This window comes from Adiantum capillus-veneris, chromosome 3 (genome assembly GCF_014529385.1).
Source record: "Adiantum capillus-veneris isolate H3 chromosome 3, ASM1452938v2, whole genome shotgun sequence".
Classification (NCBI taxonomy): domain Eukaryota; kingdom Viridiplantae; phylum Streptophyta; class Polypodiopsida; order Polypodiales; family Pteridaceae; genus Adiantum; species Adiantum capillus-veneris.
In genome coordinates, this window is record NC_140933.1 from 79,285,242 (window position 1) to 79,357,330 (window position 72,089).

The window sequence follows — 72,089 nt, forward strand, 5'->3', positions numbered from 1 at the left end:
TAATTTGAGCGTTGCAATTAAGACACGACCATTCATATAGAGGCTTCGTCTGAGTGCACGTGCGTGCATACACACACACACACACACACACACACATCTTACAACGATCCCATGAACGTAGGCTACTAATGAGCTAGCGTAGAGGAACTAGTAAAGAGATTCGCTCCAACTTTGAGCGATATGTCCAAAGTTTTGTGGTCTCTAGCATTTGGCTTCTGTCCTACCACTAAGGGCTGATTTTTTATAGGCACCCTAGCTCTGAAGACTTGCAAGATGTTATTATCTCTCACATTTTAGGGCTTGGTCCCCTGGACACTGCCCTCTTGCTTTCCAGTTGAGGCAGCCGGTCACTACACAGCAAAAGTCCACGACAATTAGGCTCATCATGGTAGCAAAACGCAGGTCGACATCTCAAAATATTGGCGAGGCAACGATTGCCGTTCGAATGACTAGGCGACTACTTTGCATGGGTAGAAGACGACAAAAACCGTGCACGTTTCCAAGTTGAATTGACATGTAGAGAGAGAAGATCCGATAAGGGGTTTACCGGGCAAGTTTAGGAAAGCAGGCCACACGACCTAGCCCTTTGTGTATTTTTTGGAGAGTAGCTCACATTTTCATTAGCACAAGATGGAAAAATACCCCAAAACAAGCAAAATGGCCGTCCAAAAGGAACTTTTCCTAGTAGCAGTGGAGGGTACTCGTGAGTTGTAAGCATCAGAATAAAAAGAGTGAAAAGTGAGAAGGTGGAGTCATTAATTGGGCAGATCAACCACAACACGTCATTATATAATCAACGTGGGAAGAGAGAGCGAAAACTCTAGAGTCCAGAGAATACGCTTCTCTATCTCTAGCCTACAATTATAATGTACGTCTGTTGAGTCTTGAGATGGCAAGAGATGAGATTATGATCTTACTTGGGTGGGTGGCAGTGTTACTTGGGTGGGGGTTAGCGACTACTGCAGCAGCGGCCGCTGCAAATTCGAACGTTTCTGTTACATCACAAATTAGGCGCGAGCTGCTTCAGAATGGGCTCGGCAGAACTCCGCCCATGGGGTCAGTTTTGTAGAGAGAGAGAGAGAGAGAGAGCTCTTGCAGGATACCTGGTTTCAGAGAGAGAGAGAGAGAGAGAGAGCGCTTGTGTTAGCGCATGTTGGAATGTGCAGGTGGAACAGCTGGAACCATTTCAATTGCCACATCACGGAAAGCATTGTACGCAACACAGGTCTCTCTCTCTCTCTCTCTCTCTCTCTCTCTCTCTCTCTCAGTGGGTACGCAGCACGCTGATCCCTTTTTATTCCTGCGCAGCTGACGCTCTGGTCTCTACCGGTCTCTCAGCATTGGGCTACAAGTACGTGAACATCGGTAAGTTCCTATTCTGCAACTCTATTATCGAGGGGGTTAGAGAGAGAGAGAGAGAGAGAGAGAGAGAGAGAGAGAGAGAATCATGGTAGTAGTCATGACTTATGAGATGAGACTATGTTGAGTTGATCAATGACTATGTATTATGTTGAGGCAATTGAGAGAGAGAGAGAGAGAGAGAGAGAGACAGAGAGAGAGAGAGAGAGAGCATTAGGCAGCTAATGTATATCTATTTGTAAGGAAAAGTGGAACATCATGCTCAATGCAAACTGATAATTGTCATCTAGGGATAATGGGTCGGCGTATATAGCATACAATTGGGAGCCTTCTGTTAGGATTCATAGGATCGCCACGTGGTGGTGCACTGTTGTTGCCCCCCTCACACACACATTGTCAAAGAATATGTATTTTGGCTCCCTGCAATAAGTTAAGACTTTTCAATATAGTTGACTTATCGTTTTAAGGTTGATACTGAGTCTTCACATCCATTCCTACATTATTTCAGATGATTGTTGGGCAAAAATGAAGAGAAATAGACAGGTACATTTCTTTTTAAATCGTTCAATTTCTTTGAAGCTTAGTTGATTTGTTTTACTAAATCGAAAATGTTATTCTTTTGAGTTCTATTAGGTACTTCACTTAATTCGTTTCATGCTTAATTGTTTGTGTGAATAAAATTAAAATGATGGACTTCTATGACATTTAAGTCAAGAATGCATCTATTTGGTGGATCATGCTTGGGATTTTAAACTTATCACGACTAGAACATTGTGCGATTATTGCCATGGTTTTGAGAAAGAGAGCGGTCTTTGTGACTTCCAAATAAAACAAGGTTTATCATCACATGAGTATTCATGGGTCATTTTAGTGTATGTAAACTAAAGATATATTTCAATCACTCTATGCATTTCTTGCTCCTTGGGAACTTTAGTTAGTCATATCATCACAAAGTTAAGGTAGAAAGGAACAAGAAAAAAAAGAAGAGGTATTATAAAAATATGCCGTGTAGTATTCAAGGAAGCATGCTTAATTGACATGTACAAGGAAATCTACAAAACATCGTTGTCTTGGAAATGAAACCCTTTATGTTTCTAATGCAAGTGTTTTCCTATCACATTCGAATGTGTCGCAATGTTCTTTTCATATGTGCACATGAATATCTACTTTGGGCACTCTATTTTGTATTTAGGAGGGTGAAAAGATAGAAGTAATTTCAATGTTTCGCTAAGGCTAGAAGAGTTCATAAATGGCGAACTGCTTTTTGGTTAATGTATATGTGGTGTATCAAATATGTTGGAACTTTTAGTAATGATCTAGAACATCTCATCATTTGATTGATGAGCAGTTAAAGGTGGTTTTATTATGTATTTCGCATATGTATAATATATTGAACATGGGTTCTAATGAGAACAAAATAGTAGTTAATTGTATAGAACTTGGCATTTGAGCAAACGACCCATTCTTTGAATTGGTACTATAGAGCTTAAACAAAAACATGCTCAATGGGATCCGCCAATTGAATTCATATCAAAGGAGATTGGTAACGACATTGTAAAAAGACTGAATAGTGCAAGGATATATGGTCGTGTCAAACAACTAGTCCTAGATGGTTCGTGAGAATTGGTAAGCTCTTGACATTTGTACTTTTAGCAAAGTAAAAGATGAAGGATCACTTATAGTTTTTACCAAGTATGTAAGCTCTTGACATTTGTACTTTTAGCAAAGTAAAAGATGATCACTTATAGTTTTTACCAAGTATGTAAGCCTTATAAGTCAATGCACTTGGTGTGCTATCTTTGCTTGCGGGTTACCAATCACTTGGTATGATCAACCAACATCCAGAGTTAGTTGGCTTTGTCTTTACATGCTCCAAAGCAACCTTTTCTTTTTAAAGCAACCTAATCAATCGATCATGTCCTTAATTTCTCCATGATGGTATAAATATCTCAAAAGGAAATGGTCTTTAGTATGATCTAGATTTGCATTCAGATTTTCTCTCAAAAGAAGTTGCATTGTTAAACCATGAAGCATGTTCCCATCATTTGTATTCTGTTGAGAGCCAAGAATCAAGCTCATGAATTTACAAGGTCATAGGACATCACTCATAAGATTCAACTTGTTATGACAAAAGTGTTTCAAAGTCAATGTTTTCTTGGTGCCTGGCATAAGATCTAGTACTATGGATGATTGATGCCACTCCTTCACTCCTCTTTCCAAAGTTTTAAAAAATCCCTTCTTGTGTCTTAATATCTTGTAACATCATAAGCATCAAGATATATGAGAACACTTGCAAACAATACACTTAAAAAATCAATTGAGGTTAATATTTTGCTTGTATTCGTCTACACCCAGCCATGTTGTCGTTATATTTCAACCGTGTTGCTTAAAAGAGAATGAATTTTTAATAGAGCAATATGGGTCACGAGAAACATTCTCATAAAAGGTCAGTTGCAAATAGCTTTGGTAAATGGCTTTCATCGCACGATGGTTGGTCCTCACATCCAAAAATTATCTCAAAACTATGTGTTAGAGATGATCAAGGTTGCATTCCAAACTCAACTTTATCATTCTTCCCATACCATACGATAAATACGCATATTGGTATTAGTACTTAACAAGCTCGTTGCTACTTACACGCATAGTACTCATACAAGAGTGTGTGCATGCATGCATATTAGGTTGTAGACCTTAGTATACATATATGCATACGTGTGCATATATGTCGGTGTGTATGCATGTATATTTACATGTATGCAACCATGCATAAGTAGACATGCAAGTCTATTTGTAAGCAATAGTTAATGTATTTCTTGCATTGGTTGTGATTACCCGTAATGTACAACGTTCTTTATCGCTTTTTTTTGTACCTTATTTATTGAACCTATCCACCTTGGAGGCGATGCAAGCAAGTAGCTAACTGAATATTGTCTTCTTTTTGTATGTCTAAATGGATTGAAAAGTGCAAGCAATAATAAAATGTCATATGATGATGATATGGAATTGATTATTCTCCATCTATATATAGTTAAGTATAAATAAAGCGATTAGGCCCAACTCTTGTGCCATTGTGTGCTTGCCTTTTGCTCCAGTTCATAGGAAGCAACTATCATTTGCAAGGTCTACGTGACTGTTTATAACATATAGCGAGATGTATGCTTGCATAAAGTTTGGAAAACTTTGAATAGTCTATGGAAAAGAACCATGTAAAGAAAATTATGAGGCTCAAATGGAAATTATTCATCAAAGTACAATATCAATTGCAAACTAGATCACATTTGAGCCATAGATAAATGTGCTTCCAATAAGAAATTAATAATGAGAGAGCATGCGCCTAGGAAAGAATGTGTTCGATATGGCTCCTTTTGCTTGTTCCACTCATGGAAGCTCTCAAATGTGTCGGTCATGACTCCTCACAGTGAAAAAGGAAATTATTGGAAATAAATCTTTATAATTGGAAAAAGAAATTATATGGAATGACACATGGTGGAAAAAAGATTATTGAAAATACTTACAAGGCGCATGGCAATTGATTCATCATCAAGGGTTTTTAGCTATGCACTAAGTCAATGGTAACATTTTTAACCATCAAGACATGCTTTTGTTGCCCATGCCTACCTTCGAGTGAATATATTTGTTAAATCAAGCCTTTGTCCTCTTTTGAAAGACTATCTTTTGGCCCAATAGGGTGGTGCACATGTTATAAACATTATGACAGTCTCTTGAATTTAGCTTTCGTCAGAGATTTTAGGTCAGAAGAGCGAATAGCAAAGTATGGAGATGCGAGAAAGTCTTGGTTAGTTAAAACAAGCTCCTCGTGGGCAAGTAAGAAAACACTGAGGCCTTAGGAAATTGGGAGTGTTATAGAGGATTTTAAATTCATCAAGAGTATGCCAAATGATGTTTGTGAGATTTTTAGAAGAAGAGAGGATGTACACATTAATTGCTCAACAATGTGAATTACTCTCCATTTAATGGAGGTTGATAATAATTTTGATTCATGGTCTTGTGTGGAATTTTCCTAGTGGCTTACTAGTGAATGAAGACAATTCTTTGTTCAGTGAGTGTGAGGTAGTGTTGAAAAAAATTATTTGTCGCTGTTTTATAGCTTATAAACTATTACCCTCATTATGGTCCATGGAACCTTGCTATAACACTTTCACAAATTGCAATGAAATTGCAAACCCAACTTGCAGTTGTTGCAATTTTCTTTGGGAATCCAATTGGGTGCTTGTATTGCAATTGAACCCAAGTGACATGCAATCGAGGAGTGGAGTAAAATACAGGTACCCTTAAGGTCGATTGAGTGAAATTGGATGCACTTGAGTTAGCTGCACTGAAATGCACTCAAATGGCCTCAATTTTTGTTGTGCGCATCAAGTAGGTTGTACCCATTTCAAAAAAAGAAAGACAGGGCGATTCAACAATGATACCACTGAAATGAAGAGACGGGGAAGGGGCGGAGTTGGCAGGGGTGGGTACAAAGCAGGAGGCTGAGTCGTGGATGAAGCAGCAGGAGGCTGAGGCGCCATTGCTTGAAGATGCAACCTGCAGAATGGGCACGCTCAGGACCTTGGGTTCAACCCTTGCCGTGGCTTGCTTATTAATTCTTAAGAGGAGATGACAACACTGAGTTGGGGCCATCGGAGTGGTCTACGACAGACAATCGGTTATTTACCCTCCCTATGGGGCCGGGTTCGACTCTCAGGCCCAAAGCCTTTTAGAAGGTGAAGCATTTAATTAATTCAACTAAGGCCGGGATCGATATGCCTTCAACTAAGTCTGGGAGCGAAGATATCGTTAGGGGTGGAAGCATCTGGCTAATGAATGAAAAAAAAGTGACTAGAGCCAATCTCTGAAAAATAAAAAGCCTTTCAAAACATCTTAAGTGCATAAGTGAAAGGTGAGTTCAAGAAAAGAAAAGATCCATCGAGGTGGAAAGTCAAAGACTTTTTGTGTCCATAAATAGAGGTGGTCGATTGCACATTTGTCCATATGTGTTTTACTTCTCTTTTATTTTCCCTTTAGTGTTTTCTTTTGGCCTTGCACTATGTAGGTAGTGAATATTTTTCTTCTGATCTTGCACTATGTAGGTATTATATTTTTCTTTTAAAGCCATTAGGAATACCTTATATTACGCATCGATTTACTATGAGAGAGAGAGAGAGAATTTTGATAGTAAAATGATGACCCTGGAGTCTATTCCTTGGCCTCAATTGAATTAATTCTTTCAATCAACCACAATTGAATCAACGTGGACTCAATGGGCCCTTACGGAAAAGTCACTCTCGCAGGGTTTACTGGAGGCGAGGAGCGATGCATTCCCTTCAGGCATGAAGTCGCTGTCGGAGTATGTGCACGCCAGGGGCCTTAAGCTTGGTATTTACTCGGATGCTGGGTATATACTCTCTCTCTCTCTCTCTCTCTCTCTCACACACACACACACACACACACACACACGCACGTTCTGTTTTCCTGTCTTTGCAGCACCCGTACTTGCCAAGGCCAGCCAGGTTCCCTCTACCATGAAGATGAAGATGCTGCGACTTTTGCTGCTTGGGTATGTTCTCTCATCTGTTTTTGTCGTTGTAATATTGTCTTCTTTGCTGAGAAGAACTTGGTCATGTAAATTTGCATCCATGCAAGTTCCTGATTTGAGAGGAAAACATGTGTGAGTGTACCATGAAACTTCAGTTGAAAGCATAACAGGTGCTCATTTGCACTAACACCAATATTGGTTAGCTGGCAGTAATTGTCTTATTAAGGTGGATGCTGTAAAAGGAGGTGTTATAAGGTGCTAAGGGACATTGGATATCAAAGTGTGAACATTCAAAACCATTGCTTTTGTCGAAAGAAGTTGCGAGCTTTGTATGTATAACACACACACACACACACACACACACACACACAATGCTAATGAGGACTCCCACACTTGTAGCATGTCATAACTTCATTTACTACATGTACCCTGGATGTTATTGTCAAAGTTGACGATGCGGAAGGGTAGAGCAATGGGGACAATACAAGAGAGAGAATGCTGAACCAACCGGGCTGTGAATTGAAGATTTACAATTGGGGCAAGGTGGTGCTTATATACGCACCTTAGCAAATTTCCCTACCAAGACTTTGACAAATAAGTAAAATAAATACCTAAAGCCAAAATAAATATGGGGATCACATTGGGCTATTCACTCGAGATGCAATAACTTTAACACCCTCTCTGCAACTCATAGCGGACATATGTAGGAAGACCAAATGGATGAAGAAGCTACCATGGACACCCCATTAGCTGATCAATCTAATGGATACACCTCCGTCCTGTTTTTGTTGACTTTTTACCTTATAAGAATGCCATCTTGAGCACAACCTGCCTTATAGAAAATCGAAGTGTAGACCGCGCTACGTCCAAGAATTTCCCATTCGTGAACTATGAACACATTATGTCTAAACTTTCCTAGATAATGAACTTTGAAACACATCTTGCCAACAACAATGGATTGGTGCACTTATCCATTGTGTTTTAGATATGTCAGAGTGGTTCCTTGCTAGAATGCATGTGCCATCTTTAGCAAAGCTTTCCTTATAGAAAATCGAAGTGTAGACCACACTACGTCCAAGAATTTCCCATTCGTGAACTATGAACACATCATGTCTAAACTTTCCTAGATAATGAACTTTGAAACACATCTTGCCAACAACAATGGATTGGTGCACTCATCCATAATGTTTTAGATATGTCTAAGTGGTTCCTTGCTAGAATGCATGTGCCTTGAACTCTAACCCACGGGTTCAAACATCAATAACTTAAACTCTAATACATGGGCTCAAATCATTTGTAGGGAGCTTCATTTTGCCCTTCTTTGCTGCTCACAATCCGCTCTCTTGCTGAAGCTAGTTGCGACAACCTCCACATGACTAGAACTCTGGCGTCGTGGCCACTATGTTCACCACCACTTGTGCCATGCCGATCTCCCCTCTCAAACTTTTATCATTGCTATCTGTGTCCAGCTTGCCTTTGCCTTTGTCCTTTTGTGAGTGCTTGCTTTTGCCTTAGGCTTTGCATTTTCGAGCCAAATAGAGCGTCTTCTCGCATTTATAACAACGGCTCTTGGACCTCGAGGCTCGTGGGTACCAAGGCAACTAATTGAGCACTAGTTCTGCCATACTTGCTAAGCTTACCTTTGCCTCTGTCCTCTAGCGAACTCGTGCATTTGCATTTGGTTTCACAATCACGAACATAGTTTTTCCATACGTCAACCATGCGTCTCACTCGGGCGGGTATGGAAGCCTGAAATAAGCCCGATTCAGGCTCCCCGAAGAGTTCATACGTGGAATACCATACGACACCCTAAAAAATAGTCTATATATGTAACAGACTTGGACACTCCGAGTCAAGAATCTACCCCTAACCCTAACTGCTGGCTGAAACCCTAATGTGGCTGGAAACCCTAAATTTGGAGGCTGAAATGCCACGTGGCAAGCGGTACGGATTTTCAGAAATTACGGAGCTGAAAAACAGCCCTCTGGGCGACGCAAATTTCTTGCTTTTCTCCACGCTGATTTGATATGAGAGAGAGAGAAGGATACTTGCTTTATTTTATTAAAGCCACAGAGAGAGAGAGAGAGAGTTTGTGAGAGGATTGTGCTTTTGAACTGGAAGCTTTTGGGGCTCTCCTTTTGGGCATCCCTTGAATCTTTAAGTAAAGGGTTTAGGGCTCACTCTGCAGAGCATCCGGACGCAGAGTCTGAGAGTGAAACCCTAACCGCTCTTTGTACTTTGATATTGATTTAATCATAGTTACCCGGAACGCGGAACGGGAACGGCGACGGGCCTCCCTTCGGAACGGGGGAACGGGAATGGGCCCGGAACGGGAACGGCGCGGAACGGCAGGCTAAAAAAACACCCAAATTTTTTTTTTTTTTAGCGTTATGTGTTTGAATACAAGTAGTATTAGAGTCCTTTGACTCTAATACCCACAAAAAACACGATTCGAAGACCATTTAACCTTATTATGACTTGATTGGGATGTGAGGGGCCCAGAGTACATAGCCAGATGAACAACATAGCCAGATGAACAACAATGAGCAAACACAATGCCCATAGTACATACACAATGCTCTCAAATAATTGCAAGAGTAGTAGTCAGAGATAACACTTTGGAATTAATTATGGCTAACATAGTAACAAGCCTCAAGGGCCGCCAGCGGCCAAGGTGCTACAAAAAAACCAAAGGGGGGCAAAGTTCAAACCAGACTTCAGTGACCACAATACCAAAAGACTGAAGGTGACAAATACCATAAAGATGCTAGTAGCTACAAATGGCAAAGAGGGCAAGGCTCAAGCAGCCATACAAAAAGGTGGATAAATGGCAAAGACTCAAGACTCAAGAGCCACTAGCCTGAGAGGCCTCCCAATCCGTAGTAGCCGGCTGTAAATCATGCACATCCTCCCATTCCTCATCATCGAGGTCTAGGTCCGGCTCGATCTCAGCCACAGATGAAGTACCTGGTGTTGGTGGATGTGCATCTCCACCCGCCTGAGAAGCCTCTTGCTCCATCTCCCACTGTGTAAAAGGATCTGTCTGTTTGTCTGTACTCTTGCAAAGCATTTTCAAATTTGCGTTGACGAAGACAAGATCATTAGCCTTCTCCACTCCAAGCCGATTCCTCTTCTTGGAAGCAATGTGGCTAAAGGTACTCCACAATTGCTCCAAGCATGAGGTACTAACTGACTGGCTGAGAATACGGATCGCCAATCTCTGAAGCTCAGGGCCATCATAGCCATAGTCCTCCCACCAAAGCACTGAACCTATTTTCTTGCGATCAATCTGAGCATCTGGACTGCCAAATGACCCTCGCATCTCTCTGTACTGTCTCAGCTGATCTCTGACAATGCGTCGCCCATCTCTGTCTAGAACCATCTTGTTTAAGATCTCTGTAAATTGGTTCATGACTTCCCTATCTGTCTCTTGCCCTCCACCTTGGAACTCTGGATCCACCATGTACGCTGCCCCGTGTAAAGGAGAGGCATATGAATTCCACCTCGAGCTGCAAAGCGCATGGATCTCCTCATATCGCTCTGCGTTCGGCTCAAGCTGTGCAAGCTGCTCAATCATGCGGTCCATTGCCTCATAAATCTTGCCAATGCAAGGATCCATGCCATCCAGAACTCGAAGCAAATGAACCACCGGTTTTACCTGTGCATCTAGACTCTTGAGCTCCTTCCAGAACTCAAGATCCTCTGCCTTATCCTTGCACAAAATCCCTGCAACTGTCTTTGCATAGGGGGAGGTGGTGAACTCATCACTGATGAAGACCTGTTGGACCGCATTTTGACATTCAGACAGCCTGCGTACAAGAAGAAAGTTGAATGCGAAGCGGGTATCTGAATACTTTAGAAGCACTTTGCCGCCCGACCTCTTGAGGTACTCACTCCGAACCAAGTTGTGATTGTTGATGAAAGTAACCATCTTCACTGCATCAGCAATGACTGGAGCAATCCAGTCTAGCTTGCCGATGTCTTTCAGAAGGTTGTTCAAGCAGTGTGCCATGCAAAAGCACACTGTCACATGCGGATAGTGGCCCTCTATGATAGCTGCTGCTGCCCTGTTTGATGCCTCCCCATCTGTGACAAAGGCCACCACGTGTTGCTCACCGATGGTTTCTATGGCCGCTGTCCACTCTGCAGAGAGGACATCGGCGGACTTGCCACTCTCAGTGGCATCATGAGAGTGCACAAAGTACATCTCTCCACTGGAGTATGCGACGAGACCATGGATAGATCTCTTCCTTGTATCGCTCCACCCGTCAGCAATGAGGGAAACGCCATGTTTTGCCCAAAGACGCTGAATGTTGAGGGTTGCTTGCTCCACGATAGCCTTCTCTCGATCGAGCAAGGTGGTTCGGAGAGCCTCTGAAGATGGCGGCACATAGCCGGTGCCATACTCTCCTATCTGTTGCACCATGACTTTCCAATACTCCGACCTATTTCGATCAAACATAGAAGAGGTTAGTATCAAAAAAGTGGAAACGACGATAACGGAAGAAATGAGAGAGAAGATTGATGAATCATAAAACAATGTACATACCTCGCTGCGACAAATGGGATATGGTCGTGATAGAAGAATCGGGCCACGGCCGCATCCACCTCTTCTTTCTTCTTTGGGTCCCAAGAGGTGGTAAGGGTCTTTTGGCGACGAATTGGACCTTTTGAAGATGCACCAACACCTACACCGGGTAGAGAGGAAGAAGGGAAAATGAGGGTCTTTGGATCAATACCTTTGCGTGCCGGCTTGGCTTTATGGTTGAATTGCCGATCCTTTTCCTCGAGCTCCTTCCTCTTCTCGATGGTTACGTTGGCACAAAATTTCACCTCATGTCCCGGCACTCGAAGAAAGTGTGCCTTCACTTTGTCATGCCCCCCTTTCCGCGTGTAAGAGCATAGCTTGCATCCCCATGCACGAGAACCTCCCGCCGCCGACAAGGTGCCCTCCGAGGTCACTTCATCCCACCACGACCATTCCTTCGCCTTTTGAGTGTTGCCCGCATGAACGGAGGGGGTTGAACGAGAAGAAGAGGCCATGGATGATGGATTATCCGTGAAGAGAGAGCTTGATCTTGAACTTTGAGAGAGAGAGAGAGGGATTGAAAGAGAGAGGCTTGCCGCTTGATTCCGTGAGAGCTTGAGCCTTGAGCCTTGAAAGTTGAGGGTTAGAACTTAGAAGTTAGCCCAAGAGAGAGAGAGATTGAGAGCTTGAGCCTTGAGGCATGCCGCGGCGCCACACTATGGCTTGAGAGTTGAGAGCAAGCTAGGGAGAATGAGCTTGGCTTGAGAGTTGAGAGCAAGGCTCAAGCAAGGGAGAATGGGCCTTGAGGCTTGATGAGTGTGTGAAGAATGGGGGAGGAGGGGGGCATTATATACTTTTTTGACTGCTGAAAATGGCCGTTGGCTGCCTAACAGTCATTTTTTTCAATTTCAAAAACTGCCGTTTATGGCCGTTGGGGACGTTCCGGCCGTTCCGGTCCGTTCCGTCCCGTTCCAGCCCGTTCCGGTCGTCCCGTTCCGGTGACAGTTTCCAGCCGGAACGCCGTTCCGTTCCGACGCGTTCCAGAAAATCCCGGCCGGTCGGAACGCCGTTCCGGCGTTCCAAGGCCCGAAATGTCCGTTCCCTGGTAACACTGGATTTAATACATAAAGAAATACCGATAGGGGCGCCAGTCTTTGGGGCCAATATCTCTACGCACGGAACTCCGCCGGGCCAGTGCAAATCTATTGTGATCTGTGAATTGTTTTGAAGTCGTTATTTGCTGCTGTCGCGATTGATTCTTGACTTGGAGTGTCCAAGTCTGTTACAGTGGTATCAGAGCATGGTTGATTTCTCTTCTACGGAAAATCAGATCCCCAATTTTTTTTCCGCGGCACCTATGGCTTCACGCTAGGATCAGTCGACTCTCTCTGCTTCTGGAGATGCGGACAGGGATCACAACAAAGATTCCGGCAGAGAGTATGGCCCGCCTTGGCCTACTCAGGCGGAGCGACAAGAGATGGAGCGTTGTCAATTGATCGGCGATGCAACAAAGATGATGCTCAATTTTCCAAAGGACCCAAAATTTGCAAAATATATGAGCGAGACTTTTCAGGAAGTGCACGAGCAGTGGCAGAAAACCACTCCACCCCCGAAAAACGCTCTCAAGAAACCTTCTGCTCACAAGAAATATTCAGAGAAGGAATTAGAAGAGGTGGTTGATGCACGGATTGCTCAGCTTTTTGACGCGCAAAAGAAAGCCAAATAGCACGGCAAAAAGCAGAAGAAGGGCATTGACTTCCCGGGTTATTTGGGTCGTCAGTCAACATTTGACAAAGCAAAGAAACAGAAGAAGCGTGTTCACTTTGAAGGAGTACCCAGTTCTTCTTCTTCTTCTTCTGACAGTTCTTCTAGCTCTTCAGATGCGAGCGAAGAAGATAGAAAAGGTAAAAAGCGAAGCAAGAAACAACGCTTCGGAAAGGGCAAGAAAAAGGCAAAGAAGGCTAAATATCACCCAGAGACTGACAGTTCTACTGAGGACTCGTCTACGGACAGCTCAGATTCCGATGACGGAAACTTTTATGCGAACAAGAAGAATTTTTATAAAGCCAACCAGTATGACTTTCTCGAAGATAAAAGCAAGAAAGTCCGAGAGTTTAAGGAAGGTGGCCACTCGATCAAACTTGACACTTTTTCAGGATACTCAGATGCTTCGAAGGCTTTGTCTTTTATACAACAGTTTGACATTGCTTTTGCGGGAGGACGCTATTCAGAGCACTCCAAGATTCGGAGAGCTGTCTCTTACTTTAAGGGAAATGCTCGCACTTGGTGGTCCATGCTTCTGTTAAACAAGACTGCGCCAGTTAAATGGCTGAAATTTAAGAAGCTTTTTATTTCTTCTTGGTTGACGCAAGAGTATGAACGAGATATACGAGCTGCTTGGAACCATCTTCGGATGACCAAGAAAGATACAATAAATGCTTACTGTGAGAGATTCTGGAGCTCTTTTCTACCCGCCTCTTCATTCAAGAAGATCTCGTTCAGAAAACAGATTGAGAGGTTTACCTTGGGTCTACCTACCGAGATCCGAGATCACTGCTTGGAACAGAAGTCAGCTTCTATTCAGTAGTTGATGAGTCATGCGAAGCGGTTCTTTGCCATTCACTCTGGCAGTCTGACCTACCCCATAGATGAGGCTATGACACAACGAGCCGAACAGACTTCTTGGAATGAAAGTAGAAAGAAAAAGAGCAACCCACAAAAAAAGGATGCACGACCCAAGCTTACTCCTGAGGAGAGAGCTCGCTTCATCATAGAGGGGAAGTGCTTTGGATGCGGGGAACATGGACATATCTCCGCGAAGTGCCCTAAAAAGGCACCAAAAGAACATAATGATAAGGATGACGACAGGCCTGATAGTTCGAGAGCAGCTGAGGAACGTGGCAGAAAAGGCAGATAGAAAAGCAGAACTGGTACCACATGGCGTGGGACTTGCACCGAATAAAATGAAAGTAAGTACAAACTTTGCCGTTTTTGGGACAAAGTAAAGGATCAGGAAGCTCTTTTGAAGGAGCCAAGGCCAACTTCTTTTCACTTGGAATTGGCGGCTCGATTTGGAATTACGCCCGACAAACTGACGCCACAGTCGGAGGTAGTTCGACTGGCACCCGGACGGGATGTTGCCATTACACCGAGCATTGGCAAACTTCGTTTGCAATGACAGGGGTGTTCAGGGCACGCGAGTGACGTTCTACTCTGAATCCCTTGGTACCACAAGAACTACGCCGTGGTTGACTACCGGGCCGAGAAAGCGACTTTGACAAATGAAGGGCTCAGAGATTGTACTTGATGAACTTTAGTTTCTTTACTCATTCTTTTGGGAGAGAACGAACGATGGATAAAGGTTGAATATGTTTTGACGTGAACAAAAGAACGCCAAGATTTCTCTCCACACTCATGCCGATTGCTTTTTAGAGGGCCTGAAGATCAGACCATTGACCTGATACTTGGAAGCACGCCAACGAACCGGCCACCTTACCGTGTGAGCCGAGTACAGAATGAAAAGATTATGAACCCAATGAAAGACCTCTTGGAAAAGAGTCTTGTCCAGCATAGTACTTCAGCGTATTGCTCTCCACTGTTGTTGGTTTTGAAGAAAGACGGATCTTGGAGAATGTGCATCGATTATAGAGCTCTCAACAAAATCACCACCAAGAACAGATTTCCGATTCCTAGGATCGATGATATACTCGACAGGTTACAGGGATCCTCGTGCTTTAGCAGGATTGACCTGAAGAGTGGATATCATCAGATCCGAATCGCGCCGGGAGACGTCTACAAGACAGCTTTTCGGACGACTTTTGGGTTATTTGAGTTTTTGGTGATGCCTTTTGGCTTAACCAATGCTCCTGCGACCTTTAACCGGATGATGGACATGATTTTTCGAGAGTACAGACTATTTGTTGACACTTTCTTTGATGATATCATTGTTTTCTCCAAGAATGAGGCAGAACACAGAGATCATTTGCTTTCGAGATACACTTTTTGGGACACATTGTCTCAGCAGCAGGAGTGCAAATGGATCCGGCCAAGATAGACAATATCCGTGATTGGCCCGATTTGAAGAATGTCCATGAAGTTGGAAGCTTCTTGGGACTGTGTTCGTACTACAGACGGTTCATTCAAAAGTTTGCAGAGGTTGCTTCCCCTCTGCATATCTTGACACAGAAAGGAGTCCCTTTCTCGTGGGGATCCACATAGGAGACTGCCTTTCAGACATTGAAAGAGAAATTGACTACGGGACCAGTTTTGACTTTGCCGGACTTGCAGAAGTCATTTGAAGTATATTGTGATACTTGTGGTCGTAGTCTGGGTGCGGTCTTAATGCAAGAAGGCCATGTCATTGCTTACGAGAGCTGATTGTTCTCAAGGTCGGAGATGACAACACAGATTTATGAGGAAGAACTTCTGGCGGTTATGCATGCTCTTACTCAGTGGCGGCATTACCTACTCGGAGCGGATTTTACTGTCTTTACAGACCTTCAGAGTTTGCGCTACTTCTTGTCACAGAAGCAGCTATCGGAAAAGCAGATGCGGTGGGCGAACATCTTGTCACAGTTTCACTTCCAGATTGTCCATGTGCAGGGACATAAGAATGTGGTGGCAGATGTCTTGTCTCGGAAGCCGTTGGTTCTGGCTATTTCCGCGATACATCATAGGAGCTTCGAGGATATGGTCGACCAGTATGCCACAGATACAAATTTTGTGGATATTTTCACACGGGGATACGGGATGGGGAGACAGTAGCAGGATACTCCATTCGGGAAGGCTACTTGATGAGAAAAACCATGTTGTGTGTTACACAGCCATTGAGGGAAAAGGTTATGACTGAATGCCACTGTCCACCTTTTACCGGTCACCGCGGCATTGCTACCACCATGAAGGGGTTAGAGAGATACTTTTGGCCGATACTCAAAAAGGATGTGAAAGAGTTTGTGCGCATTTGCTTAGTATGCTAGAAGATCAAGTTTGACAGGCATAAGGCACAGGGATTGTTACAGCCTTTACCCATACCCACCCGCCCCTGGGAAAGTATTGCAATGGATTTCATTTTTGATCTCCCGAGAACACAGAGTGGTCACGATGGTATCTGGACTGTTATTGACAGATTTAGCAAACAGGCTCATTTCATTCCAGTGAAGAAACAGTCAAGCCGGATCACTTAGCGAGACTGTTTGTGGCCCAGATTTTCAGATTACATGGCATGCCTGAGACGATTGTCTCCGACAGAGACCTCAAATTTACGAGTTTGTTTGGGAAGGCAATTTGGGAGAACATTGGCACGCGGTTGCAGTTCTCGTCATCGTTCCACCCGCAGACTGATGGCAATCTGAGATTGCAAATTTAGTGGTTCTAGATTTATTGAAGTCTTATATCTCAGAGCAGAAGACTCAATGGGAAAAGTACCTACCTTTGGTGGAATTTGTCTACAATAACACGATACACTCTTCGACGGGGAAGGTGCCATTTGAGATTGTTGAAGGTGCTGCGAAGTTTCCACCCTTCCTAAGCACGAAAGATAAGATTTTTGAAGCGGATGAATATACGCGAGACTTAGATACGGCTTTTGCCAAGGTTTGCGAGACTTTGCAGAAATCTCAAGAACGACAGAAAAAGGCAGCGGATCGCCATCGTTGCGACTTGAAATTGAAGGAGGATGATTGGCTGCTCTTACGTTTTGAGAAGGCACGCCTAAGAAAGAAAAAGGGAAAGGAGAGGCTTTTTCCAAAGCTTAGTATGCGATACTATGGACCTTTCTAGATCACTGAAAAGATAAATGATGTCTCCTTCCGATTGGCCTGATACTTGGAGGATTCACAATGCATTTCATGTGAGTCTCTTGAAACCTTTTAAAGGTGATAAGGTGATGTGCCTGATGATGGGGAGCCTGATGAGCAACCCGAAGTGGAAGAAAACGAGGAGATCCTTGTTCCTCAACAGATTTTGGCACATAAGGATACGAAGAATAAAGGTAAAGTCCGAAGGCGGTTCTTGGTTAAGTTCAAGAACTATCCTGCATTGGATGCGAAGTGGATGGAGGAGGAGGACCTAGCAGATACTCCTCAGATTGTGAAACTTTACCTCGATGCTTTTGGTTTAGCATAGTCTACTCCAAACGGAACCCAGAATTCAGCTTGGCCGGAGATTTGGTGCAGTGGGATGCACAAGAGGGGAGTCTCCGCTCCTTTGTCAACAGATGCCTTGATTTTGATACTAAAGTCACTGATGTCTCTTTGAGCTTCAGGGATACTGAGAGTTGACAGTATTTTGCTGGATGACTTTATGAAATGGAATTCCTGATTATGATACTGATTTGTTCTTGACTTCTTTTAAGTGCAGGAACTGATAGACGAAATGACTGCATCATTTTGGTCTGATTGATCTTGAATAGACATGGTTGCAATAGGGATTAGTCAATCAGACATCGATGAGGTCTCGATTGGATCTAGATGCGATTGCGAGCTACATGGCCGATAAATCATGGTCTAAGATCCGAATGAATGTTGAATGTCATGTGATGTCCTGTGATGTCCTGTGATGTCGTGAGATGTGACTGTCGATTTGGTACATGTGCTAGATGTGTGTTCCTAGTACGTAGGTATTAGCAGTCAGTGTCTGCTAAGACGGTTTATGGCTTCTGTTGGTTTTGCAGGCGTAATCGCGGTCGATTACAATGCTTTCAAGAGGGGGTATGTCACAAAGTGATGACGTGGCTACCGAGAGCAGAAACCCTAATTCCTGCCAGAAACCCTAATTTGCAGAAACGGAAACCCTAACCCTAAGTGCTGGCTGAAACCCTAATGCGGCTGGAAACCCTAAATTTGGAGGCTGAAATGCCACGTGGAAAGCGGTATAGATTTTCGGAAATTACGGAGCTGAAAAACAGCCCTCTGGGCAATGCAAATTTCTTGCCTTTCTCCGCACTGATTTGATGTGAGAGAGAGAGAAGGATACTTGCTTTATTTTATTAAAGCCACAGAGAGAGAGAGAGAGAGAGAGAGAGAGAGAGAGAGAGAGAGAGAGAGAGAGAGAGAGAGAGTTTGTGAGAGGATTGTGCTTTTGAACCGGAAGCTTTTGGGGCTCTGCTTTTGGGCATCCCTTGAATCTTTAAGTAAGCGGTTTAGGGCTCACTCTGCAGACATCTGGACGCAGAGTCTGAGAGTGATATCCGAACCGCTCTTTGTACTTTGACATCGATTTAATACATAAAGAGATACCGAAAGGGGCGCCAGTCTTTGGGGCCAATATCTCTAGGCACGGAACTTCGTCGGGCCAGTGCAAATCTATTGTGATCTGTGAATTGTTTTGAAGTGGTTATTTGGTGCTGTCGCGATTGATTCTTGACTCGGAGTGTCCAAGTCTGTTACAACTGCAACCGCGTGTCAATGTTCTCCCAAATTGCCTTCCAAAACAAACTCATAAATCAATGTTCTCCCAAATTGCCTTCCAAAACAAACTCATAAATCTAGGGTCCCTGTCGGAGACAATCCTCTAAGGCATGCCATGTAATCTACAAATCTGGGCCACAAACAATCTCGCTAAGTGATTCGGCTTGACTGTTTTCTTCATTGGAATGAAATAAGCCTGCTTGCTAAATCTATCAATAACAGTCCAGATACCATTGTGACTACTCTGTGTTCTTCGGAGATAAAAAATGAAATCCATTGCAATATTTTCCCGGGGGTGGATGGGTATGGGCAAAGGCTTTAACAATCCCTGTGCTTTATGCCTGTCAAACTTGACCTTCTAGCATACCAAGCAACTGCGCACAAACTCGTCCACATCCTTCTTGAGTCTCGGCCAAAAGAAGTATCTCTCTACCCCTTTCATGGTGGTAGCAATGCCGCGGTGAACCGTAACAGGCGGACAGTGGCATTCAGTCATAATCTTTTTCCTCAACGGCTGTGTAACGCACAACATGGTTTTCCTCATCAAGTAGCCATCCCGAATGGAATATCCCGCTACTGTCTTCCCATCCCGTATCCGTGTGAAAACGTCTGTAAAATCCGGATCTGTGGCATACTGGTCGACCATATCCTCGAAGTACCTATGGTGTATCGCGGAAATAGCCAGAACCAACGCGTTCCGAGACAAAGCATCTACCACCAAATTCTTCTGTCCCTGAACATGGACAATCTGGAAGTGAAACTGTGACAAGATGTTCGCCCACCGCGTCTGCTTTTTCGATAGCTGCTTCTGTGACAAGAAGTAGCGCAAACTCTGAAGGTCTGTAAAGACGGTAAAATCCGCTCCGAGTAGGTAGTGCCGCCATTGAGTAAGAGCATGGATAACCGCCAAAAGCTCTTTCTCATGAATTTGTGCTGTCAATTTCGGCCTTGAGAACAATCGGCTCTCGTAAGCAATGACATGGCCTTCTTGCATTAAGACCGCACCCAGACTACGACCACAAGCATCACAATATACTTTAATGACCTCGGCAAGTCTGGCAAAGTCAAAACTGGTCCTGTAGTCAATTTCTCTTTCTAAGTCTGAAAGACAGTCACCTCTGTGGGTCCCCACGAGAAAGGGACTCCTTTTTGTGTCAAGATATGCAAAGGGGAAGCGACCTCTGCAAACTTTCGAATGAACCGCCTGTAGTACGAACACAATCCCAAGAAGCTTCTAACTTCATGGACATTCTTCAAATCGGGCCAATCACGGATAGCCTCTATCTTGGCCGGATCCATCTGCACTCATGCTACTGACACAATGTGTCCCAAAAAGTGTATCTCTGGTAGGAAAAATTCACTTTTCTTTGTGTTAATCACTAACTTGTGATCTCGTAATGCCTGAAAGACTTGAAGGAGACGATCTCTATGTTTTGCCTCATTCTTGGAGAAAACAATGATATCGTCAAAGAAAGTGTCAACAAATAGCTTGTACTCTCGAAAAATCCAGTCCATCATTCGGTTAAATGTCGCAGGATCATTGGTTAAGCCAAAAGGCATTACCAAAAACTCAAATAACCCAAAAGTCGTCCGAAAGGCTGTCTTGTAGACGTTTTTCGGCGCGATTCGGATGTGATGATATCCATTCTTCAAATCAATCCTGCTAAAACAGATGATCACTGTAATCTGTCGAGTATACCATCGATCCTAAGAATCGGAAATCTCTTCTTTATGGTGATTTTGTTGAGAGCTCTATAATCGATGCTCATTCTCCAAGATCCGTCTTTCTTTAAAACCAACAACATTGGAGAGCAAAACGGTGATGTACTAGGCTGGACAAGACCCTTTTCCAAGAGGTCTTTCACTTGGTTCATAATCTCTTCGTTCTGGGCTCGGCTCACACGGTAAGGTGGCTGGTTTGGTGGTGTGCTTCCAGGTATCAGATCAATAGTATGATCTTCAGGACGAGCAGGTGGTAACTCGCCTGGCAGGCCCTCTGAGAAGCAATCTGCATGAGAGTGGAGAAAATCTTGGCGTTATTTATCAAGTTCAGACATATTTGTCCTATCCTCATCACTTAACTCTTTCATAAAGATCGAGTAAACAAACAGATTGGATTTCATTAACTTTGAAATGGCCGAAGCCGATACAATAGGGACAGACTCGCCCTTAAGTTTAATGTCAAGTACAATGGTTCTGCCCTTCTCTGTAGTCAATGTCGCTTTTCTCGCTCGATAGTCGACCACGGCGTTGTTCTTGTGGTACCAGGGAATTCTCAAGAGAACATCACAACCTTCCAAAGGCATTATGTAAAAGTCCTCATGCCCCAAATACCCCTGACAATGCAACCGAAGTTTGCGAATGACAGGTGTAATGGCTACGTCCTTGTTGTGTGCCGCTTGAACTGTCTCCGCAAGTGGTCTGATCTGATCGGGAGTGACCTCGGGCCACGCCGCCAATTCCGGTGAAATGAAGTTGGCCTTGGCTCCTCCATCAAAGAAGATTAGGGCTTCTTGGTCTTTCACTTTGCCCCAGGCTCGACAAAGTTCTGTACTCTCGTCCAACGTGCTGGGATCTGTACCCACGCAATCTGTAACCAGTCCTGTTTACATCTTGCTTTTTCTTCCACGTTCCTCAGCTGCTCTCGAACGCTCAGGCCTTTCGTCGTCCTTGTTGTTCTGTTCTTTCTGTGCCTTTTTAGGGCACTTCGCGGAGATATGTCGAGTTTTCCCACATCCAAAGCACTTCCCTTCCCTGATGAAGCGAGCTCTCTCTTGAGAAGTAAGCTTGGGTCGTGCATCTTTCTTTTCTGGGTTGCTCTTCCTCTTTTCACTTTCATTTGTCAAAGTCTGTTCGGCTCTTTGTGTCATGATCTCATCGGTTGGGTAGGTCAAACTACCAGAGTGAATGGCAAAACCCCGTTTCGCATATGACTCATCAATTCCTGAATGGAAGCTGACTTTTGTTCCAAGCAGTGATCTCGGATCTCTGTAGGAAGACCCAAGCTGAACCGCTCAATTTGTTCCTTGAACGAGATCTTCTTGAATGAAGAGGCGGGTAGAAAAGAGCTCTAGAATCTCTCGCAATAAGCGTCCACTGTATCCTTCTTGGTCATCCGAAGATGGTTCCAAGCAGTTCGTATATCACGTTCATACATTTCGAGTCAGCCAAGAAGAAATAAAAAGCCTCTTGAATTTTAGCCATTTAATTGGCGCAGTCTTGTTTAATAGAAGCGTGGACCACCAGGTTCGAGCATTCCCCTTAAAGTAAGCTCTCCGAATCTTAGAGTGCTTGGAGTAACGCCCTCCCACGAAAGCGATGTCAAACTGCTGTACAAAAGACAAAGCCTTCGAAGCATCTCTATAACCAAAAAACGTGGCAAATTTAATTGACTGTCCACCTTCCTTAAACTCTCGGACTTTCTTGCTTTTGTCTTCCAGAAAGTCATACTGGTTGGCTTTGAAAAATTCTTCTTCTTTGCATAAAAGCTGCTGTCATTCGAGTCCGAACTAGACGAGTCCTCTGTAGAACTGTCAATCACGGGGTGAGATTTTGACTTCTTTGCCTTTTTCTTGCCCTTTCCAAAGAATTGCTTTTTGCTTCGCCTTTTGCCTTTTCTGTCTTCTTCGCTCGAGTCAGATGAGCTAGAAGAACTGTCAGAAGAAGAAGAAGAAGAATTGGGTACTCCTTTAAGTCGAACACGTCTCTTCTGCTTTCGTGCCTTTACAAAAGTAGACTGACGACCCAAATAACCCGGGAAGTCAGTGCTTTTCTTTTGCTTTTTGTCGTGCTTTTTAACTTTGTTCTGCGCGTCAAAAAGCTGAGCAATTCGTGCATCAACCACCTCTTCTAATTCTTTCTCTGTATACCTCTTGGGAGTAGGAGGTTTCTTGAGAGCGGGTTTTCGGGGTGGTTTTGTGGTTTTCCGCCACTGCGTGTGCACCTCCTCGAAAGAAGTCTCCCTCATATATTTTGCAAAATTTGGGTCCTTCGCAAAATTGAGCATCATCTTTGTTGCATCGCCGATCAATTGATGATGCTTCATCTCTTGACGCTCCGCCTAAGTAGGCAGAGGTGGGCCATACTCCTTGCCTGAATCTTTGTTGCGATCCCTTCCTGCATCTCCGGATGCAGAGGGAGTCGACTGATCCTTGCCTGAAGCCATAGGTGTCGTGGAAAAAAATTTAGGGATCGGGTTTCCCGTAGAAGAGAAATCGGCCGTGCTCTGATACCACTGTAATAGACTTGGACACTCCGAGTCGAGAATTTTACCGCGACAGCACCAAATAACCACTTCAAAACAGTTCACAGTTCACAATTGATTTGACACTGGCCCGGCGGAGTTCCGTGCCTAGAGATATTGGCCCCAGAGACTGGCGCCCCTTTCGGTCTTTCTTTTTGTATTAATCTGTGTTCAAAGTACAAGAGTGCGGGCAGGTGCTCACACTCAGACTCTGCGTCCAGATGCTCTGAGTTGTGAGTGGCCTACCCACTTATTTAAAGAGTAGGAGGGTTGCCAAAAGCAGAGCCCCAAAAGCTGGTAAACTCAAAAGCCCTTTTAAAATAAAGCAAGAGCTTTCCCTTTTCTCTCTCAAGCCATACTTGGCACAAAATAAAGCAAAAGTTTCTCTCTCTCTCTCTCTCATGCTGTTTTGCGTAGCAAAAAGCAAGGCCTAAAACTGCCGCTGAACAGCTCGCAAAACGCGCCGTAAATCGCGGATGTCCGTGCTGTTGCCACGTGGCATCCTTGCCGTTCACAGTCAGCCACATCATCTACTCCAGCAGTCCGGTCGTCATTTCAGCCTTGCCAGAGAGTGTGTGTGTGTGTGTGTGTTAGGGTTTGCCACGTCACCAGTTTGTGACAGCATCCACATCCTCCTTTTTTGGATCCCATGACGCATCTAGAGTTCGTTGACGATGGGTGGGAAGAGAGGGAGTAATCGTTTGAAATGATGTTTGAGCCGTCGCACTACTACCTCCAACGGAAGCTTGCGAATGAGTGGTAGGAGGAGGAAAAACCAAGTGATTGGGTGCAATGGCTTGCCGCTTGGGTCGATCATTTGCTTTGGCTCTCATGATGGCATCCTTGATCTCAAGCTCCTCCTCCTTCTCGGCCATCACATTCTTGCAATGCTTCACTTGCTCCCCCACTACGTGAAGGAGGTGTGCTCGAACCTTACTTGTCTCGGATTTGCGTTGGGAGCCACATAGTTTGCACGTCCATGATCTTGCACCGCCTTCTTTGCCCAAGACTTCGGAGTGCACCTCATCCCACTACGAAGGCTCATCCTTCTTTCCTCTGTTACCAACGGAGGGGCCTTCATGTGATGCGGAAGCTTGTGCCATATTGATGGCGCTTGAGACTTGAGGCTTGAGGCTTGGAACTCGAGAGAGGGACAGAGGGATGGAGCTTGAAAGTTGAGAGAGAGATGGAGCTTGAGAGAGGGATGCGATGAAGGAATGGAGCTTGGGAGAGGGATGAAGCTTCAAGCTTAAGAGCTTGTGGCTTCAAGCTTGAGAGAGAGGGTGAGAGTGGCTTGAAGCTTCAAGCTTGAGAGAGGGTGTGAGTGAGACTCGAGAGTGGCTTCAAGCTTGAGAGGGAGGGTGAACCGTGTGACTCGAGAGAGAGGCTTCAAGCTTGAGACTCGAGAGTGAGTGAGGGCTATGAAAGTGTGAGGGGTGAGGGTGAGCTTTTATAGGAAAAAAGACAACACCCCCCCCCCCCCCCCCCCCACTCACTGTGAACCACCCCCAAAGTTCAAATGTAAAAGGCGTTGCACTGAAACTACCGCCAGTTTTTCAAATTTCAACTCTGCCCTCGTTTTTTAAATTTTAAATCTGCCGCCACGTTCCGCCCGGCCGTTCCGCCCGTCTAGAACGCCGTTCTGTTGTTACACCTCCGAACCGGAACGTTGTTTTGTTCCCGTCACCATTTCCCCGATTGAAGAGGCTTGGAACGCCGTTTCGGTACGTCCACCCTCCGTTCCGCCCGTTCCCTATTACTGTGGTTACGGGTTGTATCATCTGTCACAAACTGTTGACGTGTCAAGCCACTGAAGAACGGAGCTAACCTTGAGATCCCGGCCAAGGGGCCAAAACCCTAGAAAGAAGTAGCAAAAGAAGAAGAAGAAGAAGAAGTTTTAGAGACTTACAAAGTCTTGACGAGTGGCCTATTTTTAAAGAAGAGTTCCCATCAACTTACGGGATCCTGTTCGATGGGACCCAAGTGACATAAAGGCATTAAAAATAAAGCAGACCACACTCAGAAGACTTTGCACAACAAAACATGATGACGTGGCACATGTACGGACATTCGCAATTCGCGCCGGATTTTTAGGAAAATCCCAAAATTTTAGGAAAACGTTTTTTTGGGGTCAGCTTTTCATATTTGATGCTTTTAGGCTTTGGGTCTTTAAATATGAACGTTGGGAGCTCTCTCTGGCACTCTTTAGCATGCATATTGCATAGGAAGTGCTGCTCGGCTGTTGTACTTTGCAAATCAGTATTAATAAAGAAATACCGAAAGGGGCGCCAACGTTTGGGGCAAGTGCTCTCTTGGGGTGGAACTTTGCCACTTCTCGTCTCGTGTCGTGCATCTCTTTCAATTGTTATTTGAAGTGCTTAAAGTTGTTCAGTCTGTTCTTTTCTACTGGCACATGGTGCTCGTCTTGTGACAATGGTATCGGAGCATTAGGTGTGTGCTTTTTTGAAAGCATACCGGTCCTACCAAAGAGCAAACAGAGCAAACCGGCGCTTCCTAGGTCTATTGGAATTTTATTTAAATGCTTGCCACGGAAACCCTAGCAGATTACAACTTGCAATCTTTAGACATCTCTCAGCAGGTGTCTCTTGTTGATAACCTTGGAGGTCCGGTGTGACTGCTATGTCTTGGGACTACCATCGCCGCCAGAGGAAGACTGTGTTCAAGAGCTGATGGACCATGCTGTGGTCGGCTACGACCTTATGGAAGGAAGGTAACCCTAATTTTTGGTGCAGGTTTCACGATGGAAAGTCAGTCGACTTTTGGAGCTCGACTAATGTCGAGATTGCTTTTTAAGTTTGAATTCTGTTTGAGAACTTGTTTGGTGATCCTGTTTGGAATTTGTTTGAAATGGATGGTATCTGTTTTAAACCTATCTTGGTGACGATTTGATTGTTTGACTCTGGTTTTAATACTGGTTTCAATGATTGGTGATTTTACTCCCGGGTGGAGTACTGAGAAATGATGTTTGCGAATGCTTGTTCATACTCATGGTCGGGACCCTTGTGGTTATTTGCGGGGAGAGTATTGAAATGTTTGAAAAGTGTTGTTTTTACTCATGGCCCGGACCCTTGTGGTTATTTACGGGGGGAGTATTGTTGTTGTTATTCATAGCCCGGACCTCGATGGTTATTTGCGGGGGGAGTTATTTACGGGGGGAGTATTGTAGTTGTTACTCATAGCCCGGACCTCGATGGTTATTTGCGGGGGGAGTATTAAGAAGTCTGAGCAGTGGTTACTATCAGCACCTCCAAACGATGCAGGCTGCAATGTGGGGGGCGTTTGGTTGTAAAAGGCCTCTATATCTCATGGACCGGACCTTTTTAGGTTATTTGCGGGAGGAGTGATGAGAGTGTCGTTGAACAGCTTATGGCCCGGACCTGGATGGTTATTTGCGGGGAGAGTGTCATCGGCGACTTTATGTTTCTATGTTTTGTAACATGCATATTTGAGCATTTGTGTTGCATTGTGATGTGCCAACCACTGAATATTCCTAATTGGACTAGATTGCCTGGGTATGTAATTTTAGTGCATCAAGACACCCGTGGAAGATTAGTGCGGTCTGGGTGTGATGGCTAATTTTACTACGCCGGAATATCAAGAATTCTGATCTGGACGAAAGGAGAAGCCAACTCCTTAACAAAAGAGCCAAAAGGAGAAGCCACCTCCTTAACAAAAGAGCCGAGAGGAGAAGCCAATTCCTTAACAAAAAAAAAGAGCAAACTGATTGTCCCTCCGAATGACCCTCGGAAATTTTTGAGCTAACTTGAGTTGTTTTGTAGATATGTTGTAATCGCGGACGATTACTTTCTTTCAAGAAGGGGGGATGTCACAAACGACTGATGTGTCAAGCCATTGAAGAACGGAGCCAACCTTCAGATCCTAGCCAAGGGGCCAAACCCCAAGAAGAAGCAGCAGCAAAAGAAGAAGTTTTACAAACTTACAAAGTCTTGATGAGTGGCCTATTTTTACAGAAGAGTTTCCACCAACTTACGGGATCCTGTTCGATGGGGCCCAAGTGACATAAAGGCATTAAAAATAAAGGAGAACACAATCAGAAGACTTTGCACAACAAAATATGACGTTTTGCAATTCGCGACGGATTTTATTTTAGAAAAGCGCTTTTTTGGGTTCAGCTTTTCATATTTGATGCTTTTAGGCTTTGGGCCTTTAAATATGAACCTTGGGAGCCCTCTCTGGCACTCTTTAGCACGCAGATGGCAGAGGAGGTGCTCCTTGGCTGTTGTACTTTGCGAATCATTAATAATAAAGAAATACCGAAAGGGGCGCCAGCATTTGGGGCCAATGCTCTCTTGGGGTGGAACTTTGCCACTCCCCATATCGTGTCGTGCATCTCTTTCAATTCAGTTGTTATTTGAAGTGCTTAAAGTTGTTCAGTCTGTTCTTTTCTACTAGCACGTGGTGCCGGTCTTGTGACATCATCCGCAAACAAAGCGTATCTTGGTCTCACAAGATGTTGTGTTTGTGAAAGATTGTGTTCAGCCCTTGCTGTCATGTACTAGAGACAATAATGTAAGCTCACAGGACATTTATGACACTTTGTTTCCTTTTTTCAGTGGTGGAAGTTCAAATGTAATTTCCAATGAGGCAAATGTACAGCCTATGGGGGTTTTTGAAAATGTTACAGATCAGCCTATTACTGATGCAAATGTACATGATGTACTTGATGCGGAAAGGGCTGAAAATGACCAGGCTAGAGGTATATGCCTGTTGCTAAATTGACTTTATCTGTGACAGAAAAATAATTCTAAATGAATTATTGGATTTATAAGTGAGAGGGTTTTCTCGCTTGGAACAACAAGAAAAATAATTCTAAATGAATTATTGGAATTTTAAGTGAGAGGGTTTTCTCGCTTGGAACAACAGGCAAAATAATTCTAAATGAATTATTGGAATTTTAAGTGAGAGGGTTTTTCTCACTGGAGACATCCGAGTACAGAGTATCCCTAGTGCGTCATTCAAAGTAATGACAGGAGCACTGTGAAATGGAATATCTTTTAGGCCACCAAGAACCGGTACTTCTGATGCGTCACAACGGATGGGTGACAGGGAGCATCAGTAAGAAGTATCCGACCATCTGGTAACAAACTTCTCTGATGCGTCATAGGATGGGTGACATAGAGCATCGTGAAGGGGATTGTACCGTAAGTTCGGTAGGAAAGGACTAGGTGATGGGTATTCCTGAAGCGTCACAAGGTGGGTGACGGGTGCATCGGAAAGGGGATATCCATAGTCGAGAGGAAATCCGAACTGGAAAAGAGGAATACGCGTAAAGACGCAAGCACAAGAATAAAGATGAGTTCTGAGAAGCTTTTCTTAAAAAGCGGAATATTTTAACGAGTTTTCTGGGAAGAGCAGACGCTTTCCCGCGAGGAATCTATGTCTGCATTGCATTTGTGCATGTGGTTGCATCCAGGGACGCCTGGGAAGTGTTGTGAAAAGCATTGTTTTAAACTTATAAGGTTTTATTGAGTTTTTGGGCATGTTCGGACCAATTTTAAAAGATGCCGGCCGTCCACTTAATAAGTGGGCAGCCACTTAGAAAATAAAGCAACAAAACCAGCCAACGAATTCTCTCTCGCTATTTCGGGTAGAACAAGAAAAAAAAGAAAAAACGAAAAAAAATTTAATTAAAAAAAAAAAAAAACCGGGCCGCGTTCTCTCCGCGAGCAGCTATTCGTGCCGTGGTGAAGGAGCTATAAAAGCACCACATGCCCTCACTGAAGGAAGGTTACCAACGCCAGCAAGAGAAGACTTTGCCCCCAGAAGACTCGAGAGATCGCGAGACTACGAAGCACGGAAGTCGCTTTTTCCGCGCAAGAGCGACAGGTATCTATTGTGGATCGCCATACGAATTGTTGTCGCGTGTTTGCGTGTGTGTTTGCAGGTACTTCATCGCGAAGGAGAAGCGAGAAGGCTTCGGCCTACGCTTGGGAATTCCGAGAACGGAATTCGGAAATTGTTTGCGGAGTCTCGACTGCGAGTACAGACGGAAAAAGGATTGAGAGCTCGTCTCTCGGATTTCCCTTATGGGAAGGAACGACCATCGAGTCAGAGATTTAAAATGGAGGGGTTTTCTCCGGTTCTTGTGCTTGTAAAAAGATTCTCCCTAATAAAGGATTCTCTTTAAGGGGGAGGGGGGACCAGCCCATCTTCTGGTCCCCAATACTGTGTCGATCTTCTCACTCTCTCTCTCTCTATCTATTTCTCTCTATATCCTTTGGCTTCACTATTAAGTGATAAATTCTATTTATCCGAGTATATTTTATATTGTTATGCGCTCCCGTTTGTGACAATGCCAAAATGACTGGTGCCTACATTGTGTGACAGTAAATTGGATGCACCTTTGTCTAGTCGTACTCGTTCAGGCTCTCGCCATGCATCTTATGCATCAGATTGTTATGCTTTGGCTGTGTCTAGCTTACATGATGTTGACGAAGCACAAAATTCAAAAAATTGGATGGCTACCATGCAATCAGAATATGATGCACTTATAGAAAATGACACATGGACTTTATGTGATTTGCCTCTTGGCAAAAAGGCCATTGGTACGAAGTGGGTTTACAAGTTGAAACGCAAGCCGGAGGGTGAGATTGATCGCCATAAGGCTTGACTTGTTGCAAAAGGTTATGCATAGCAAAGTGACATAGAATATAAAGAGACTTTTGCTCCCACTCGTATGACTACTGTGCGTTTTCTATGTGCATTGGCAGCTCATTTTGGTTGGGATGTACATCAATCCGACATTGTCATTGCTTTCTTGAATGGTGACATATTTGAGGAAGTTTATGTAATGCAGCCTCGCGGTTTTCTCAAGGACAAGAGGATAAAGTGTGCAGATGTAAAAAAGCTTTGTGCGGGTTGAAGCAATCTCCTTCTGCTTGGTATGAGAAGGCTGACACTCATTTGGTCAAACGAGGCTTTCGTAATAGTCCAACAGAAAGCACATTGTATATAAGCGTGAGGGTGATGTACTTATCATTGTGGTTCTTTATCTGGATGATTTGCTGATCACTGGACCAAATGAGAGACATATTACTGAATTTAAGGCTGATTTGAATGCTACTTTCAAGATGAAAGATTTGGGGCTGTTGCATCATTACTTGGGTATATAGTTTTGTTAGAGTTACACCACTCTGTTGCTTCACAGGTCTAGGGCATACTTGTACGGCTAGTATGTCTCCGGGCTGGCCATCCATAGTCTAGGTTGTACTTGGTCCGACCGCCCGAGTTTTGGGCCGGCTGCCAACTTTGTTCGGGCGCCCTCATATATTCCATAAATCATTTTTCTGTTGGGTCGTGGGGATTTTTATCAGGCCTTGCCCTACCTCCCCTAGGGCACTTATTTATGGGGCCGGGGAGGTATCCACTTCCACATCGCTCATCTTACAGAGATCATACTGATTGTACTGAGGGTCTTCTGCTCATGGTAGTCATGGGGGGCTGATCGCCCCCTCTTCACTATACTTGCGTTTGTGTCTACTGTCTCTCTCTCCCCCCTCTCACGCTTCCGCACACGCGCACTCACATGGTATAGCAGTGTGATGTGGTATTGCCTTGTGTCAGAAAAGTTACATAGAGACATTGCTATGTAAGTTTGGGCGTGAGGATTGCAAACCTATTGCCACTCCCATGGAAATAGGTTTGAAATCGAGTCTTCATGATGCTGGTGATGCGTGCAGATGTCACTCTTTACCAATCTGTTGTTAGATGCCTCATTTATGTATTCAATATGAGGCCGGATATTCAGTTTGCAGTCTCACAGGTCAGCAGATTTATGCATAGCCTTGGGTCTAAGCATTGGCAGGTTGTCAAGAGGATTTTGTGCTACTTGAGTGGGACTTTGCATCTTGGCTTGTTTTATCCCAAGGGGGGGTCATTGCCGCCAGACTTACATGCTTTTTCAGACTCAGATTGGGCTGGTTGTTTTGACACGCGAGTGTCCACAAGTGGTTTTTGTTTCATGCTTGACAGTTCATGTATATCATGGTTGAGCAAGAAGCAACCTACTGGGGCCACTTCTAGTTGTGAGGTTGAGTACAGGGCAGTCTTCACAGCTACGGTTGAGTGTGTATGGCTCAGACGCATTATGGCTGTTTTGGGTGTTGGATAAGACACTGCCAACACTATCTACACTGACAGTCAGAGCACATTGGCAGTTGTGTATGTATAGTTGAGTGTGTATGGCTCAGACACCTTATGGCTGATTTGGGTGTTGGACATGACACTGCCAATCAGAGCGCATTGGCAGTTGCGAGGAACCCAGTTTTTCATGCTCGCAGAAAGCACATTGAGGTGCATTACCACCACTATGTCAGGGAGAGGCTCTCAGCAGGAGAGATCAGCTTGGCTTATGTGCCGACACAGGACAACCTTGCAGATCTTTTCACAAAGGCATTGTCTCGTAAGAAGTTCGAAGCTTTCCGCAAAGCTTTGGGCTTACTCGCCTTTGTGGACTGATCATGTCCTCAGGGCATGGCACTTCCCTTTACTTTATGTGCTAGCTCTCGTTCACCGCATCACTCTTAGGGGGGATTTGTTACCGTATACATGTGGTAGTGATGTGTGTGAACACACTTAGGACCGTCCATGCATTTTTTCCCTCACTAGGAGGTTTTTTCTTCTGTGAATTGTGTATACGCCCATCATTCTAGGGCTATCTATCTTTCTATTGCACACTAAGTAATATACTCTCTGTTGTGTGCCTTGAGCTTCCTTCGTCTTCTCCAAGCTGTGTGTGTTTTCTTGCAACCCTAATTCCAACATTCGTAACCACATGTAGCATTGCAAACAACCTTGTACTCTGTCTCTGTGGAAGATAAGGCAATTGTAGGCTGTTTCTTGATGCTCCATGAAACTGCTCCCGAGCCAAAATAAAAGGTATAACTTGTAGTCAACCATAGTCTATCTGGATCTCCACCCCAATCTAAATCACTCCATCCTTGTAGAATGATCTTGGAATCTGTACCTCCGGCCGCATAGTGAATGCCTAATGACTCGGTCGCCTTTAAATACTGTAGAGTCTGAATATTCTTCTCTAAATGTGATTGGGTGGGTCTTTGCATGAAAGAATTGAGAAGTCCCATCGGGAAACTGACATCAAACGGGGTGTTGAGAACCCAAATAAGAGAATGGACCAGTTTCCGATACTTTTTGATATCTGAGGGGTCATAGTGTGACAACTTCTGATTGGGACCCATAGGGTTGAGATAGATTTACACTCAATCATACCTATTGCTTCCAACAACTCTTGGATATAGCACTCCTGAGAGAGAAAGAGCCCCCCCCTCTATCTGCCATATCTCCAATCCAAGAAAGTAGTGAAGCAAGCCAAGATTTGTCATCTCAAAGTCCTTAGCCAAGGTCTTCATAGTAGTGTAGATGTGCTCAACATGGCATCTAGTAATCACAAATCCACATAGAGGATAACAAGTGTAACCAATCCTCCCTCACGGTAAATGTATAAATCTGGGTCTGCAAAAGATTGTCGAAAGGAGTGTTGTAGGAAGAAAGAGTCTATCTTTTGGTGCCACGCTCGAGGGGCTTGCTTCAGGCCGTAGAGAGCCTGTCACAAACTGGTGACGTGGCGACTGTACACACACACTCCCGCTCTGGCTGGGTGACGTGGCGGTGATGTACGGCCTCCCCTGAAGTCGCGGGGCATTCTGCGGAAAACTGTACGGCCTGATGACATGGTAGCAGTGTACGACTACTTTTTGGGTAGCTTTTGGCTACAGAGTTCTTACGCAAGAATTGCTTTAAATTTTACTTTATTTTATTAAGCAAGCTTGGAGAGAGAAGTTCCCATTAGTTTTGAAAGCTTTTTATTGGCAGCTTTTGGGGCTCTGCTTTTGGCATCCCTTGTAAAACCTTTATAAGTGTGGGTAGGCCTCCCACTCTGCACAACATCTAGACGCAGAATCTGAGAGTGAGACCTTCCCACTCCCTTGTACTTTGAACTCAGATTAATATAAAAGGAAATACCAAAAGGGGTGCCAGTCTTTGGGGCCAATATCTCTAGGCACGGAACTCCGCCGGGCAGTGTCGAATTAATTGTGAACTGTGAACTGTTTTGAAGTGAATTTGTGTTGTGTCACGGTAGATTCTTGACTTGGAGTGTCCATGTTTGTTACAGTGGTATCAGAGCGCGGCCGATTTCTCTTCTACGGGAAATCCGATCCTTTTGCGCGGCACTTATGGATTCAGACAGAGATCAATCAACTTCCTCTGCATCTGGAGATGCGGGAAGAGATCACGAAGAAGATTCAAGCGAGGAGTACGGCCCGCCTCGGCCTACTCCGGCGGAGCTTGAAGAGATGGAGCGTCGACGATTGATCGACGATGCAGGAAAGGTGATGATAAATTTTGTGATGGACCCGAAATTTGCAAAATTTATGACCCAAACCTCCTTCGACGAGGTGTATGCATAGTGGCAACAAACCACAGAACCACCCCAAACCGGTACTCAAGAAACCTCCTACTCCAAGGATGTTTACTGAGCAAGAATTAGAAGAGGGGATTGATGCACGGGTTTCTCAGCTTTTTGACGTGCAGTACAAAACTGAAAAGCACGACAAAAAGCAGAAGAAAGGAACTGACTTCCCGGGTCATTTGGGTCGTCAATCTACTTTTGCCTCGGCAAGAAAGCAGAAGAAGCATGTGCGGTTTGAAGGATTACCTAGTTCTTCTTCTTCTTCTTCTTCTTCGAGTTCTTCTAGCTCTTCTGATTCGAGCGAAGAAGACAGAAAAGGCAAAAAGCGAAGCAAAAAGCAAAGCTTTGGAAAGGGCAAGAAAAAGGCAAAGAAGTCTAAATCTTGCCTAGTTTCGGACAGTTCTACAGAGGACTTGTCTTCGGATAGTTCGGACTCCGATGACCGCAAATTATATGCAAGGAAGAAGAATTTTTACAAAGCCAACCAGTATGACTTTTTGGAAGATAAAAGCAAGAAAGTCCGAGAGTTCAAAGAAGGTGGACAATCAATCAAATTTGACATGTTTTCTCGATTTCGAGATGCTTCGAAGGCTTTGGTCTTCTTACAGCAGTTTGACATAGCTTTCTCAGGAGGGCGTTACTCAGAGCACTCCAAGATTCGGAGGGCTACCTCTTACTTCAGGGGAAATGCTCAAACTTGGTGGTCCACGCTTCTATTGAACAAGAAAGCGCTAGTTAAATGGCTGAAATTTAAAAGGATTTTTATTTCTTCCTGGTTGACTGGGGAGTACGAACGTGACATACGAACTGCTTGGAACCATCTTCGGATCACCAAGAGAGATTCATTGGACGCATATTGCGAGAGATTCTGGAGCTCTTTTCTACCAGCCTCTTCATTTAAGAAGATCTCGTTCAAAGAGTAGATTGAGCGGTTTACCTTGGGACTTCCTCAGAGATCCGAGATCACTCCTTAGAGCAAAAGTCAGATTCCATTCAGGAACTGACGAGTCAATGGGGTTTTGCCATTCACTCAGGCAGTTTGACCTACCCCACAAATGAAATCATGACGCAAAGAACCGAATAGACTTCGAACAATGAAAGTAGAGAGAAGAAGAGCAACCCAGAAAAGAAAGAAAAGGATGCACGACCCAAGCTTACTCTTTGGGAGAGAGCTCTCTACATCAAAGAGGGGAAGTGCTTTGGATGCGGGGAAACTGGGCATATCTCCGCGAAGTGCCCTGAAAAGGCACCGAAAGAATAGAACAACAAGGATGAAGACAGGGGTTCAAAAGCAGCTGAGGAACGTGGACGAAAAGGCAAGATGAAAGCAAGACTGGTTCCAGATTGCATGGGTACTGACCCAAGCACGATTGACGAGAGTACAGAACTTTGCCGAGCATGGGGCAAAGTGAAAGATTAAGAAGCCTTGATTTTCTTTGATGGAGGAGCCAAGGCCAACTTCATTTCACCTGAATTGGCGGCGCGGCTTGAGATCACACTCGATCGGATGGGACCACTAGCAGAGGGAGTTCTAGCGGCACCCGGTAGAAACATAGCCATTACACCTGCCATTGACAAACTTCGGTTGCATTGTCAGGGGTATTTGGGGCACGAGGACTTCTACATAATGCCCTTGGAAGGTTGTGATGTTCTCCTGGGAATTCCCTGGTATCATAAGAACAACGCTGTGGTCGACTATCGGGCGAGAAAAGCGACTTTGACTATAGAGAAGGGCCAAACTATTGCACTTGATGTGAAACTTAAGGGCGAGTCTGTCCCTATTGTATTGGCTTTGGCCGTTTCAAAATTAATGAAGTCCAGTTTGTTTGTTTACTCGATCTTTTTGAGAGAGTTGAGTGATGAGAATAGGACAAATATGTCAGTTTTCAAGAAAGAAGGCTATCATGCCGATTGCTTTTCAAAGGGCCTTCCAGGCGAGTTACCACCCGCTCGTCCTGAGGATCATAACATTGATCTGATACTTGGAAGCACACTACCGAACCGACCCCCTTACCGTGTGAGCTGAGCCCAGAACGAAGAAATTATGAACCAAGTGAAAGAAAAGGGTCTTGTCCAGCCTAGTACTTCACCGTATTGCTCTCCAGTGTTGTTGGTTTTGAAGAAAGACGGATCTTGGAGAATGTGCATCGATTATAGAGCTCTCAACAAAATCACAATCAAGAATAGATCTTCGATTCCTAGGATTGATGATATTCTTGACCGACTATAGGGATCCTTGTGTTTTAGCAGGATCGATTTGAAGAGTGGATATCATCAGATCAGAATCGCTCTGTCTACAAGACAACTTTTCGGACGACTTTTGGGTTATTTAAGTTTTTTGGTGATGCCTTTTGGCCTAACCAATGCTCTTGCGACATTTAACCGGATGATGGACATGATTTTTTGAGAGTACAGACTATTTGTTGTCACTTTCTTTGACGACATCATTGTTTTCTCCAAGGATGAGGCAGAACATAGAGAACATTTGCTAGAGGTCTTTCAGGCATTACGAGATCACAAGTTGGTGATTAATGCGAAAAAAGTGAATTTTTCCTACCAGAGATGACTTTTTGAGACACATTATCTCAGCAGCAAGAGTGCAGATGGACCCGGCCAAGATAGAGACTATCCGTGATTGGTTCGATTTGAAGAATGACCATGAAGTTAGAAGCTTCTTGGGATTGTGTTCGTACTACAGGCGGTTCATTAGAAAGTTTGCAGAGGTTGCATATCTTGACACAGAAAGGAGTCCCTTTCTCGTGGGGACCCACAGAGGTGACTGCCTTTAAGACATTGAAAGAGAAATTGACTACGGGACGAGTTTTGACTTTGCCGGACTTGCAGAAGTCATTTGAAGTATATTGTGATGCTTGTGGTCGTAGTTTCCATGTCTTTGCTTACGAGAGTTGACTATTCTCAAGGCCGGAATTGACAGCACAGATTTATGAGAAAGAGCTTTTGGCGGTTATCCATGCTCATACTCAGTGGCGGCATTACCTACTCGGAGCGGATTTTATTGTGTTCACAAACCATCAGAGTTTACGCTACTTCTTGTCACAGAAGCAACTATCGGAAAAGCAGATGCGGTGTGCAAACATCTTGTCACAATTTTACTTCCGGATTGTCCATGTGCAGGGACATAAGCAATTGGTGGCAGATGCATTTGCTCGGAAGCCGTTGGTTCTGCTTATTTTCCGTGATACATCATAGCAACTTCGAGGATATGGTCGATCAGTATGCTACAGATACAGATTTTGCAAATATTTTCACTAGGATACTGAATGGGGAGGTAGTAGCGCGATATTCCATTCTGGATGGCTACTTGATGACGAAAACGATGTTGTGCGTTACATAGCCGTTGAGGGAAAAAGGTCCTAATTGAATGCCACTGTCCACCTTTTACGGGTCATCGCGGCATTGTTACCACCTTGAAAGGTGTGGAGTGATACTTTTTGGCCGAGACTCAAGAGGGCCGTGGACAATTTTGTACACAGTTGCTTGGTATGCTAGAAGGTCAAGTTTTGACAGGCATAAAGCACAGGGATTGTTACAGCCTTTACCCATACCCACTCACCCTTGGAAAAGTATTGCAATGGATTTTATTTTTTATCTCCCGAAAACACAGCGTTGACACGATTGTTTATTGCCCAGATCTTAAGATTTCATGGCATGCCTGAGACGATTGTCTTCGACAGAGACCCCAGATTCATGAGTTTGTTTTGGAAGGCTATTTGGGAGAACATTGGCATGCGGTTGCAGTACTCGTCATCGTTCCACCCGCAGACTGACGGGCAATCAGAGATTGCTAATTCAGTGGTACTGGATTTGTTGAAGTCTTCTTCTTTGAATATGAAGACTTCATGGGAAAAGGTTTTTACCTTTGGGAAAACATGCCTACAGAAACACGATTAGCTCTTTGATGGGGAAGGTGCCATTTGAGATTATTGAATTTTTCTATGAATGGTCCACCCTTCCTTAGCACGAAAGATAAGATTTTCCTTTGAAGCCGACCAGTTCACGAGGGACTTTGACTTGGTCCGGAAGACTTTGGAGAAATCTCAAAAAAAGGCAGCAGATCGACATCGTCGCGATTTGAAATTGAAGAAGAACGATTGGATGCTCTTACATTTTGGGAAGGCATGCCTGAGAAAGAAAAAGCAAAAGGAGCAGCTTTCTTGAAAGCTTAGCATGAGATACTATGGACCTTTCCAGATTTTCCGAAAAGATAAATGATGTCTTCTTTAGACTGAAGCTGCCCGATACTTGGAGAATTCACAATGCTTTTCATGTGAGTCTCTTGAAGCCTTTTGAAGGCGATGTGCCCGATGATGGGGAGCCAGATGAGCAACCCGAAGTGGAGGAAAACGAGTAGATACTCGTTCCAGAATAGATATTGGCACAGAAAGATTAAAGGTAAAGCGATAAGACGGTTCTTGGTTAAATTCAAGACCTACTCCGCATTGGATGCGAAGTGAATGGAGGAGGAGGACCTAGCAGATACTCCTCAGATTGTGAATCTTTACCTTGAAGCATTTGGATTAGCATAGTCTATTGTAAATGGAACCTCGAACACAGCTTGGGCGGAATCTGGTGCAGCGGGTATGCACAAGAGGGGAGTCGTTTAGCTCCTTTGTCAACAGATTGCCTCGATTTTTGATATTAAAGTCACTGATGTCTCTTTGAGTTTCAGGGATACTGTGAGCCGGCAGTATTCTGCTGTAATGACTTTATGAATTGGAATTCCCGATGATATGGTACTGATTTGTTCTTGGCTTGTTTAAGTGTAGGAACTGATAGACGAAATGATTGCAACATTTTGGTCTGAATGATCTCGATAGACATGGTTGCAATAGGGATTAGTCAATCGGGCATCTATGAGGCCTTGAGTGGATCTAGATGCGATTGCTAATTGCATTGCCGATAAATCATGGTCTGAGATCTGAATGAATTTTGAATGTGATTTATCATGTGGTGTCTTGTGATGTCAAGTGATGTCCTGTGATGTGACTGTCGATTGGTACATGTGCTAGATGTGTGTTCCTAGTGCGTCGGTACTAACAGTCAGTGTCTGCTAAGACAGTTTATGGCTTCTGTCTGTTTTGCAAGCATAATCAAGGGCGATTACAATGCTTTCAAGAGGGGGGTATGTCACAAACTGGTGACGTGGCGACTCTGTACACACACACACTCCTGCTCTGGTTGGGTGACGTGGCAGCTCCCCTGAAATCGCGGCGCATTCTGCAGAAAACCGTATGGCTTGATGACGTGGCAGCAGCGTATGACAGCTTTTTGGGCAGCTTTTGGCTATGCAGTTCTTACGCAAGAATTGCTTTAAATTTTAAGCTATGCTTTATTTTATTAAGCAAGCTTGGAGAGAGAAGTTCCCATCATTTTTGAAAGCTTTTTATTGGCAGCTTTTCGGGCTCTGCTTTTGGCATCCCTTGTAAAACCTTTGTAAGTGTGGGCATGCCTCCCACTCTGCAGAGCACCTGGATGCAGAGTCTGAGAGTGAGACCCCTCCCACTCCCTTTTACTTTGAACTCAGATTAATATAAAAAGAAATATCGAAAGGGGCGCCAGTCTTTGGGGCCAATATCTCTAGGCACGGAACTCCGCTGGGCCGTGTCGAATCAATTGTGAAGTGTGAACTGTTTTGAAGTGAATTTGTGTTGTGTTGTGGTAGATTCTTGACTTGGAGTGTCCAAGTTTGGTACAGATACTTTAACAACCTACAAACCATGTCTTTGAAATCTGGATCCTCGAACTTTGGAGGTTGCTCCATATACACCTCCTCCTCTAAGTCACCATTGAGAAAAGCCGAAACATCTATCCGAAAAACCGGCCACCTGAAAAAGGCAGCAAGGCAAAAACTATCTGTATGGTTGCCATCCACGCAGTCGGTGCAAAGGTCTCGTCATAGTCCACACCTATTCTTTAAGAGAAGCCCTTGGCAACAAGTCATGTCTTGTGCTTGTCCAAAGAACCATTAGATGTGTACTTCATTTGACCAATCACCTTCCGCTTGGTAGGCCGTGGAACCAACTCCCAAGTGTTGTTTTTCTTGATGGAATCAAGTTCTTTCTGCATGGCCATCTTCCACTTTGGTTCTGAAAGCGCCTTCTCAACTGTTTGAGGATCTCTGTCCTTGATCACTGTCGACATCAAGGATAGTTCACGTGTAATAAAGTCCCATCTACCTCAGCAAATCGAAATCGTCGAGGTCATCATGCAGTACCGGCTTCACGCCAGTTTGATGAAAATTTGAAGTTGCTGCATCACACAAGGCAGTGTAAGAGGGAACGCAGCCCAAATGTTCCGAAACAGCGTTCTGGACGAGTCTCGGTCCCGAAATAGAGTCAGGATTGGAACCCCGCTCCGGAACGGGGTGTAACCGGAATGGTGTTCCGGAATGGGGGGAACGTGAGACGGAACGGGTGAAAATAGGCATTTGGGGGCAGATTTGGGGCTGTTTGGGGAACATATTTGGACACAAAAATCGTTTTCATGTATTTGTAGCCGTAGCTAAAAATATTACAAAGTGACGGATGAATGTTGTATTGTTAAGGATAATGAAAGACCGGAATTGAGCATTGACATGCTTCCATAGCTTTGCCCCGAAGAAAAAAAGCCTCCAAGCTCGTAAGAGTCAAAGACCGCCCTCATGGTCGCTTTCCAAATGGTATAGTTCTCACCATTTAATTGTTGATCTGAGGGAAAAGTAGGGAGGGTAGATATCTTGATTGGTTGATCACCTACGTTGGAGTAGAACTGGGACTAATCTCCCCACTCCTCGTAGACGGGTACTTTGCCACCACCGCCAATCGCAGCCTCATTTTGTTCTTAGTCATCACAGACCAAATTCATGTCAGAATCATCACTCCTCTCCATGGTGTTGGGGAACTTGGGGCCTTGGGCATGTGACGAGGCTAGGTCGAGGTAGAAGGAAGAAAAACTTTAAATCTGCCCACCACAGTTGAAATCAATCCCAAATGAGTGAAAAACGCAGAAGAAACAGCAAACAGTCTCTTTTTGTTGGGGAAATTCAGCACCAAAAACTCACACAAATCACTGATCCGATTTGAGAGCACGCCGTGGCTTTGATACCATGTTAAAGGTGCAGCAGAAAAGGGTGAATCTGGTAATGAACTTGTTTGCAACCGCGAGCAAACCTCCTCTCGAGACCGGGCACCAATGAATCTCGGATCTATCTCCTCGTTCACAAGCTCCTAGCGCCTATAGCCCACCGCATGGGCTCTGCAATGACGTGCAAGCACAAACAACATGTGTAGTGTGTCTACACGCTGTGGAGAGGTAGCAGTAGAGATGACGAGAGATCGCTATGAAGAAACGCGAGAGAGAGAGAGAGAGAGAGAGAGAGAGAGAGAGAGAGAGAGAGAGAGAGAGAGAGAGAGAGAGAGAGAGAGAGATGGAAAAACGCTAGAGAGAGGGAGAGAGGCCATGCACACTAAAACGCTAGAGAGATGAAAACGCTAGAGGGTGTGGGCCCAAACCGTTGGATCTCTGCACCGAACAACATGCCAAAAGTACGCGGGGGGGGGGGGGGGGGGGGGGGGGGGGGGTTTGCATATATAAGCAATTTCCAGGATTCCCCTACCTAGCCGAAAACATCACGATTCTGATAAATGGCCTAAAATGCTCATAAATATGTAAACTTACTAAAAGTGACCTGACACACATTTAGTAGGAGAAATGCAAAAGCCTCAAGACTTTGACCCCGGGAAACCCTAGGAATGGGGTCCCATCTGATAGCAGCCTACTGGGTGGGCAACACCGTGGAGTGCATCCCCGAGAAAGGTACGTCTACCTCAAATACGGCCAGGCACAGCCGCAAAACAGCCCTCACTCCCTAATGTGCTCCTGGGAGATACTATCAGACAGAGCCACCACTGGACAGGTTTCTGAACTCTTTTAACATATCTACCTTCCGCGAGAAAGGAGGAGCTGAACACTTCTTGTGCTCATTGAGCAAGAATGAGATATTGTATACTGTTCCCGCCTAGTTTTTTACCCCTGATTCTCCCTCTCCCTCTAGCACCTGTAAAGGCTTGCTTTTTTCCACGTGATGGAGCTAATGGTTACATAGTCTTGTGGATCAGTAGCATAAGTTTATCATTACTTGCTTTTTCCTTTGCAAGTGTTTCCTGGATTATATATCTATGTTATGTATTTTTCATCAACAGTTTCTGGCTGGTTTGCCAAAGAGTGAGAGTTGTGCTTTCTCTACCCACCCCTTGTATGCTAAGATCTGAGGTTTTGAAGAATGGACCTTGTTTATTTAAGTAGCCACTAATCCCACTTTTCTGCTGATTATGGTGTTCAAAAGGTTTAGGCTTCTATTTTTCTCTGTAAATGAAAGAGGCATTCAACAGATGACATTATTAGAATTTACTTTCTTTCAAACAGCGTTTGCTTAAGCCTTGTTGGCACCTGAAATTCAATTCGCCAACTTCCACTTACGAGGTCTTGCTTTTGGGTCACTTGGCTGGCTTATATAAAGGAATCCCATTCTCATCACTCTGATCTGCAGGGCGTGGACTACCTCAAGTACGATAATTGTCATAATCGGAAGCTCAAGGCTCAACCTCGGTATGTGCAAGCTCAGTCCGTGAGAATCTTCAATGATTCTGTTAAGTTATTCTGTTTTCTATTTACCATCGGTGGTTGTCAACCATGAAATCCAGGTACCAAAAAATGAGCAATGCTTTGTTGCAAACTGGACGCTCTATTTTCTTCTCACTATGTGAGTGGTGAGTGGGTATTTTCACTAGGTCAGCATTAATTCTTCTGGGATTATTCACTTTCTCAGAATGGTAGAACTGATTAAATGCTAAATGTTTGGATTTGCTTCAAGGGGCAGAGAAAAACCTGCCACCTGGGCTCCAAAGCTTGGAAACAGTTGGAGAACAACACTAGATATAAGGGACACATGGAACAGGTTACTACAAGAAAATGATTCCCTCATTCTTTCCTCTTATTCTCAATTTCTGATGAGCACAAGAGCAGTCAAGTTTTTAGGCTATAAAAGGCACAAGTAGTACCATAGTTACACTGTATGGCCATTTTCAGGCTTCTCTTCGCTGTTCCCATTCCAACTTCCCATTCCGAATCTCCATTCTGTGTTTTAGATGTGAGTATCTGTAACAGGGAATGGCAGTTCATGCCCGTTTCCGTTCCCTGTTCCATGTTCGTATTTTCCCTTCCTGGTAACTATGGCACGTACTTGTCTCATGATTTTCTGTATTTGGAAAACTAACCGTGTGGGGAGTTTTATGCATCAAGGTACTCTCGGCATGTTTGGTTTATCAGGACACTAATAGCCTTATCTCTTTAACTACTGAAGCAGCACTTGTTTCTGTATGTAGCATGAAGACCAGAGCTGATATCAATAATTTGTGGGCAGCATATGCAGGTCCTGGAGGTTGGAATGGTGAGTGTGCTTTAAGATAGTGCTATTTATAATGGTAATTTCTAGGCGTCTTATTGAAAGAGCAATAAATCTTGCAGATCCAGACATGCTGGAGGTGGGAAATGGAGGCATGACAAAAGAAGAATACCGGGCACATTTTAGCCTATGGGCGCTCATGAAGGTGTGCCCTTGAAGTTGGGTCTCATTGTCATTGTTGCAATTTATGTGCACCTGCACAAATTCTCTTAGGGTTCAAGGCTTTTGAAGAACAAGATTAAAGCGACTGCATACACACGTCTGCAAACCAGGGGGGGAGGTGGCCGAGTTAGATGCATGTTTTGGGGTGTGGCACCATGTAAGTGGTAACAAAATGTTTTTGCCAGCTATGGGAACTGTGGTAGCAGGGTAGAAATCCCAGTGGGCATGGCCACCCAGATTCTACCAATTTAAGAGGTAAAAGTTTTGTGGAAGATCCTGGTTGGGCATATGACTAAAACCTCGAGAACATGGGTGGGATACTGTTATGTAGCCAATAGCTCTACTAGAGGCTCTACCAGGCATGGAGCCTGCCCGCCAAAGTGCAGCAGCGTGCATACCCGGGGTTCAAGGGTGAGGAAGGCTGCATGGGCCGCCAGGGCTTGGGCTAGTGTGGGCAGGCATGCCATTACATAAGCCTGGGATGAGAGGCATTCTCATCATTCCCTCTATGGTTGGGTGGAGAGCCCGAGCCTCTGAGTCGACACAATTAGCCAGGGTGCTAGCAAACAGCATGAAATGGAAAAGGGGAGCGTAGGTGGCTGGGTGAGAGTCTTGAGACTCAAGTGGTGTGTCAACCGAAGTAGTCTCTGAATGCATCAAAATGAACTTGAGAGAGTGTTATTGTTTGGATAATGCCTGATTGGTGAGGATTTTGCACCTTCTGCCAATGTACTGTACTGGTTGTGTCCAATCAAAGAGTCTAGCAAGGAGCCTTCACATTAATTCTCTTATCTATCATGTATGCAGGCACCGCTCCTTATAGGATGTGACATTACAAATATGGATGGTGACACTCTAGAAATTTTAAGCAATAAAGAGGTTATTGCAGTAAACCAAGGTAGTATCACCCTTTTATGGGGAACCTGTACTACCAAGAATTCATGATTAATAAAAGGCCTTGTAATGCAGACCCTTTAGGAGTTCAAGGCAAGAAAGTGGGCCAGTTTGGGCCTCGAAGAAAGCTTGAGGTTAGAGGCAGATGCAGCAATGTGGCAGAAGCAGCTGCTTTGTGTGGAGGCTAACAACAGTGGATTGCTAATGTTGCACTCTTTTGCAGGTCTGGGCAGGCCCTTTGTCAGGCAACCGGATGGTTGTACTGTTGTGGAATCGTGGGAGCAAACAAAATTTGATTCGTGCAAAGTGGACAGACATGGGATTTAGTGGCAGCCATGTATTTGAAATTCGGGATTTGTGGGAGGTACGTTTATTCTATGTTATGGCACTGAATGTGTACTGATAACGGATGCACTCAAAGATTTATTAGCCCTTTGCACTTAGGTGATCATGTGTTCTTGGAATGGTTTGTTTTGAGATTGGTTTGATTTGTTGTTAAAACATTTGGCTGTGGTATCTAGATAATGTGTGTGCACCTCTTCCTTTAATCGATTGTTGATCAGATTTCAAACTTGAATATTAGCTGGTCAAATCAATTATCCTTTAAAATGTGTATTTTCGTTGAGCCAATATAATTTATTATTGCTTTATCATGAGTCCTTTGGTGCATTTTTTCTTTGGCTATGCATTTATTGAAAGAGCTTTGTTTGTTTTTGTCAAAAAAACTTCTTGCTATTGTTTGTCCTTCTGGGTAAAAGCTTTTTTAGATGTTTTGTGAAGCCTGCCAACCGGTTTGTTTATTTACTAAGGGCTGTAGTGACTAATTTTGTGAGAAATTTGGATGCAGCACAAGGATCTACCAGGGAAATGGACCAACAGCTTTGAGGTTGCAGTTGAAGCACATGCAGTCAAGATGTACATATTCAGGTAGGCGATCTTGCATCCATATTGGAACCATTCAAGATTTGGAAATTCTAAAAGACTCTAAAAGCATAGACATGAAACCCCTTTCTGTTCTTACAGCCGATTTGTTCCATGGCTTCAAAGGTGTTGCAATTTATGAGCTAGCCAGCCCATGATGGCCAGTCAATGGATTACCAAAAAAGATGTCAATGCAATATTGTTGGAGGACCAGTGATAGGTGCAAAGATGGTTGATCCTTCGTCTTTGTAATTTGGTGTGGTAAAATGTATTAATGAAAACCACCCCGTATAGGAAAGGTTATTGCATAAACAGTGTATATGCTACTCTAAATGCCCCATACATATCCCCCGGGGAAGTCTGGACTTCTTTTAGCTCTAAGTAGTTGTGAAATTGGATGTAGCTGACAAAATTAGAGGAGGATACCCACCTGTCAAATTTATGGAGACAAAGCTGAAATTGCTGGCTAGAGTTAATCCGATTCTTCTCTATTGACCCTCTAGGCTCTTCACAATCAACCTGATGTTTTTATTGTTATAACTTGGTTTGATTGCACCCATTCATAGCAAGCATTACGTGCCCCTCTCGACAAATATATTCTTTTATTCAGAAACGATATTTGAGCAAATAAAGGCAAAATAAACAAGGTTAAGGATCAGGTTGGCTTTCCAAAAACAAAATTTGGAGAGGAAGTCATGAGGCTCTTGAATGAAGGAATCCAAAGGTGCTTGAAAGTTTGTAGTGGATCCTTAGCATTTGCCTGTCATTTAGTGCAAAAGGTATTGAATAGAAAGGACAGGCTAACTACAGCCAAGGTTATGGATAACAAAGGTATTAGTGTTTTCTCAATAATTTTCTTTGAACCCTCTTGAGCTCTTCACCTTTTAAATTCTTCCCTAAAGTCTCCATGCTTGTTGGGAATTTCTTCCAGCAATCAGGAGTAAGTCTATCTTAGTTTGGCAACTTGTGTTCAATGGAGGACCATTTACACAACACAATTCTTCATGCTTGTGTGTGCATACTCCCAAAATTAACTGAGTATGAAGTGACAATAATGTCCAACCATGTGTATGCCCTTCTATGTCTCACATGTCATACTTTACAATTGGTTTACAACACATTTCCATTTTCCATGGTTGTCTCTACAACCCACAATGTCATTTGATGCTATGTGGTGACTATGGGGCATGGTGAAGAGTGATCAACAGTGGCATTTCATGTGAAAAGTAGTTGCATGTTTACAAGTATAGACCCAAAATGCATTATTCAATATTGACTAACTAAACAAAAATACTTGAAAGTGGTCATCCTTGAAATCAAGGATGTTGATGATCGCTCCCTACATTTTCGCTCTCCAAAGTCATGAGAGTAGCTTGTTGCACTTTTGCTCTTCTCGTGCAAACATGCATGTCAATTGTATGTGCTCTTGAAAAAAGGGCTTCTTATTTCTATTGGCCTTATGATCACCCTTGTGATCTAGAGCAGCTGAGAAGAAAATAGGCAAAATCCCATTGAATTTGAAGAATTGTCGGGCTTGTAAAGGCCACAAGACAAATCTAGGCAAAGTGAATGCTTGAATTGATCATATCTAGCATAAAAAGTGTTGGGATTGAATTTTGAAAGCTGTTGTGGGTTACCAGTGTAGTGAGGACCTCTAGAGTGAGTTTCACTTCAATTTGACCAGTTAGACATCATACGTGTATGATGTGTAAAGGTCAATTTTAGATACCAAATATGACATCATAGCTTATTAGGGTGTTTAGCACCACAAAACAAGCTTAGAGACCAAATTTCATTGTAGTTGGAGCACATAGACATCATACCCGTCTGATGTCTCCTAGGCCATTTTTTGAACCAAATTGACCATTTGTTATGATAGGGTGCTTTGGCACATTGTTTTGAGCATGCTCACCAAGTTTGAATCATTTTGGACATATACCTTGAGAAAAAGGTGTGATTTTGCACTTCATGGAAGGCGACATGTTTTTTTTTTTTTTTGAGAGAAATTTTGAACTTTAAACTTTGCTATGATCACATATTCTTGTTGCTTATGTGATAAGGGGGACCTAAGATAAAGACAATTCCAAGATTTTGAGCACTTAGATATCATACCCATATGATGTCTCAAGTCAAGGTCTAAAGGTCATATTGCACTTCTGACCACATAGGAGGTTTGGAAATGATGATTTAAGCTTGTTTACAAAATTCCAACTCAATTTGGACACATATCTTTGAATTTAAGAAGATTCTTGCAGTTCCAAGAAGGTAAAAGAGAAAAAAAAAGTATTTTTGTGCATATGTTATATCCAAATTTGTTTGTGAGCACATATTCTTGCTATATGCATCAAGGAGCACCTTGGGTAGAGACATAAGTGAAATCTGAGCCCAAAGTCATTATACGCGTATGAAGAGTTTTAGGCCAGATCTGGGTCAAATCAGACATCTGAGTATACCCTAGTATCCTAAAGCATAAAAGAAGCCCCTAGGAAAAATTTCATTGAATTTGCAGCACATTTGGACTAAAAAGTGTCAAAAGACGAAAATTGGACAAGGTTCATGCTTGTATTGACCATAACTTGTACAAAAAGTGTTAAAATTGAATTCTGAAAGTTGTTGAGGGTTGCTTGAGTGATAAAGAGTCAGTGGGATAAAAGTCACTTCATTTTTCCACAAAAGATATCATATGTGTATGATGTCTCAAGTCCCAAATTAGAGGCCAAAACTTACATTTGAGCTTACAAACATGTTTGCCAGCACAAAAAAGGCTTAGAGACTAAGTTTCATTCAATTTGGATCACTTTTGTCTTAGCTAACCTCCTAGAGAAGTTGCAAGCAACCAAATAGAAAAAGGAGTGATAGACTTGTCTAAAAGTGTATGAATCACAAACTAAGACTTGGAGTGGTTAGAGTACATCAAGGAGAGTCTATAGTTAAAGTTTGGAGCAATTCTGAGTCAGGATACATCATACGCGTATGAAGACTCCATGCAAAAGTTGAGAATAGACAGGAACTTTAACTAGTCAAAGGACTTTCTTTTGACCTTAGAATCCTAAATATTATTCCAAAACCAAATTTAGACATCTCTAAGTGGATCAAAGCATGCATCTAGTGTTGACACTCTGAAATTGCCAGAATTGGCCTACAGGAAGACTGAATGCGATAGAAGATTGGTTTGGCCATAACTTGAGGTCTCGATATCGGATTCAAAAACTTCTTTTATCAAAAGCAAGCTCCAGAGTAGCTCTAGAACATTTAGTGCAATCCCTAAATAACAATCAAAGACCTTTTGGGTCATTCATTATTGGTCAATATTTAAAAAAAAATCGTTTAAGGCCTCAAAATTGTTACCATATACAGGTGGTGGTGATGTTTGTGAACACAATTAGGACCGTTGGGACATTTTTCCCCTCTATAGGAGGGTTTTCCTCCCGTGGATTGTATATACGTCCATCATTCTAGGGCTATCTATCTTTCCATTGTACACTTAGTAAAACACTCTCTATTGTGTGCCTTGAGCTTTCTTCGTCTTCTCCAAGTTGTGTTTGTTTTCCTGCAACCCTAATTCCAACAATTGGTATCAGAGCAAGTTGAGTCCTCCCGGGCTTAGTTGCTAGTAGCTCCAGCACACGCTTGCTCACTTTCTCCAATTTTGATGAGCTTTGGCGAGCATTTGCAGGTCGATTAAGAAGTGTCGAGCATTGATTGCGTTGTCTGTGAAGCACAATATTACTCCTCACATTCATTCAGCAAAATCTGCAAAACAGGCTTGGGATATTCTGGTTGGCCTTATGAGGCTAAAATTGCATTGTTGCGTAAAGAGCTGGAATCGAAGATTATGCATGAGGAAGATGACATGGATACTTTCCTTGCTGTTGTCAAGGATATCAATGAGCAACTTATTTCTGCAGGTGAAGTCATTTCACACAGTTCCCTTGTGCAGAATGTTCTTAATGCCTTTCCAGATTCTTTACCAAACTTTTGCTAGTACTTGGAGACTTATGACCCAAGGAAATCCTGAAGTTGTCAAGTTTGATGCATTATGCACATTGTTGTTACAAGAGTCACTTTCTAGAAAAAACAGGACTAGACATCGTGCAATTGAGCATGCTTTTATTGTTGCTCAAAGAAAGGGTGGTAACAACAATGCAACCACTTCTTATGATTCTTCTACGAGTGGAAAATCACCTATTCCTAATGCTTCTGCTGGCAGCAATTCGTCTCAAAATTATGATGATAAGGGCAAAAAGAAGATGCATTGCCATTATTGTAAAGCTAATGATCACTTGATTAAGCAGTGTCCTAAGTTGAAGGCCAAAGAGGCTAAGAAGAAAGAGTGTGGTTTCATTGTAAATGCTGGTTCCACTACAAATGTAGCTATTGTTGAGTCGTCTGTGAAAGGAGACTGTGATGCTGATGTTGATGTAGAATGGGCTTTTAGTGTAGAGTGTACTTATAATCCTGCTGTCCATGATGCATGCATGTCAATTTTGCTGCAGATTCACATGTGTGGTATTTTGACACTGGTGCTACAAAGCACATTATACGCATGCCCAAAGTTTTGCATCTGAAATAGCCTTTGAGTCCACAACTGCATTTGCAAAATTCTACCCACACTTGTCTTACAAAGTGAGCTTATACAACCCATGGCATAAAATGCCAGATGCATCAATCTCATCACCAAAACTGAGATCATGTAGTGTACATCTGTCATCTACAAATTTGACTACAAGACCAAATCTAGCAAGTGTAGATACAGACAAAAGATTCTTTTTGATCCCACGAACATAAAGTGCATCAACAAGTGTGAAAGACTCAAAGAGATGAAATGATCACATAGATGACAGACATGCCTCCTCAAGTAAATCTCCCTAATGGACCAATCTCCACCAGAACAACCAATCCCTTTGAAGAAGACCAATATACAATCAGGTATCAAACGAACCAGACAAGGAGAGTAAAAATACCGATCTATCCACCAATGACAATGTGGGACCAAATACACCACAATCATCAAGATGCCATACCAAGTCTAGATATCAATAGAGGTGGTTATCTGATCAACCCAAGACCAAGTGCACCACTACCATTTCCATCATATCCGTATTTGAGTGAAGGTCAAGGACCAACCATTAGATTGACTACAAGAGGGTTACATTATGGAGAAAGAGTAAAAATTGAGAGAGAGTTCCAAGAAGACCTATCTATTGTGAGACACTCACAAGTATATGAACTAGAAGATGAAATCAAAGAAGAACCTACACATAGTAGAAGGCCTGAAGCAAGAAAATAATTGGGAGAGTCTATGATTAGACTTGTAGACAATCGACAAGTTAGATCATCCCAAGTCCAGAAATGGGTAAACAAAAAATACTCTAGAAATAAAGATCCTAGAGACCACGAATTTTGCGACACAATTTGTGGATTTGGATTGACTCGGGAAGATGATACAGCTACATGGTTCGAGTCAGTGAAAAGACAAAATTTTGAGACTCTAGATGAGCTGTTTGAGGAATTCATCAAAGAATTCTTGCAAAAAGGCATAGCTCACAATATGGTATTGCAAATTCATAGATTTAAACAAAAAGAAGGAGAATTAGTACGCAAAGTGGCATTACAGCTCAAGAGATATGTCAAGTTCTGTCTGAGAGCGGAACTACCTACACAGGCATGATTAATATTGATCTTTATCCAGGGAATGAGATATGCGGGCCTTTAAAAGGATCTGCATATGATGAGGAGCCTTATGCTAAACGAATTGACCAAAGCAGCTCTTTATCTGGTGGATAACTGTGAGGAATATAAAGAAAAGGATTATAAGAGTCAAGAGGATGACACATCCTCTCAACACAGTGATTCACAGATGAGTGATTCCATTTCAAAACCAACAACACATATCGATCAAGAAAAGTATATCGATGACATGGTTAAGAGGTTAACTCCTCTAATAAAGTGTGATTCGAGGGAGCCTAAATGGTGCAAAATTGAGAGGAAATGGACAAACCATACAAGGGAAGAGTGCTACTATAGCATGAAATAGCTACATGAGATAGGGTGTGTTGATCCTAGTGTTGTTGCACCTATGGCGACCTTCACTATCCCTCTTGTACCTTGAAATTTACGTCCAATCTCGGCTCCAAAAGCAAATTTGCCAAAGCTAATAGAACTACTCAATGAAAAGATTAGCATGGGTATTTTGGAGCCTTCTTGTGCGCCATATTCGAACAGGTGGTTCACTGTGCCTAAGAAGAATGGATCTTTGCGGTTCATACAAGATATGCAACCTGCAAACAAGGCTACCATCAGGAATGTGGGTACAAGACCAACAGTGGATGAATTTACAGAGGCGTTTGTAGGAATGTCAATTTACTCAACGGGTGATCTCTATTCAGGGTACGATCAATTTCAGTTAGATGTTGAGAGTAGAGATCTGACAACTATGAAAACACATTTAGGGCTGGTAAGGATATGTACCTTACCTCAAGGAGCAACTAGTTCAGTTGCACATATGATGAATGGGATGAACAAGGTTCTACGTGACTTCAACCTCAAAACAAAATTCTCTTTCCCATTATTTGACAAGGCAAACATGACTTGCACCAATGATTAACATCCCATTGAATACGCGGACATATGTAACCTTCTTGCAAGACCTTATGCAACATGACCTTCATAGCAAAATGGCCTCCACAAGACCCCTCATGATTTTCTTCCAGGATTTTGTAAATTTCTTCTTTCCAAGGTACACGACGCAAAACCAAATCAACTCCTTTCATGTAAAGCACATCATCGAGCATTTTGTATTTCCTAGATTTTCTTATGAATGCATACTTGTTTAGAAGACGGTAAACCTTCAGGTAGAACACCTGTCAATAGAAAATGCACTTCCTTTGATAAGATTTCCCTCCCATGATATAAAGGGGCATCCGCCTTCACCACAAACAAACAAGTGATCATCTCTTGGGCAACATCATGAGCTTCTTCATTTACAGACGTCTCAATATGCTGCAAACTCCATGCTTCAAGTTTTTTGAGCAACGCTTAAACTTTGAAGCATAAATTTTTCAATTTAGGGTTCTTATTTTTCCATACTCCCAACACTTCCTTCACAACCAACAAAGCATCTCCCTTGATTTGCAAGCGTCTAATTCCCACTTGTAAGCAAATATGCATACCACCTTCAAGAGCCATGTATTCTGCTTCATTGTTACTTTTGGCATCAAGTTTTAGCCCTTGCTTTCTCATAAGCTTTCCTTGTGCATCATAAATAAAAATGCCTCCAAAAGCATCATCATGACTTCTTCGATAAGAACCATCAAAATATAACAGTGAAACATTAGGGATGGCAAGAGTCCTAACTTCCTTCTTTCACACCACCTCTTCTTTAACCAAAACCGAAGTATCCTTATAAGTGAGAAGATCTGCCAAGGTAGCCTGAGTACTTTCCTCCACCAAAAAGGTGAACTGAAACTCCTGAAGCTCAATAACTCATTTCATCACTGTTTTTGGTATATTTGAATTATTGAACAACTACAGAAGCAATGAATAGCTGGTGAGGAAGGTGAATGACTTTTGCAGCAAGTAGGGTCTGAATTGTCTGCAAGCATAAACCATACCGGTCATCACCAATTCAATTTCTAAAAAATATCTTTCATGAGGAGTCTTTACTCTGATAGTATAATGAACAGGATTCATATACTTGGATTCCTTTCCCCTTTGCAATGACATAGCCCCGATAGGATCATCTCCCACTGATGGGTTAACATAAAACTCCTTTTCCCAATCAGGAGCCTACATAATGGGAAGAGTACTCAAAACCTCTTTAACTTTGTCAAAAACCTCGTCATAGTCATGGGACCATTCCAAGGGATCATTCTTGACTGTTTGCTGCAATGGATACAATAGTTGCGATGCCAAGGGTACGAGGCAAGACAAATATTTAACTTTCTATATGAAAGTGGCCAATTGTCTAGTGTCTTTTGGAGATGATAGTAACAACAAAGCCTCCACTTTCTCTGGATCTGCTTCAATCCCATTTTCTGAAATAACATGCCCAAGAAGCTTTCCCGTGGCTGTGCCAAATGACATTTTTTAGGGTTTAGCTGACCCCCGCATTCATCATACCTTGCAAAAGTCATTTCAAGCTTTTGAACATGCTCTTTTCTTGAACTGTATACACAGAAATCATCTATAAATCCTTTGACAAACTTCCCAAGGAACGGGGTAAGGACCCAATCTACTTTTCTTTCAAAGGCTCCTGGCCCATTTGTCAACCCAAAAGGAAGGCAAAAAAAGCAGAAACAACCCTATGGTATGATAAAAGTAGTTTTTTTCCTGTCTTCATGAGCAAGAATAAGCTAAAAGTATCCTGAATACCCATCACAAACACTGTATCTCTCAAAACCAGCCATTGCATCTAACAATTGATCAATAAAAGGCAAAGGGTAAGGATCTTTCTTGGTCACCGCATTTAGTGGCTTTGTAGTCAACACAAACTCTCCAACACCCATCTTTCTTTGGGGTGACTACTACATGGCTCACCCTTCAGCATTATCCACTGGCACAATGAACCCTACATCCAAAAGCTTATCCACTTCTTCCTTTAAAGCATTCATATATTCCTTACCCATCCTTCTTAATTTCTGCCATAATGGCTTTGCCCCTTCAACTAGCTTGATCTTCACGGGATCCCCAACAAAACCCCTTATTTCGTGATATGAGGTAATGAAAAGATTTGGAAACCTGCCCAACATTGCTAAGTACTCCCTTCTTTCTCCTTGTGTCAAATTAGTACTCAACATATTTTGAATCAACTCTTTCTTCACTGGCAGTTCCTGTTTAGGTTGCATCAACTCTTCAAGTTTCTCTAAACGGATTGAAGCATTTATATTCCCTGATAATTGTAGCACTTCACTAACTTCTTTGTTCCTCCTCCAACAACAAGAATGACACTTCACCCTCATCACTGGAACTCGAAGTAGTGCTACTTTCTGAGTCTTCAGAACACTGATAGTTTTGGACTCATCATTCTCACTCACATCTTCAAGTGCCATAGGTTGTTTAATAGTCATATCAAACACCCTCTTTTCATCCTCCTTGCCATGCACACTGATTGTGCCCTTGCCCCAATCTTGCATGGCACCAACAGCTCTCAACCAAGGTCATCCCAAAATGAGAGGAAAGGCTCCTAGATCAGCTGGAATAACATGAAAGTTCACCATAACTTTCACGTTAAAGACTTCAACTTCCAAATTCTTGATCATCCCAAAACATTTCACCTTGGCATGGTTTGCTAGTCGAATCAAAACCCACAGCTTCCACATGTAATGAGACCCAATCTCTCGACACGTGACTGTGTGATCACACAAACTTGAGCACCTCATCAATGTAGGCATCTCCCATTCCCACATCTTTGTGCCAAGCGTTCACCACAAGACAGATGTCGGGTAACTCTCCCATAGACAACACTCTGACTTGTCCATGCTTTGGCTCTTTTTTTGGATTCACTAATGACTTCCACTGCCTTTTAATTTTGGGCACCATATTCATCAACTGTCCAAAAGTACAATCTACTTTCCTCCCAATCAGGTCTTCCTTTAAACTGTAAGCTGTTTGGCCTTCTCCCAAAGGCAAATCTGTCACTTCAAATTGTCTACGAGGCTTTCTATTTCTCTTGACTTTCGCATCTTCACCCTCCTTCTCCTTCTCTTCCTTTTTGCTAGGCCTTGGTGCTGCATAGCCTTCCCTCTCTCTTTTGCCTACTGGCAACACATCTGCGTCTTTGTTTTCGACTCGCATAATGCCCACATGACCACCAGAGGTTGAAGCTTGATTTTCCTGGCCAGTACCTTGATCTCCCCGTATATCCAATGCATAATCATTAGCTCTGTTAGGAATCTATTGAGGAAGTGGAAACATATCCCCTCCCATCCTTGTTGGCTTTGGACAATAAGTACTGATGTGACCAAGCTCACCACAATTATAACAAGTAGGAATGAACCTCCTCTGCGGCTCAAAACCACCTTGTCCACAATCCGCATTAGCATTAGGATGAGCCTCACATGCCTGAGCCATCCCTCTACCACGTCCACGACCACGACCACCTCCACCACCAAGAACACTAAGTCATAATTCCTGCATCATGGTCATCATGTCTTGCATATTCCGTTGCAATTATTCGGCATTAGTAGTCCTTTGAACAGTTGGCCTCCAACTTCTGCCTAATTCTCCTCCTTTTGGCTACCATTATTTTTCTCAGGGACTGATTTCGCGTATTTATTAAGCCTTTGCGCTTTCCATTCTTTCTCTCTGGCAATGGCGACTGCCTCCTTGAAGGTGGCAGGCCTTTTCAGCTCAACTTTGAACTTCAGACTTTCTTTTAGGTTTGCCACAAAACGGTCCTTCTTTAACATGGATGGAGGGATCTCATTTCCCAAAGCCCGGGCCCATTTATCCCGTAAACAGGTGAACTGCATGACAAAATCATCAACACTTTGATTAGCCCTCTGAGTGTACCCTAGAATTTCATGCCAAACTTCATCAGGTACTTCAATGGATCGGTATTGTGCCAGGAAAGCTTGCTTCACACGATTGTAGTCCAAAACCACCCCTGGATTTTGTGCCTACATCAACTCCTCAAAATTGTGTAACCAAACTTTTGCCTCATCTTGTAAACTATATTGCAACAGCTGCAACAATATAGCTTGGCCTAGTATATTGCGCAGTAAGCAATTGACTTTCAACTTCTCAATAAACGTTTGTGCATTTTCATTAGGCAATCCATGAAACTGTGGAAACTCATCTACCATGTTTGATTGCCACAAAAACACTTACATGTGACGTCGAAAACTCAAGGGATGTCGATGGATCGCTCTAGTACCTAATCCACCTCACACTGGGTAACCCAGCCCCCAGTTCTTGGCTTCACAAAACCTCACGACCCTCCAAAGGCTGCAATCCAATTATACGACCGCCTCAAGTGCTGTCCACAATTTGCACATACATAGGCGGTTGTCCAACATCCCTTTTACATTCACTGTCTGTAGAATAGACATATTTCATAGGAGTTGGAGTATAGGAGCACTTGCTTCTCCATGGGGGTACCAAAATGATGTTAGCGTGCAAAAAAGAACGAAAACAAGAACCTCTATAGCCTTGCACAAACCACACCGTCAGAAGGAAACACCATAAAGCTGCGAAAAACACCTATGTTGAACACCTGTAAACAGCTCTAACCCAAACCATGATTGAAATTGATGAAAACCAAGACCATAAAGATGAAGTTCGTGTCATGTAGGCCTCCATAGAGTATTCATATGCTTGATTCCGACAACAGATGAGAGAGTTACAAGCTTTCGAAGTTGGGGTATCTCTCAAAAGCTCCAAAAAAGCTAGTCTCTGTTAAGAAAAAGGTGTGCAAGGAATTGCAGCTATTAAAAAGGGTTTTTTTTTTGGCTCTATACTAAGGAATTTTCTCTTCCTTCTTAGCCAACATGGTTCTCTCTTTGGTCACCTTTTAATTGGTCCATTTTGGGCTTAATTTGGGTAGAAAAAGGCGTGTCGGCCACTTTTTGACCAAGGCAAGTGGGAAAGGAGGTGCCCAGTGGACCAAAAAGGACCCTAGGTGCCTGGGTAGCAGGTAGGAACTGAAAATGGTGCCCTCTCTCTCCCCCAACACCCTCGAGCCCTCATTAGCAAGGCAAGGAGACTTCATTTGCTCCTTTGATACACCCTTAGGGGGTACCCACTCCCCCCCTTATACCCTCCAATTTCCACTTGCTCCCCCCCATGTGGGATTACTCCATTGCCACTTGGCACCATCCTCCCACCTCCCCACTCAAGCCAATAAATTTTCTGCTTTGCTCCCCACACCGAGCAATCTTGGAGGTGTGGCAGGTGACTCTGAGCACCGAATGTAACGCTGTAAAGCCCGGCTCGGAGCTTATCACTTCGGCTATTTCTAGAAATACTCAGCCACACCTTTTCTAATTAAATCTTGCAAATTAGCCCACTTGCCTTTCCTCGCATGCATCCGCACCCACTTTCTAAGTAAGGAACCGCCCACTTCCCATGCTTGTAACTCATGATGTATGAGTCCAATTCACCGGCTATCAAGACGACTAAAAATACTCATTGAAAACCACCTTTTAGAAGTTCGACCAACCCAAAACTCTTGCAAATGATTAGGCATAACCAAGCCTTTATACATAAATTTTACAAGAGCACTCTAAAAACTCAAAGCATTATGTACATCTATGTACTCGGGGCTAGTGAGCAAGCTTTTTAGCATGGATTAGCTTTATCTTCATCCAAAAAATGCCTGACAATGTCAAGTAAGAGATAGTTAGAGTTTGTCATGATAGAAAGATAATATGGTGTTGTTGAGGGTTATGGATATAGTTATATCCTATGTATGATGGAGGAAGAGAGATATATTAGTTTAAGAATGAGGGAGAGAGGTAGAGAGTTAGAGCTTTGAGCATGAGGCTTAAGCTTCCGGAGATGAGAGTCCCAGAGAGCCTTGGAGCTCATGGTTAAGGCTTTCGATTATATGGGGGGAGAGAGAGAGAGAGAGAGAGAGAGAGAGAGAGAGAGAGAGAGAGAGAGAGAGAGAGAGAGAGAGAGAGAGAGAGAGCATCCCCCCAAAAATCCCCATGTTGTCTTTTTTTTAACCCCCCATTTTTGCATGTTGCAACTCCATTTTCTATTTATGGCTCCCACCGGGAAGGCTGCTTGATAACATGACATTAGGAACCTTGAGTAGTACAAAAACAGGCATGACTCGTATCAAAGGGGGCATAGGAATTGCTTTGCCCTTTCGTCTTCATACTCAAGCTCATTTGAGCTATGCTCGGCCCACCACAACCTTCCCCATCTTTGCTCGTCACCTGCCCTACTTGACAATTTATTTTTTCCCCCCTCCATCCATTCACACCTTTTCTGACCTCATTCACTCTATGGGTAGACATTAAGGCCCTCTTATGGTGGGTGTCCACTTTAAAATAAATAAATCATATTTGGCATATATTTTGGCCAAAGTACTGATAGGCACAACATGTTTCATCAATAGCCCCTCCCTGGTCGGTGTACAAATCTTTAAAGTATTGCCTAGCAAAGGGATGATTTTGTGAAGTCACCATATTTAGCATATGTATCGACCAATGCACCACCATCAATGACATATTTCTCTAACAACCCCTAACTAGGAATCACAGTGCGGATTCTCTCATTTATCTCAATGTTTTGCATAAGGCTTCAAGTATTCAGAGTGCAAGCATAGATGAAAATATTCAGAGAAAGGTCTTCCCTTCAGATATGTTTAAAATAGATCAAAGCTCCCATGTCATAGCTATGTTGTTGGGCACATCCTTAATCAATACATTCTAAATAATTAAATTCCAAAAATATGGCCCATCAAGAACCCTTTATGACTTCATGCGAGCATCTCCTTTGGCATATTTGACAACCAAATCATTCCAAGTGATGACATTCTGGATGGAAAGCCCTTTAAGAACTACTTGTGCATTTGTAAAAGATAAAGGCATCACATATGTCATACATATCAACCCAAGCATTGCCAAGCCTAACATTGAGCTTTTGTATGAACCAAAAAATTTCCAAGCACAACTCTGTTTGCATCCACATTAAATTTCTCAGCACATGGATGCCCAAATATGTGGAGGGAACTGAAATGACCATAAATTGAGTAGTTAATGCTTGATTTGAGCTCTATAAAATACATGTTCTAGCCCTTTTTTACCACTAGAAAACAAACCTTTATTAAGCTTAACTCAATCTCTTGGCACACATATCAAGGTGAGTCCAAGAGCAGCACAATTGGCTCCCAAAAATAGTTGTACTACCCATATCAACGAGTTGTAAAGATAGGCATGGAGACCATGTCAAGTACTACATTTTTGGCATATAAAATTTCATTTTAATAGTAGATCTTCATCCTACTCTATAGGCATTGGACCTCATTTAATGGCCCTAAAACCCTCAACTAGCATACATTTCAATCAACCTAATATCATAACAATTTGGCTTAGATCATAAAATTGTTAAAACTCAAAATTGCATGAAGCTCGTTATCTTTCATCTTGTGCTTGCAAAGTGGCATCTGTGTTTGTAGGAGGCATCTCTATCCTAAGAGGGTCAATTTGCTATGTCTTGCTAGAGCATGGATACTCTAACTTTGCATCTTCAGACATGTCATGAACAACACTCTAGAGCTCATCTCCAAAAGATACACATATAGTCTCTTGTTGGCATTATTGTAATGTAATTGAGACTAAATCGTCTCGAACCTCATATATCTGCAAAGGATAGATCAAGCCAATGCTAGACCCTCTTGCATTGACTAGTGAACTACAAGGAATTTGGAAGGACTAGTCTCTAAGAGCTACTTGACATTCATAAGCTAATACTAGTGTTAACTGAGTTGAAGTCAGTTAATAGGAGCTGCTAAAGACCAAAACTTATGAATGCATATCAAAGATGAATATGATGAAGCAGTGAAGATTAGCCCTACACATTTTCCACATTTTCCCAAAATGGCCATGTGTTGTAATTTCTCGATTTATTTAGCCATTGTGATAATTGTAACGTGCTACGAGCTCAATGAGAGTTCCAAGATGTAAGAATAGGTCAGTTAGTGTGCCTAAGTTGTAGATATAATAAGTTGTGGAGCCTCAAATGTCTTGGGCACCCAGACATTGCACATTTTAAACCTTGGCTAAGGTATAAAAATCAATTTTTGTAACTTTGGACCTAAGTTTTGGATAATGAAAGTTAGCATACATTGCAGTGTAGTCCTGTAAGCTCTCTGTTATTTCAATCTTCGTGTCTCCCTCGTGTGGTGTTGCATTGCAAATCCAAGCATACCAACACTCTCTCTTTCTACGTAAGTTTCTTACGATGAAGTTGGGGTTTCAGGCATGTCCGTCTACAAGCTATTTTTGTTCCTTACATACCACACAAGCATCCAAACGGTTTTTGACCATAGGAATAGATAGAGCATGTCCTAAGGAAGCGATAGAGGGCTTCAGAGTCCGAAATTGACTGACATAAAGTAGGTTGTTTATCTTATGTGCAATTTTGTCTGAGTGTCAAAAATGACATTTGAGCACATGAGAGTGTTGCGAATACTTTGCACATTCTACGTAGCAAATTTCATTGCATTTGGAGCATTATAGCTACATGAAATCAACAGTTAGGCTTGTGATAAACATGTTGTTTATCTTATACACTATTTTGCCAGAGTGTCAAAAATGACTTTTGAGCACATAGGGATGTTGAGGATACTTTGCACATGCTAGGAATTAATTTTTGTTGCATTCAGAGCACCATAGCTATACAAATTCATCGAATCAAGCTTGCATTAAGGAAAGTGGCTTTTGCTGTCTAACACACACCTGAAACCGATCTAGGTGAGAGCACACTAGGCTTGGGTTTTCCAAGAGATTAGCTATCTCTTGTAGCCTCCATGCACTAGTTGGGTCAGCTACATCCCACAGATTCACATTTTATGTCTGTGGTTCTAGCTTTGCTAGCATCGGTATGGTGAGGCTTGGCAGCCGACCAACATTTTGGCGCTGCTGTCGGGGATGAGGCAACCTAGATTAGAGAAAAACCCAAAGCATTCACTTGAATTTCCATTAATTCCTCTAGTTTCAGCTAGAGTAACACATTTTTTGACTTTATCAGGGCTGAAAGGTGCTTAAGAGTAGAGATACTTGGTAAGGACCTTGAGAACATTAGTTTAGTAGGACGGATTAGGTGAAGGATCCTTGAAACTAGCTAGTGATCGGTAAGGGTATCACCTAAGTAGGAAGTAGAGGCTTGCATGTCAAAACAACTAGCCCAATCTGAGTCCAAAAAAGCATGTAAGTTTGGCGGCAATGATCCCCCCTTGGGATAAAACAAGCCAAGATGTAAAGTGCCATTAAGGTAGCGGAAACAACCTGCCAATGCTTAGACCCTGGGCTATGCATAAATCTGCTGACCTGTCAGACTGCAAACTGAATATTCGGCCTCGTGCTGCATACATAAATGAGGCAGGCAATAGCAGTTTGATAAAGAGTGACATCAGCTGGATCGCCATCATCATGTAGACTCAACTTCAAACTTGTTTCCATGGGAGTGGCAATAGGTTTGCAATCCTCAAGTCCAAACTTACATAGCAATGTCTCTATGTAACTTTTCTAACACAAGGCAATACCACCATCACACTGCTTAAATTGTATACCCAAGTAATGATGCAACAGCCCCAAATCTTTCATTTTGAAAGTAGCATTCGAATCAGCCTTAAATTCAGCAATATGTCTCTCATTTGGTCCAATGATCAGCAAATCGTCGACATAAAGAACACAATGAGAAATACATCACCCTCATGCTTTACATACAATGTGCTTTTTGTTGGACTGTTACGAAAGCCTCGTTTGACCAAATGAGTGTCGGCTTTCTCATACCAAGCACGAGGAGATTGCTTCAACCCATACAAAGCCTTCTTACATCGGCACTCTTTGTCCTCTTGTCCTTTCTTGACAAAACTACGAGGTTGCGTTACATAAATTTCCTCAAATATGTCACCATTCAAGAAAGCAATAACAATGTCTGATTGATGTACATCCCAACCAAAATGAGCTGCCAACGCACATAGAAAGCGCACAGTAGTCATACGACAAGTGGGAGGAAAAGTCTCTTCATAATCTATGCCTTTTCGCTGTGAATAACCCTTTGCAACAAGTCGAGCCTTATGGCGATCAATCTCACCATCCGACTTGCATTTCAACTTCTAAACCCATTTTGTACCAATGGCTTTTTTGCCAGGAGGCAAATCACATAAAGTCCATGTGTCATTTTCTATAAGTGCATCATATTTTGATTGCATGGCAGCCATCCAATTTTTTGAATTCTGTGCTTAATCAAAAGACAGAGGCTCCTCGACACTATGTAAGCTAGACACAGCCAAAGCATAACAATCTAATGCATAAGATGCATGGCGAGAGCTTGAACAAGTACGACTAGACAAAAGCGCATCCAATTTACTATCACGCAAAGTGTGCACCATCAATTTTGGCATACCTCCAGCCTGCTCGATTTCAGCCCTTTCCTCATCAACGGTAGATCATGTACATCTGCATCAGTAATAGGAGGCTGATCTGTAACATTTTAGGAAACCCCCATAGGCTATACATTTGCCTCATTGGAACTTACATTCGTATTTCCACCACCGAAAAGAGGCAACAAAGTGTCATAAATGTCCTGTGAGCTTACATTACTATCTCTAGTACATGACAGCAAGGGCTGAACAAAATCTTCCACAAAGACTACATCCCGTGAAACCAGAATACGTTTTGGTTGCGGATGATACAACCTGTAACCTTTTCTTTCAGCACTATAACCTAAAAAAATACATTTGACAGTCTTATCATTCAATTTTCTGCGCTAAGTTTGTGGCACCAAAGCATATGCCAAACGGCCAAAAACACGTATGTGCTCAATAGAAGGCTTTCTATCACTCCATGCTTCATATGGAGTAATAGAATGCAAAGCTTTTGTAGGACACTTGTTTAGTACATAAGTGGCACACATGATGGCCTCAAGCCAAAAAGCATGTGGCAAAGCTTGACTTTTGACCATACATTGTGCCATTTTTGTAAGTGACCCATTTTTCCTCTCAGCAACACCATTTTGCTGAGGTGTATAAGGCACTGTACATTGGTGTTTTATCCCACGACTAGCCAAAAATGCATTGAATTCATGAGACATATACTCCCCCCCTCGATCAGAACGGAGGGTGCCCATAGTACATTTCGAGACATTTTTTAGCCATAGCCAGAAATTGTTTGAAGCACATAAAAACTTTGGACTTCGCTTTAAGCGGAAATACCCATGCATGCTTGGCGTAATCATCAATGAAAGTCATGAAGTAAAGGTAATTGCCCAAGGACGAAGTTTGCATGGGCCCACAAACATCACTTTGCACAAGCTGCAACCCGCATGTGGCCCGAACTGAACCATCCTTTGGAAACTTAGAACGCTGCATCTTACCCAAAATACAGCCTTCACAAACATGTTTGATAGGTGCTTCAAGAGGTGGCAAAGAAGAAACCATATCAAATTTCTGCAAATGCAGCAAACTGGCAAAATTCACATGACCAAAACCTGCATGCCAAAGTTTTGCATCTGAAATAGCCCTTGAATCTGCAGCTGCATTTGCAAAATTTTGTCCACACTTGTCATACAAAGTGAGATTACACAACCCACGACACAAAAGCCCAGATGCAACAATTTCATCACCAAAACTGAGATCATGAACTGTACATTTGTCATCCACAAATTTGACTACAAGTCCAAGTCTAGCAAGTGCGGATATAGACAAGAGATTCTTCTTGATCCCAGGTACATAAAGTGCATCAACGAGTGTGAAAGAACTGCCATTTGCAGCAGTAAGCACAATCTTTCCAACTCCTTGAACCGGATAAGAGGCATTGTTGGCACAAGTGACTGAATTCCCACGAGGGACAGAGTCGAGAGAGGTGAATAATTCACGATGTGAGATAATGTGCTTTGTAGCACCACTGTCGAAATACCACACATGTGAATCTGTAGCAACTGACAAGCATGCATCATGGACAGCAGGATTGTAAGTGCACTCTGCGCTAAAAGCCCATTCTGCATCAACATCAGCATTACAGTCTCCTTTTACTGAAGACTCAACAATGGATGCATTTGTAGTGGAACCAACATTTGCAGTGGAACCACCCTCTTTCTTCTTAGCCTCTTTGGCCTTTAACTTAGGACACTACTTGATCAAGTGATCATAGCTTTACAATAATGGCAATGCATCTTCTTTTTGCCCTTATCACTATAATTGCCAGACGATGTGCTGCCAGCAGAAGCATTGGGAACATAAGTTTTGCCACTCGCAGCAGAACCATAAGAAGTGGCTGCATTGCTATTACCACACTTTCTTTGAGAAGCAATAAAAGCCTGTTCAACTGCATGTGTCTAGTCCTGTTTTTTTAGGAAAGTAACTCTTGCAACAGCAATGTGCATAATACATCAAACTTGACAACTTCTGGATTTCCTTGGGTCATAAGTCTCCAAGTACTAGCAAAAGTCTGGTAAGAATCTGGTAAGACATCAAGAACAGTCTGCACAAGGGAACTGTCTGAAATGACTTCACCTACAGAAATAAGTTGCTCATTGATATCCTTGACACTAGCAAGGAAAGTATCCATATCATCTTCCTCATGCATAATCTTCGACTCCAACTCTTTACGTAGCAAAGCAATTTTAGCCTCATTGGGACTCGCATAAAGACCAACCAAAATATCCCAAGCTTGTTTTGTAGATTTTGTTGAACGAAGGTGAGGAACAATGGTGCGCTTCACAGACAACACAATCAATGCATGAGCCTGTGCATCCTTTTCATCCAAACGAGCTTGTTCTACCGTAGGCAAAACAACTCTAATACCAGCAATCCTTGCAGCAAGACCTGCAATATCCTCAACATCGCCTACATCCTCAGAACTAGGACATACATCAATGCCTTGCACAATATTCTAGACGCCCTTCGACACAAGAACGTGTTGCATCATATAAGCTCACATAAGGTAATTGTCCCCATCCAAACCTGTTCTTAGTAGCAAACATCTTGAAGACATCTGTGTTGTTGTCAGCCATGGTAAATGCTGCACCTGATGTGAAAACTGCCCAATAATAGGAGAAACGGAGCGAGAACAACACGTGCTATATAGCACAAACCGTAGAAGACTGTAAGGCGCATGTTATGTAGAAAACGGCACTGACAGAAATTCTGTACAAAATGATGAAATTGCTTGTGCAGACCTGCCTGTAGTGGAAACAGAGGCCGAAATGAGCCTGAATCAGAAATATGAGCAGATTGAGCTCTTACGAGCCTACTCGAAATATTTATCAACCTGTGAACGCTAGCCAAACCTCAATGTAATCAGAGAAAGTGAGCAGGCGTGTGCTGGAGTAGCTGGCGACTAAGCCCGAGAGGACGTAACCTGCTTTGATACCAATTATTGGAATTAGGGTTGCAGAGAAACGCACACAGCTTGGAGAAGACGAAGGAAGCTCAAGGCACACAATAGAGAGTGTGTTACTTAGTGTACAATGGAAAGATAGATAGCCCTAGAGTGATGGGCGTATATACAATGCACAGGGGAAAAACCCTCCTTAAGAGGGAAAATATGCCCCGGCAGTCCTAGTGTGTTCACACACATCACTACCACATGTATATGGTAACAAACACCAAAAAAATTGGAAACCTTGACTACGGGATCGAAAAGGGTGACAAAACACTGGTAATTATTCCAATCTTTATGAAACTCATTGAACAAGCTTGAAATCACATATAAGAACCTAAACAAGTCACATTGATAGAAAATATGTTGAAACAAGGAAATTTTATCTTAGGTGCACATAAGATAAATTCTCTACCAGAAAGGTGATTCTTTGATTTTGACACGAGGGTTAGCTTTGTCTTATCATAAGAACCCTCTTCAAGTGATCAAAGTTTAAATTTTGGAGAATTTTTTCTTAGGCGTACTTAAGATAAATTCTCTACCAGAAAGGTTATTTTTTTAAATTTTGACACTAGGGTTAGCTTTGTCTTATCATAGGAACCCCATTCAAGTGGTCAAAGTTCAAAATTTGAAGAGTTTATCTTAGGTGCACATAAGATAAATTTTGACAAGAAAGATGATTTTTTAATTTTGAAACCAAGGTTAGCTTTGTGACTTGTCTTATCATAAGGACCCTATTCAAGTGGTCAAAGTTCAAATTTTGGAGAGTTTTATCTTAGGCGTACATAAGATAAATTCTCTACCAGAAAGGTGATTTTTTATTATCGTAGGGTTAGCTTTGTCTTATCATAAGAACCCTATTCAACTAGTTAAAGTTCAAATTTTGAAGAGTTTATCTTAAGCGCACATATATAAATTCTCTACCAAAAAGGTGATTTTTTGATTTTGAAACGAGGGTTAGCTTTGTTTTATCATAATAACCCTATTCAACTTGTCACAGTTCAAAATTTGAAGAATTTATCTTAGGTGCACATAAGATAAATTTTCTACAAGAAAGGTGATTTTGACAAAATTTTCATTGACATGGCTTCCATTGAACATTATAGAGCTCTTGAGCAAGTTTGAACATGTGTGAAGCTGTGCAAAGACTTGAAATATCAAAACAGATGGAAACCTTCAAGAGAGGATAAAAAGGGATGGTAAACCACTCACATATAGGTCAAACTTTGTGAAACTTAGTGGAGAGACTTGCAACTACATGTAAAAACCTAGGAAAATCACCTTGGGCAAAAATATCTTGAAATAGTGAAATTTTATCTTTGGTGCTTTGAAGATAGCAATTTATTCTTTGGTGGTCCCAAGAAGCTTTGGCGCTCCAAAGATAGCTTGTTATCACCAAGGGTACATGTGATTGCAGATCAAGTTATTTAAAGCCATAGTTTTTCATCCTTTCAAATTCTAATGCATTCGATCTAGAGTTGCCCAACTCTTGTGTGTATAGAAAGTATTCAACTACCAAAATTTCTTGGGCACAAGCAATTCTTTCAACCTAAGAAGGAAGAATTTTACCATGCAACAAAAGAATCTGTGAGGAGACAACTTTATAGACCAACACAACATGGGAGCTGAGAGTTCAAGTGGACCAGAGCTAGTTAATGATAGTAGTAAAGACATAAATGCAATAGAGAAAGTTTTACAGCTCTATGGCTACAATGGAGATGAGGTTTTGTATACAAATTTAGAAGGCCATAGGTATTTTATGAGGAGCAAAAGTAGTACAGGATCCATGATCCTATTGATCAGAGCCAAGCCAAATCCAAAGAACTCACAGATTTCAATGGAACCAGTATTGCAAGCTCAAAGATGAAGTGCAAAAAATAGACCCATGAGTTTATCTATATATCTGCACAAGCCATCAAACCATCTAGTTGGTGCATATGCAATCACGATCATTGCACATGGATTATAACAGTCAGATCTACAGTCAAGAGCCAAAAATGGAACATCCAACATACCAACCAATAAAAGCCAGATAATGAGAGAACCAAGTCAAAGACGGTACAAAGATAAAGATGGAGCAGTTTATAGCTTGATGCTCAGTGTTCTAAAAGAAGAAGCTAACAACTTGGAAAATACAGAAGCAAAGACTGAGCTTACAATGGACGAACCAATTGAAATATCACCAATAATGGTGTATTGCTTAGATTGTGGAAGAAAAGGTGAACGTTTCCTAGAGGATTGTCCAATAAATCTAGACAATAGGGACATAGCAACTGCCAATCAGAGCAGAGAGTAAATTGGAAATGAAAGTTGCGATGTAAGTGCATCTAACCCCTCATTTTTGATGCAATCAGATGATTTTGCATTAACATTAGAAGCACTAGTAAAAGCACGTCAAAGTCAAAATTTTCATGAAGATGCACAGGTATTTGAAAAGATTGAAATTGATTCTTTGAACAACAAATTCGTACATGAATATGGTCAAAGTGTCCCGTTATCATTGAAGGTCGAAAAGAGTGTAAGTTTTGCAAATGATGTTGCATCCATTACAACTAGTGTGCAATCATTCACGAGTCTAAGGAACACATCAAAACAAATTCTATTAGCATTGTATGCCACACATAATTCATATGCACACTATGTAGACCAAGGATGGCAAATGTACAAAAAGGATGAACCAGTGTTTGAATGACCCACATACCAGCTCATAGAAGTGTGTCCAGTGATAGATCAGTTAGAATGGTTCATTGCAGAGAATAGAATCTATTACAACCCATTTTCTCTAGAGCTAAATGACATTACACGAGTAAACCAAAAAATCTGTTCAGAGCCAAACTCTCCTCCATCCTTGGGGGGTGCACTATGTAATCATGTTAATATATAATGTGAGTTCAATAGGATGGGTTTTAAAATGCAAAAAATTTAGGTAATTTAATAGAGATACATTAAAATAAGGGGTTTTTATATTCAATTTTGGAAACAAATCCTAAAATAAGGGGTATTTTTATTCATTCAAACATGTTAAAAGATGGTTTTTTTAATACCCTGCGAATGCATGTTATATAGGGGGTACTAAAGAGTGACCCCCCCCCCCCCCCCCCCCCCCCCTCCTCCGAGCCTCCATCAAAAATCAAGCTTTGATGCTGTGACGAGACCATCATATTCTTTGACCAAAATAGTTGTAGATATAGACGAGAGTCTAAGATCTATGATGCCTTGGGTCCTAAAACCACAGAAGCTCATATCAAAGGCAACCCATGGGATAGATAATATCAAGGTGAAGATAATGCTATCTATAGCTTGACTTGGGGAATTATTTGTCATGTTTCATGAAGGTACATAGAAAACAATGCAGAAGGCTTCCAAATGTCAAACATCAACAATACTACACACAATATGCCTTCACAATCCCAAAAGGTGAGATTAGACCAGAGCCAAATAGTTTTGAACTCTCATCATGGAGAAAGATTTAGTGATCACCCTAGGAAGGGGAGAGCTGTAAATTTATCAAACTTAGCTCTTGTACCAGAAAACACAATGTCAATTAGAAGCCCTAGAGCTTCGAACCAGCCCTCTTCAAATCATAAGCCATTAAAAGACCAAATGGTTGTTGAAAGTTCCTAGTTGACTCAAATTTCTCTCAAAAGATGATGACAAGTGCCAGTATGAAGATTATCAAGGACAAAAGTTTCACTTGACTTCCTCAAGACAAAGTCAAAAGCGAACAAATCCAATAGTGTTCAAGCAATTGCATAAGACGAAGCTCACATATGCATATCACGATGCAAATGGCAATGAATATCAGCATGTCCATGAACTTGTACAACCCCTTATAGATGGCAAGATTGAAGTCAAAGATTATCTCATATGGTGCAAAACCTCAAGCTGCCAGAATAGGTGAAGCATAGCTCAAATTCAAGTAAAGCTAAAGATAAAAAAGGTCACCACCAAAATCTCCTCCTAAGAGACATATTTTTCCAAAAAGTACAGGAAATCTTCTAAGATCAAAGGTTACTCAAATGCAGGCAGACAATACTCAAAATTGCAAGCAAATGGTGCATTATCACATTCATACGAGTCAACATCAACTAAAGCAAATGGTCAAAGAAAAGAAGATATAGAAAAATCTCAACCCAAGGACACTGCCACAATAAAATTAGTCCATACAGAAAGAAATCCTAAGAAGATCAAGTGCAACATTACTGGTGAACATGAAGGAAATCTAACAAGTGAAGTAAAGCTAGATTTTTAGATAGACAAGAATGTCATGTTATTTCACACTTGGAAAAAATGTGGCCAACCACAGCTCGAGGATGCTCTTGAATTCATTAGCATATCTAAAAACAAGCAAGAAGAATGTTGGGGAATCATTTCTACAACCATTCAGATAAGTGCAAAAACCATCATAGCCCAGTTCCACGTGATCACAACAAAAGATATAATAGATAACATCATGCTCTTGAATTCATTAGCATATCTAAAAACAAGCAAGAAGAATGTTGGGGAATCATTTCTACAACCATTCAGATAAGTGCAAAAACCATCATAGCCCAGTTGCACGTGATCACAACAAAAGATATAATAGATAACATCATATTGGGAATGACAATGGCCTAAAAGGTTTTAGAGATATGGAGTGCAAACAAGATGTTGTCTTCAAAGACAACAAAGAATGACGACCAAGAAGGCGACATCACAAATTCCTTGAGTAAAACTCAAATGGAGACCAATGCCAAAGTAGAGTTTATTGAAGATGAATCCTCTCCACACAACATAAATTCAAAAGAGCTTAAAATAGATCAAGAAAAATCAGGTGCAGATCAAACATAAGAAACTAAAGACATGAAATCTATTGAGCAAAGAATGCATCAAGATAAGAAGTAAAGAAGGACCAAGAGGCAAACAACCGGGAAGCAATAGGATGTCCAAAGATCCAGACATTGCCAATTGAATCAACTGATGTAAGTAAGACTAGAAAAAAAAATCTCAAGTCACCTAAGCAGGTAAAAGATCTTCAAGAGAAGCACCAAGAAGAATAGCTGTATTTTTCAACAGTGCAAATGGAGAAAGTGTTAGATGCAATGCTCTACTAGATAAAGAACAAAGTGCAATATGGTTGCAGATAGTATCCAAAGAATATTCAAGATCACTCCATGCAAATAGGATAGCCAAGCAATTTGAGATATGCATACAAGTTAAGAAGAAATGGTTGCTATACTTAGCATCCAGAAGCATGAAGAGAAGGTAAAGTTTCAAGTAAAGTCTTCAAGAGAAATGCTTGCAAATGTCATCCTTGGACATCAATGGTTAGACCATCACAAGGCCTACAAAGATGATACAATGCTATTACTCCACTTTCCAAATGATAGCAACAAAGCATCAGATACAGGTACCATTAATGCTAAATTTAGAGTTGCAAATGTCACAAGAATCGAAGGAAATTTTGCGGACAAAGGTAAAGCTAAAGTGGACCTTCCATCAACTAGCACAAAAGGTGTGACAACATATGCCTCTACAACCAAGAACCCTCAAGGATCAGCTTCTTCAAGCAAGTAACACTTTTAAAACTTCAAGACAATTGCCGACCCAAAAAAAACCTCTAGGGAGACACTTCATGCTTGACAGTTCATGCATATCATGGTTGATCAAGAAGCAACCTATTGTGGCCACTTCAAGTTGTGAGGCTGAGTACAAGGCAGTCTTCATAGCTATGGTTGAGTGTGTATGGCTCAGACGCCTTATGGCTGATTTGGGTGTTGGACAGGACACTACCAACACTATCTACACTGACAGTCAGAGTGCATTGGCAGTTGCGAGGAGCCCAGTTTTTCATGCTCACACAAAGCACATTGAGGTGCATTACCACTATGTCAGGGAGAGGCTCTCAGCAGGAGAGATCAGCTTGGCTTATGTGCCAACAAAGGACAACTTTGCATATCTTTTCACAAAGGCATTGTCTCGTGAGAAGCTTGAAGATTTCCGCAAAGCTTTGGGATTACTCCCCTTTGTGGACTGATCAATGAATTTGTGAACATTGCATATTTGACCCACATGACTTTCTATATTTAATTCTAGCCACAAAGAGTTTTTTTCTCACATGACAATTGCAAAAATATCAAACACATATATAAGTAGTTACCACGGATTATTGCATGCACCCTGCTCATTTTTTTCTTAGGCTAAAGTAGGAGTTTTAATAAAACATTGAATGCTATTTTGCGTAGATTCTTTTCATGAGTGTAGTTATTATTGAGGTTATGATCAAAACTGAGGGATTATAAATTCTATGAGTACTTTGAATAACATTTCATAGGTTTGAAAAATCATTTCTTGAGATGTGTTCTTTTAATTTTTATGTAACATTTTATTTAAATTCACAAAAAGAGGACACTAAAGTGTCCTTTTTGGTACCAAACTAGTGTTAACAAAATTCTGGATTTCTTCCCTCCCAAATCAATCTTTAAATACGTTTTAAAATCTATCTTGGAAGTGATAGCATGTTGCAATACATCACTATTGGATGGAAATATGATCCACCAGTGAAGAACTTTGTCTACTCTATTGAGTTCCTCCCTTCTGAGTTTACCTTTAAATGTTAGTGCTTTGAATTCATGCAATCTTGTAAAAACTTCGATAATCTTGGATGGCATGTATGCACTAACAACTTGAATATTGTATTTGAAAAGGAGGTGAAAGAATTGCTTAGTTGTGGGTGGAACCATATCCCCACCCAACCATTGAATCAACACTTGGCTTTTTGACGCACTACTTGATTTCTTGGTTGACATATCCAATGTCCTAACATTGGACAGTCTAACCCTTAGCAAATTTTCTGCAAGCTTGTTTTCACACTTTTGGACGTGCATTGGAATAATTTCACCAGCTTGGTTGAGTAATGAGACTTCATGACTCTCACCCTCTATTTCCAAAATGCTTTTTAACTTGAAACAGGCGTGGTTCATTGTTAGATCATAGACAAAGCACCAGCCACCCCTACTATCATTTGCAAGCAGATTGCAATTTTTTTTGCTCTAGGACGACTTGTT

General features: G+C 42.4%; 1 protein-coding gene across 1 annotated transcript; it reads left to right on the forward strand.

Moving 5' to 3' along the window:
* Nucleotides 1-842: 842 nt before the first annotated feature.
* LOC147461169 (alpha-galactosidase-like) lies at nt 843-45,484 on the forward strand. Its single transcript, XM_086508795.1, has 16 exons — nt 843-1,056; nt 1,167-1,225; nt 1,309-1,365; nt 1,868-1,902; nt 6,654-6,757; nt 6,847-6,919; nt 42,095-42,153; nt 42,249-42,314; nt 42,419-42,502; nt 42,930-42,994; nt 43,072-43,154; nt 43,979-44,069; nt 44,141-44,199; nt 44,289-44,429; nt 44,913-44,992; nt 45,089-45,484. Exons 1-16 carry the CDS (start codon nt 890-892, stop codon nt 45,126-45,128), a joined length of 1,263 nt encoding a protein of 420 aa, XP_086364921.1. The 5' UTR covers nt 843-889; the 3' UTR covers nt 45,129-45,484.
* Nucleotides 45,485-72,089: the final 26,605 nt, after the last annotated feature.

Excerpts from the sequence above, each read along its gene's own strand:
- LOC147461169 (XM_086508795.1), top strand. The coding sequence starts at position 890 with ATGGCAAGAGATGAGATTATGATCTTACTTGGGTGGGTGGCAGTGTTA. Across the intron at positions 42,995-43,071 it reads AGGTCCTGGAGGTTGGAATG|ATCCAGACATGCTGGAGGTG; the intron begins GTGAGTGTGCTT and ends TAAATCTTGCAG. Across the intron at positions 43,155-43,978 it reads GCCTATGGGCGCTCATGAAG|GCACCGCTCCTTATAGGATG; the intron begins GTGTGCCCTTGA and ends TCATGTATGCAG.